The sequence below is a fragment of the Mya arenaria genome, chromosome 14 (assembly GCF_026914265.1).
Source record: "Mya arenaria isolate MELC-2E11 chromosome 14, ASM2691426v1".
Taxonomy (NCBI): domain Eukaryota; kingdom Metazoa; phylum Mollusca; class Bivalvia; order Myida; family Myidae; genus Mya; species Mya arenaria.
Window position 1 is genome coordinate 26,316,606 of NC_069135.1, and position 65,066 is coordinate 26,381,671.

The 65,066-nt window shown below is 34.4% G+C and overlaps 3 protein-coding genes across 5 annotated transcripts; 2 read left to right on the plus strand and 1 right to left on the minus strand.

The window, feature by feature from the left end:
* Positions 1-2,863: 2,863 nt before the first annotated feature.
* On the plus strand, positions 2,864-12,239 carry LOC128216646 (mitochondrial tRNA-specific 2-thiouridylase 1-like). The gene is made up of 7 exons (XM_052923268.1): positions 2,864-3,034; positions 6,726-6,891; positions 7,197-7,381; positions 7,892-8,064; positions 8,456-8,576; positions 9,632-9,732; positions 11,812-12,239. The coding sequence occupies exons 1-7, from the start codon at positions 2,935-2,937 to the stop codon at positions 12,181-12,183; spliced, it is 1,218 nt and encodes a 405-aa protein (XP_052779228.1). The 5' UTR covers positions 2,864-2,934; the 3' UTR covers positions 12,184-12,239.
* Positions 12,240-12,876: 637 nt separating this feature from the next.
* On the minus strand, positions 12,877-30,778 carry LOC128216644 (cilia- and flagella-associated protein 100-like). The gene is made up of 16 exons (XM_052923262.1): positions 30,743-30,778; positions 29,484-29,601; positions 28,786-28,869; positions 28,340-28,431; positions 27,579-27,759; positions 27,010-27,077; positions 26,085-26,248; positions 25,504-25,660; positions 24,710-24,897; positions 24,293-24,353; positions 22,486-22,637; positions 22,156-22,254; positions 21,476-21,592; positions 15,700-15,796; positions 14,966-15,085; positions 12,877-14,580 (listed from the first exon to the last, which is right to left on the minus strand). The coding sequence occupies exons 2-16, from the start codon at positions 29,551-29,553 to the stop codon at positions 14,464-14,466; spliced, it is 1,767 nt and encodes a 588-aa protein (XP_052779222.1). The 5' UTR covers positions 29,554-29,601; positions 30,743-30,778; the 3' UTR covers positions 12,877-14,463.
* Positions 30,779-30,896: 118 nt separating this feature from the next.
* On the plus strand, positions 30,897-53,434 carry LOC128216641 (protein MCM10 homolog). 3 transcript variants are annotated; one of them, XM_052923259.1, is made up of 25 exons: positions 30,897-30,926; positions 32,475-32,506; positions 33,451-33,567; positions 34,647-34,727; positions 35,313-35,420; positions 35,823-35,855; positions 36,464-36,829; positions 37,480-38,094; positions 40,214-40,321; positions 40,533-40,667; positions 41,371-41,557; positions 41,738-41,903; positions 42,387-42,545; positions 43,263-43,390; positions 43,898-43,978; positions 44,620-44,712; positions 45,197-45,355; positions 46,067-46,152; positions 49,234-49,448; positions 49,699-49,828; positions 50,082-50,227; positions 50,778-50,891; positions 51,305-51,453; positions 51,941-51,983; positions 52,408-53,434. In XM_052923259.1, exons 2-25 carry the CDS (start codon positions 32,500-32,502, stop codon positions 52,507-52,509), a joined length of 3,528 nt encoding a protein of 1,175 aa, XP_052779219.1. In that variant the 5' UTR covers positions 30,897-30,926; positions 32,475-32,499; the 3' UTR covers positions 52,510-53,434. The 3 variants fall into 3 exon arrangements, with proteins under 3 accessions (XP_052779219.1, XP_052779218.1, XP_052779220.1); XM_052923258.1 differs by having other exon boundaries at positions 30,905-31,054; XM_052923260.1 differs by having other exon boundaries at positions 30,905-31,054; positions 35,826-35,855.
* Positions 53,435-65,066: the final 11,632 nt, after the last annotated feature.

Below are 65,066 nucleotides of genomic sequence, written 5' to 3' on the forward strand. Positions count from 1 at the left end.
ATTAACTATTATCAGTTGGAAAATATATGCATTAATAAAAGTAAATTAAATAATGTTTGTTAAAAGTTTGCAGTAAATACGAGTTGAAAATTAACTATAAAAAGAAAAAAAAACGAGAACTTTTTGTCCAAGATATATTCCCGGATATTTGAATAAAAATGTATATTTGGAAAAATAATTTGTTTTGGGGGTGAAGCAGGGTACGCCCCCGCCCTCCGCTCCCCCCACCCCTCAAGCTGTAGCATTCATGAAAACTGATCAATATAAAGTAATTGATTTTAAAGTGAACTAATCACGTACAGCAATTGATATCACTCATTAAGTATTTATAACTGAAACGTGTTTATATGACAAAAATAGAACATCATTACATTACCAAACAACACTAGTACCGTTCTACAATTCGTTGAGTATGGTTGGGTATAATTAAGTTATTGGTCTTAAACAGAGTTCGAGTATATGTTGAGAAATTAATTTTTGAACATATGATTATAAGAACCTGTATTTAGAAATATAATACAATATGACTTTATCTCCAAAGCAAATCCATATGTCCTAGCTATCATTATCAAGTTTCAATCACATGACAATCAAATGACCATAGACGTAGGCCGGTATATTGTATTAACTTCCTTGTGTGGAAGAGGGCGGACGACATTTCAGATACTTTCGTTTTAATTTAACCCTGGAGGTTGCAGGAATATGGCTTCTAATTTCAGATCCTCCATTCACAGGGGCGGTGATTACATCCACGATTTCGCCTGTTCTCCTTATGAAGAAGATGGACTGAACACTGAGGCTCAACATTTTTGTTCAAAGTGCACAACGTATTACTGCGACAACTGTGTTACAAAACATAATGTCTTATACAAGAGACACTCGGTGCTCGATAGGAATGACGTTATGAAATGGAAGACGGCCATAGGGACTGTGGACGCTCTGGAACGATGTGAGAGACACTCTGGTAAAGCATTGGAGCTCGTGTGTGGTGACCATGACCAGCTGTGCTGTCATGTGTGCGTCGCCGTTGACCACAGGTATGCTTAAAGGACTTCAGGTTATATGTAAGAATAAATTATTGAAGCGTTTGTATCAATAATAGACATCTTAATTGATTGTGATTCAGTAAGGGCAACGGGCAAACGTTACCGTCTGTTTATACGATTACTACCGTAGACTAGTAAGTACAATGTATTACAATATCATGTTGAGTGTATTTTAGCCTGAATTAACATCAAACAATTTATCTATATACGAGCTACTGTTATTTGTTTTAATTAGTTCAATAGTGTATACCACATAAACACGTTTATTTTTTCTGTGGTAGATGTATTTATAAATGTTAGACAAAGCAAATGTGATACAAAATAAATTGTACTTGCATTTTAATTTTAATCACCGTAGAACATATTTTATTCCATTGTATTTGTCATTTATTTCCAGGCTCTGTTCTTCGATACAGCACATTCCAGATGTTGCAAAGGGCATCTGCAAAGATCCAATGTTTACTCAACTTTCACAAAAGGTAGCTGATCTCAGAAAGCAATTATAAGATAGGAAAGCAATCAGAAAGGAAAATGCAGTATCACTAAGGAAGACTCGAGGTGCTATTGTTGATGAAATAAAGACAACCCGTAAAAAGATTACCGACATTCTTGACAGGATGGAGAAGAAAACTGTTCAAGAACTAGCCGATCTGATAGCGAAACACGAATCTTCCATAAAGAAAGATATTGACCTCTGCACACAAATGCATGAAGATCTGAAGAGCTTGATGGATGTGATCGAAAACAAAAAATCCTCAGGTGAACCCGCCTTGTACATTGGGTTTAGGAAATGTGGAGACAAAATTAATGAAGCGCAAGAGCTTGTACGGAGATTAACAGCAGTCGAAACGTGCACTGTTGCATATCAGCCAGACAAAGCAATAGAAGAATGGTTTACCTCTTTACAAAGTTTTGGAGTGTCAACTGAATCTGTTTCTGTTGCAGAACAATTCCAACCAGAACATGTGTTCCAAGTGCTGGGGTTCAAGAAGTACAATGTGAAGATGCGTTCAGATGAAGATGATTGTGATATCATGGGTGTATGTGAACTGCCTGATGGACATGTTGTTATCACTGATGGTAACAACTGTTAAGTAAAACTCCTGGACAAGGAGTACAGGGTTGTCGACCACTGTGATCTGCCCGAGTATCCATGGGATTTGTGCCACATTGGCGGCAATGAAGTGGCCGTTTGTGTTAATTACGCTGTAAATAATTGTGGTGATGAGGATGCTGGTGATGATGATAATGGTGTTGCTGCTGGTGATGATAATGATGTTGATATACACGAACTGCATTTCATTAATGGTACAAAAGGAAAACTTGTGACTACAAGAAAATTAGGTTTCACCCACGATTGTTACGCCGCAGCTCACCGTTGGAACAACCTTTACATCTCATCAGGCACCGAGCTTTACGTTTACACGATGTCAGGACAGCTGATAGCTAAGCTTTATGAGGACAACAGCGCGAGTGACACGTTGGAGAGATATGCCTTCAGTAACGACGGGAACACCATCTACATCACAAACCGTATATATATATACTTTAAATCATATCGGTCATTGTCACATTGTCAAGGCTATGGAATTAAAAAAAGGTCTTCAATTGATTTTGAAGACGTCTTCAAATCATTTGGAGAGGTTTCTTATTATTTGAAGAGGTCTCTAAGTATTTGAAGATTTCTTCAAATAATTGAGTTTATGTAAACCAGGCAGGGACAATAGACTAGGAATATTTCGGTCATTTCCCTTCATTATCTTTCTGGTAATTTTTCATTTGGTTTTTATTGCATCGGTGCTCAAGGTAAATCATCCTCGGTACAATCATCCCCATGTAAATCGAATGTTTTTTCTTTTTTTTTAAATAAATTTAAACAAACTAAGGAATGAAAATCACCAAAGTACTTTTTAGGACTAAGAAAATTGTATGTGGAATTTCTGGAGGGGTTGACAGCGCAGTGTCTGCTCTCTTATTGAAACTAAAAGGTAAGCAAAGTTTAGGCATTTAGGTTGATGCCATTCGGATATTAACAATCGGACAAAGACAGATAAATGTGCCATTATTTCAAGTGAACAAAAGATTTATGACAATAATGCCCAAGACCGCATTGGCCGTAACTTAGTTGGAGCTTTTCGGGCTGAGCTGACTGGTAGTCTAAAATAATAGACGTGTTATACGGGATTCTTCCAATCCCTAACGTCTAAACGGGAATGTGCAAAAAACGGGGGTGTTTTAAAAATATTGAAATTGTTTTAAGTGAAGTATTTTATGGTTGAAATTGATCATAAAGAGTTATTTTCATATTTTGTTATGTAAGTGAAATGTTATTTTGCACTAAACAAGCATTTAATGCATTAAAACAAGTTGTTTACCTTTCCAATAAAACGAAAGTTGACTGACACAGATAACAATTATGCGAAGGGGAACAACTCGATACAATCGTAATAACTCGGCCTCCTCCAACAAAGCTTCGAGATAGACCTCGTTATACAATCGTGACAACTCGGTCATGGCTGAAATGTTCCGAGCGATTTAAAACTGTGCCCTGAAGCCTTGCAGGTGCCCTTCATGTATATATCGTTATGTTTTGACAGAATGAAATGAAGAAAAGCCGTCAAATTCATAATTATAAGTTGGATAAAAAAAAAATTGTGTACGGAACTAATATAAAATAACATTATCTGGTAATATTTCTTGTTTTTATGATATTTTATAGACGCTATATGCTTTAACCCGGAATCCTGATCGGAACAACTACCCACTTTCGATACTAAACAATTTGTACGTGAAGGATTTGCCATATCAAAAATCTAAAAAAATCCGTCAACGTACAATTATTTGGACTAAGCTGACTGGATAGCAGATTCTTACCCTTGCACAATTTACTCCTTCCTACAAGGTTTAGGAAAAACAGAAATACTATTCTTCAGCTCCTGTCGGTACTTGAAGATTGGACAGAGGCGATAGATAAAGATTTGCAGGTTGACACAGTTTATTTGGATTTCAGTAAAGCGTTCGATAGTGTACCGCATCGTAGACTTCTGAAGAAGGTGGAATCATATGGAATATCAGGGAAAATACTAGTTTGGCTTCAAAGTTTCCTGAGTGATCGCTTGCAACGTGTTGTATTGAATGGCCATAAATCAAACTGGAATTCAGTTATATCCGGAATACCTCAAGGATCTGTCCTGGGACCAATTTTATTTATAATCATTGTAAACAATCTACCTGATGTAGTAAGAAGTATATGTAAGATGTTTGCTGATGACTGCAAAATTTATACTCCTCTTTCTTCGAGAGTGGATCAACAACATCTTCAAGAAGATATAGATAACCTGTGTCAATGGAGTAAGGACTGGCTTTTAAAATTTAATGTGCAGAAGTGTAAAGTAGTTTCTTTTGGTCGCAAAAGAGTTGACACCGACTACCATATGACTGACAGAGATGGAAATATACAACAGCTTACAAGGGAAGACTCTGAGAAGGATTTAGGAGTACTTTTTACTGAAAGTTGAGTTTTGAAAAGCACATCAGTAATACTTTGAACAAAGCCAACATGATTATTGGATTAATAAGAAGAAAGTTTACTCATATTGACAATACTCTATTCCTGACCTTATACAAATCACTGGTCAGATTGCATCTGGATTATGGAAACCTGATATATTTCCCAATAACAAAGAAGTGTAAACAGATGATTGAAAACGCTCAGAGAAGAGCAACTAGATTAATTCCGGACTTGAGGGGATTGACTTACAACGATCGCCTACGAGAATTAAACCTCCCATCTTTAGACTTTGGAAGGAAAAGATTCGACATGATTCAAGTGTTTAGAAAAGTACACAATATTGATGACATTAGTATGACAACATTTTTCACCTTTGCTGACAATAGTGGTACCAGAGGACACAATTTGAAATTATTTAAACCTAAAGCAAGGAAATCATTACGTCAAAATTCTTTCGGCAATCGTATAATTTCAACTTGGAATAATTTGCCATAAGAATTAGTGAACACCACATCTGTGAATGCCTTCAAGGCAGGTCTTGATAAACTTTGGAAAAACAAACGGTTTGATACTTCTGAAGTATATTAAGTCATACCGAAGGCGGAGAACTTACAGACGAAGCAGTTTAAAGGTATTTACTAGCCTTTTAGGGCTAAAGAAGTTCCCTAGACGACAAAAGTGATTACCGGGCCCTGATTTCTCAAATTATCTTAAACCTAACATACTTAAAAGAAGCTTATTTTGTCTCGCTAAATTTCTTATTTTCACGTGATTTACATGAATAAAACACAGCTTTTTGTGATAGCCAGACAGATAACTTCAATTAACAATAAAAAAACTTTAAAAACAGTAAAAATTTCACAAATTATAGCAGAACAAAAATAAAGTCCACCTAAGTGGCCGTCAATGAGTCTTTTGACGATTTTTAGACTATGGCAGACTCGAGACAGGGATACACATGAAATGTCAAAATAATAAAAAAAAGTATCCCTGATCACTCATTATTGTAGCTAAACAAAAATAGTGAGCTCAGCTTAATCGCGTTATAACAGACTTAAGTAGTTTCGAGAAAATGGCCCCTGTTTAGCAGCAGGTCCTTCTCCCATGTTTGTGAACTACTACTTTTACAGTATTAGTTAGTTAGTAAAGCATTGAAAAAAAAAAATTGAAGAAAAGATAACCAACAAGCTCTATCAACAGAGCTTACAAGACATCTGGTTAGTACCAATAAACCCTACAGCGGTTGTATTTAGCAGAAGCCATACTAATCCAAATAATTGTATCTTGTTAGATCTTTTTTTACGATTTTTGATATGGCAAATCCTTCATGTACAAATTGTTTGGTACCAAAAGTGGGTAGTTATTCCGATCGCGATTCTGGGTTAAAGCATATTGCGTCTATAAAACATCATAAAATTAAAACAAGAAATATTACCAGATAATGCTAATTTAAGTTAGGTCAGTACTAAAAAAAAAAGAATATCCAACAAATTAGTATGAGTTTATTGTGTTTTTCTTCATTATACTGTCAAAACATAATGATATATTTATGAAGGGCACCTGCAAGGCTGCTGTTCACAGTTTTGCAACAATCGGAACACCTCAGCCATGGCCTAATTGTTACGATTGTATTTACGAGGTCTATTTCAAAGCTTGCCAGAGATGGTCGAGTTGTCAAAATTGGCATAATTGTTGTCTGTGTCAGTCAGGTTTCTTTTATTAGAAAGGTAAATTCTGTGTTTTAAAGCATTTAAAGCTTGTTATGTGCAAAATATCTTTGAACTTACATGGTAAAATATTAATATAAACCTTTAACATCTATTTCAAACATAAAATACTTCTCTAAATACATTTTTAATACTTTTCAAAAAAACCCTGTTTTTGCACAAACCTGTTTAGACCTTAGGGATTGGAAGAATCCAGTGTAACACATCTTTTATTTTAGACTAAAGCCATACAGGAACTTGAGTAAGCCTGAATAAACAAAATTTATGCCAGGCTTGTTCAAGATCTAAAATTCATGCATCTTATATTCTAGCAGGGCTTGTTACAATATTCAAAGCCAAGTAGTTCTGCAAGGATTACGGCTGGTTGATCTAAAAGATCAATATTTATTACTGTACTTTATAATATGCTAGGTTACACCTATTTTAATATCTTGGTTCTAGGCTATGATGTCCATGGGCTGTTTATGAAAAATTGGGACTCTGCCAATGAGCATGGTGTTTGCATCGCAGATGAAGACCGGGAGTACGCTCAGTTTGTGTGTAGCCACCTTGGTATTCCCTTCCACGAGGTCAACTTTGTGAAGAAATACTGGAATGAGGTGTTCAGGTCTGTGACTTGTCATTTTACATGTACATATAACATGACATTGTAATCATAACATTTTGATGTATCTTTGATTATTGCCAATGGCATGGCAAACTAGAATAAGATTTTTTTATGTGTATTATGTATGTGATGGCAAAATATATATTTTAGATGTGCACTACAATTAGTGGTTTCTATAAGGTATTCAGCACAATTTTGAAATTTAGTATTTTGGAAGAACTTTTTTTTATTTAACAATGTGGTGAAGATTAAATTTAAATAATGACTGAATTATGTATACAATAAATTTCATTGTCCAAATTTAGTGCCTTTCTTCAAGATCTGCAGCAAGGGAAGACTCCAAATCCAGATGTGCTGTGTAATAAGTATATCAAGTTTGATGCTTTCTTCAAATATGCCACGGAGTCACTTGGGGCTGATGCAATAGCTACGGGCCATTATGTGAGATCCAGTGCAGGCTATGATCTGGATAATATAGATCCAAAAAAGGGTACTCTAAGTCTAATAAAATCTTAATAGTTGTGAAGTTCTCTCTCTGTTTTTCTACACCTGAGCCCATGTTTAGGAACAGGCTTAAGTATGATTTCGTACTGAAAACTACAAATCTTCATGAAAATGCTTTAACTGAGTTTGAGCCTAACTTGAGACTTAAAATCATGGGCTCTGACCAATAAAGTCTTTATCATGGATGCATGTTTTAGAATAGTATAAACAGTTTAAATACTAAAAAAACGATTTTTGTAAAAAAAAATGGAATAGTTTTATGTGATTTGAAATGTGAGGCTATATTATTTGAAAAGTTTTGCATAACTGTTATTGTGATTTGCCTTGAAGAGCATGAAGCAAACGTGTTGGCAAATAAAATGGAACGTGATGTAATCTATATTTCATTTGTAATTTTTCTGCAACAGCACACTTTTAGTGTTTGAGATATATTTCATATATACACATGTATGTATAATTTTTTATGAAATTTCATTCAAGTTGTATTTCTTTACAGGGGTGAACCTTCTCAAAGCTAGAGATCCGCTGAAATGCCAGACCCTATTTTTGTCCCAAATTTCCCAGAATGCTTTACAGAGGGCATTGTTTCCTATTGGTGACATGATAAAGTCTGATGTCAAACAGATTGCAAGGGATTATGGGATGGAAAAAGTTGCCAATAAACGAGAGGTTGGATGGTTTCAAGTGAAATAATTATTTATGTAGTAAAAATAATAATTAAGTAATGATAATAATTATTATAATGATAATAATAATTTGAGTAATAATAATAATGTTAATAAATATATTATAGACAACTTCCCTTGGTTTACACCAGTACTGAGTTCTCCATATTCATTTATTGCACAGTTATACCCTTTAAATGGCGACCACCAGACACAGTAGTTACTGGTACCAACTTAACGTCCAATATGACACAGCGGGGTATATGCATTGGACTTTTCACACCTGAAGCAAAGCATAGTGCTTTATGGAGTAAATCAATGATTTGTATATTATTTATACATGCAGTTCTTGATACACCTTACATAAGTTTTGGATTGTTTCTGTGTTTGTCTAGAGTGTGGGGATCTGTTTCATCGGCAAGAGGAACTTCAAGGACTTCACAGATGAATACATGGAGCCCAGGCTGGGCAACTTTATCAACCTTGAAACTGGAGAAAACATGGGGCCACATAAAGGTAATACATGCAGTAGAATAGTACCAGTGTTCCAGCCAGAGGCCTAAATAGCAGGGTGGTGCACCCCACTGCCCTTTTCCAACACCCTACTGCCTTTTCACTACACCCTGCTTTTTGTTAATTTTAAGAATTTAGCATGAAAATATTAATTATACATACTTTTGACACTAAAGTAAAGATAACAGCTAAGGTATTCATAGCAAACTATTAGTATTGAAAGTAGCTACAATGCCTACGCAATAAGAATTGAACAATTACCCTTGCAGGTGCCCCATTAAGGCTCATTCAGCGCACATCAAAAGTACCATTCTGACCTAGCACCATGCCCTTTCTAATCCTGGCTGGAGCACTGTAGTGCCTTACAATGAGGCACTGTCTTATCAACACACATATTGTATGATAGCCTTGTTCAAATTCATATTTCTGAGAAGTTGTACTATATATTTCGAAACTTGTCTTTATTGGTCTGACAGTTAAAGGCAAAGTATAACTTCAATTCTTTTTTTCATATTCTCTCAATATTTCACTGAAACTCTTGATCTTAATATTTCGTTGAACTTATGTTGATAAGATGTCCTTGTGTATGTCTATAATTATAATACAGAATAATGAAAATAACAGGTGTCTGTAAAGTTCATGGACAGTAAATATAAATTGTTAGCATAATGTACCAGCTACGCTCCAGTGACCTGCTATCTACAAACACTTCAACATGTAAACATGATCTTTTTGTCACAAAATATACCATTATAGAATACAATTGTACCATATTGGAGGAAGTTTTCTTTGTTATTGTTCATGCAATAATTTGTATATCATAGCGAAAGCCATGCAATTAGTTGCGTCTGGATAAATTACAACATTATTACAATATTGTCATGCTACTAATTGCATTGTATGCTTGACAATATGGTATAACAATGGTTTTATTCCAAACTATTGTGATTGAATTTTTACATGTATGTGAATATATAATTTTAATAACTTGGCTAATTGTTGCAGTAATTTTAATAGCACTTGTGGCATAATTATATTCCCTGCTTTTTTTATTTCAGGTTTTTATGCATACACGATGGGACAGAAGTCCCAAATAGGCGGCTTGGGAGTTGGAATGTTCATCGCCCACAAAGACACTGACACTAATGATATATATGTGGTGGGTATTTGTTTTGTAAGATTTTTATTCTTTTCCATAGGGTACATGTAGTTTTAAACCAAAAATGTCAATATTAAAATCATGGTTTTATTGAGTTTTTCTATTTTTTTCAAAACAATAAAGACATATTTTTGTTTGACTGCATCAGAAGGTTCAACTTTGGTCTCTTTGTTTACAAATGATGTTTTCTGCTTCTCACAGAGTGGTTTTGGGCTAAGGCAGAAAAGCTTTACCTAGCCTTATATAATTAATAGTTGGTTTCTACCAAATAAATGATGTCTGGGGTTGCACTCATGAAAGATCTTGGTGTGTGTGTTTTTGAGGTAGTAAAATTTTCCCTTTTTATATGCCCGAAGGGTCGTATTATGTTATGGCCTCCATCGTCTGTCCGTCTGTTAGCAATTCCGTGTCCGGGCCATAACTTGGTAACTAATAAAGCGATTTTCAAATAACTTTATACAAATCATCACTACATTAAAAGGATGTGTCGCGCGCAATTCCCAGGTCCATACCTCAAAGACTAGAATCACCATGGGGGTGCGTTAGCAAATCCGTGTCCGGACCACAACTTGGTCACTAATAAAGTCATTTTCAAATAACTTAATACAAAGCATCATTACATTAAAAGGATGTGTCGCGCGCAATTTCCAGGTCCATACCTCAAACACTAGAATCACCATGGGGGGGGGGGGGACATTAGCAATTCCATGTCCAGGCCATAACTGGGTCACTACTAAAGCAATTTTCAAATAACTTTATACAAATCATCTCTACATTAAAAGGATTTGTCAAGCATGCTTTTCAGGTCCGTACCTCAAAGGCTAATTTCACTGGGGGGCGTTAGCAATTCCGTGTCCGGGCCATAACTTGGTAACTAATAAAGCGATTTTCAAATAACTTTATACAAATCATCACTACATTAAAAGGATGTGTCGCGCGCAATTTCCAGGTCCATACCTCAAAGACTAGAATCACCATGGGGGTGCGTTAGCAAATCCGTGTCCGGGCCACAACTTGGTCACTAATAAAGTCATTTTCAAATAACTTTATACAAAGCATCATTACATTAAAAGGATGTGTCGCGCGCAATTTTCAATTATTCTATGTTGTAAAAAAATACTGTTGAACAAAGGTTTTTATTAGCACTGCTAACTTAAGTATCATTAAAGTTTCAATATTGAAGTTTAAGCCTTTGTTGTAAACACTTCACACCTAGTAAGCAGTATACTAGCATAACCTAAATGTTTATTAAAGACCTCAAGCCGAATCTTCTTCGGGCGTATAATGCTCCGTTTCGCGGTGCTCTTGTTTACATTTATTTTAAAAACCATCTACTTTTCATATTTCACACTGTATTTTCATATCTGTGTACGTGTTTGTTTTTCTTTAAATTAAACTAAAAAAATAACCATTTTCTACGAAGTTAAACATTTAGCATAAGGTGCTATATGAGGTCTAACTCATGATAAATATGTGCAGGGGTAAAAACAAGCAGCAGTCCCCAAACCCTTCTTTTGTTATATGTTTGCCTGGCTTACAGGATGGTACTCAAAATTTGAATTTGTCAGGTCTGGGTTTGTTAAGTTTCTGTGAGCCAGGTGCATGTATTTATGTAGAAACTTGGGGACATTAAGAACACTGAGGGAGTCCGAGAATCCTTAATTTGGGCCTGAACTTTCAACAATACTTTTCAGCTGGTTCATTTTGGTTGTCATTGTATTCCTGTCAATTGCTGGAATCATTCAATTTTATTAGCTTTAAAATTTGTAGTTTTCTTCAACAATGGCCAGATAGTTCAGAACTTCATTACAGTTAACAAAGTGATTAATGACATTGTTGTTAACTTTCAAATTGCTACTGCTCTGAAAGTTTAATAGATACATTGTGATCTGCAGTGTTCCGAACAATATTTGAGATGACTGTTTCAGCTGTACTTGTTTTATTTCAATATATTAACTCGCCGCTGACCTTTCCAGTTAGTGTCTAACACTGACTACCTGCTGTCCTTGCAATTGAGCTTAAATAAAAAAGAATATGAATTACAAACAATAGAAATCTTTCATATTCTTTTTCTTCCAGGTGCCTGGCACAGACCATCCAGCCCTATTTGTACAGACTATATTCACGGAAGAATGTCACTGGATAAACAAACCGCCTCGACAACTTCTCACCGACCAAATGTACAACTGCGAGTTCAAATACCAGCATGTTTCACTGAGTGGACGTAAACTCAACTGTACGCTGACATTGAGTGGGGGGAATTCTGTGATAGTGTCTGTAGATCAGCCGATAAGAGCAATAGTTCCTGGACAGTTTGCCGTGTTTTATGACGGTGACGTGTGTCTAGGAAGTGGTAAAATTCGAAAAACTGGACCCAGCATGTATACTATGGGTGAAAGGAGTAGATTGCCACAGTATTTGGACATTGCAGTGGGAGCCTCTGGCTCCTAGTTGTGTTACAATGGTGTTTATAAATAAAACAATTACTTATTAAAGTGTTTATTGATCTTTTTTCTTCTCTTTACAATACTTGATTTTGACTGACTCAGTGATCAAGACAAAAGCACCTTGGAGTGAGCACCACTGTCTGTTTTAAGAAAAAAATGAGCATAACTTGACAATAAAAGGCCATCATGGTTCTCTTCTTTCCAAGGGCCACTAAAACTCTTAGTCAATAATGTAACTGTGTCTATATTTGTTCAATTTTCACCAATTTTGTTCAGCTCGATTGTCGAGAAGGCTTTATAGAATCGCACACAAATCTGTTTTCTGAACAGCCTTTAGAACAATGTAGGTAAGGGAAGTTGGTGATGAATCAGATCCGCACTTTTTTAAAAGAGGATTTGTTTTAAAGATAGGGTCGGTCTGGCTGGATTGGCGCAAATGGGCATTGTCAGTCCTGTTGGACTTGGAAGCAAAAAGGGTAAAGGCATAGTTTGAACAAGTAGATACTAAGACCGGGGTCAATATTTTGAGTCAATGACAAGGTGCTTCCTGAAACCTATACCACTACACCATGCACATTCTCACTTGAAAGAACGACGCTTGGTGATATATCTTCTGATTTCAATGACTTATAGTACTACATGTACTTGTATTTCTATATCTAAAATAACTAAAATTAATCTTTTTTAACATTTTTATTTCATTTTTTTTCTTCAATTTTTAGACATGATTATAAATGGTCAAATATCACTAACAGAAAACTATACATTTGAAATTTTCTCAAATTATGAGACATAAAATACATTTGATAAATTATTCAATAAATTTATAATACAATATGTTTATGATCTATCACAAAGAGCGAATAAAATGGCAGTACATGTATACAGATAAGTATACATTGTCATAAAAAACCCAGTTAATACTGGATCATACTCTTTTTACGAATGACGGATTAAACTATTAATCTACTCGTATAAATGAAAATGGATGTTCAAAATCGTACAATGTTCAATTGTAAGATACAAAGCAAGAGATATAGGGACTGTTTCAGGCTATTTAAGGTCACAAATTAGTTCTTATTTGCACATGTTTTCAATTTCTTCAAGAGTAACAGTGTTCAGATTGAGAACAACAGTATTTAGATCATTAAATATTTTCTGTTAACACTGCTTTCAATTATGAGACTCTTGGGTTGTTGCAATATCTGATAATAAATATAATAACAAAAATACATGTAAAAGAATTCCGGTCATTTCTGTAATCAAATAAGTTCATACTGTATATATACATGTGTTGTATTACAATGCTTTCAGATATATGAAAAAAGTCACATTTATTACAGACTTATGACACAGTCTCGAATTTAAGCACAAAAATATAATGTAAATCACATAGAACAATGTTCCCACATTTGCATTTGACCTAGGCTAGGCTTAACATTGCCCTATACTCTCCTACTCTAAATGTTTGTGTATTTTCAGCACCTTTTTTACTGGTGTGTAAAAAGAACTGCAACAAGAAGAAATAAGTCTTATGATAAATATGATGTAGGCAAGAATTATAACATCATAGCTCTTTTTGTGACCCAGAAAAAAATAGCAGGGCCATGGTGTAATGTGTTTTTTAAGCCATTTTCACTTTTAATGTAATTTACATATCACATATTTGATATGATGCTAATAACTGCTAACTTAATAATGAACAATAAGACCGATTTCTACTTAACGCAATTCAAAAGAAAAAGATGAACTGTAGATTGTAAAATTCCATAAAGGTTTTATTTTTGTGTTTTTTTTCTTGCTAATTAATTAAGACACATGTATATTTAAAACCTAGCAGAAATATCAACTTAGAGATGTCTGCATATGATAAAATGACAGCTTTGCAAATTAAAACTTTTCAAATTGGTAAAAACATCAAAATCAGGAATAAAGGACCTAGCAAAATTTAAACAATCTACAGTGTTTTTAAAGAACTGATGTATGGCATAAATACAATGTCTTGTGAAGAATCAGAATAACGTGTTTCAGATAAATTCATAGACTGAAATAACTGTGTGATAATTTGTGAAGATAAAGTGAAAAAAAGAGAACACTCAATTGTTTTAAAAGCTTCATTGAAGTTATGTCATAAATTTTAGTATTATGATTGCAAAGAATATTGAAAACTACTAACACTGCTGTAAATAAAAGTCTTCTGGTTTTGCATATTTTTTTCTTACATTTGTAGTTTATCATTTTTTGGGAAAAAATGCCATCTTAAAATTCAGCCCAAAATGCGAAACTACCAACTAAAGAAATATGCTAGCTCTTCTTCCTCTTTGCTTTGAAGGTCATTTCTATCGTCTTCCTTTTTCTTGTGGCGGGGCGGCTCCGATCTGAACACAAGTTTTCTGCCAGTCTGAAAAGGGGGAAATTGGAAAGATTGTAACAAGCATATGTATATATATAATGGTGATGCTGGATAGTTGATCCTGTGTTAGACCTACTCATCAGCATTCACTCTCTATCATGTCTATGGTTGTTTGGCAAAAGGGTTGTAGTAAATACATTTGTACAGAAAATTAAGTTGTATCAAGAATTTCACAAAAATAATTTTTGTAAACATTATGTCATGCTTAGTTATGTTTTCTGAGTGGGCCAAAGGAATGAGCACATTGTCTCCGGCAATGTGTGCACAAAGTTTAATTTGAATATCTTTAAAATCTTTTGAGTTATTTCCAAGGTTTTTGCACATCCATGCAAATTTTGAATCCTTACACACTTTTTCTCCTCACTTAACATACCTGTTTCTTTGGTTCTGCCTTTGCGCGCTCCAATGCTTTGCGTACACGCTCCTCCTGGTGTAACCGCTGCTGTTCCATCTTCTCCTCGCGCAGTTTCAACCGACGTTCCTTATCCTTGGCCTAGGATTAATATTTACATGTTAATGTTTAAACATCCCTAGATAATAAAAGTGGCATGTTCAGAACAATTTGTGCTCGAATATTTTCATCATTGTATCTCAATGACTTGCAAGATGATATACGTTAGCTTAATTCTATCAGTTTGATGTATCCTACCGGTACACTAACGGTTCAGTGACCCCATCCCAACAGTCCAGTGGACATGACCCCAACTATTCAGTGACCCCATCCCAACAGTCCAGTGGACATGACCCCAACTATTCAGTGGACCCACCCCAACAGTTCAGTTGACAGGCATATACATGTAGCCCCAATAGTACAGTTCAATAGACTTAACTCCAACAGTTTAATGGACATCAACCTAGCAATTCAGTGGTCATAAATTTACATATTACCCAAACAGTAGTTGGCATTACCCAAACAGTTCAGTGGACATTACCCAAACAGTTCAGTAACAGTTCAATGGATTTAACCCAAACATTAGAATGGATAAAACCATCAAATGGACCTTACCCAAAAAGATATTAGACCTAACCCTGACAATAACATACTTTTCCCTAACAGTGGATCTAACCAAAACAATAAGGCAAACCTATCTCAACATTTCAATGTACCTTTTCTGCGGCTTCCACCTTATCCTGTGGCATAGTTTCTATCTGTTCGAACAGCTCTTCGAGGCGGTTCTCAATGTTTGTCAACATCTGAAGTGTGCTATATACACAAACAATATGTGTGTTAGGCAGTGGACAATGAGATTAGGTGAAAAGTGTACTTTATGAAAAATAATGTGCCATCGAATGATGCCCGAAGCAAATATACCATAGTAAATAAAATATATAGGTCCCGTGACTTTCATTTTAAACTTTTTTTGGCATTTAAAGTCACTTGAATTGATGAATCTGCGACAGCGTGACTGTTCAAAATGATGAAATGTATCAAATAGATGAAATGCAAGAGTGGACTGCTGACATAATTATTTCTGTATATAAATCTGAAAAAACAAACAACACATTAAGTATAAAGAAATAAACTCACTTTGACAAAAATATGCTTATTAAATATCAACAGTTATAAAACATTTAAATTTATATTGTTCCGCCAAGGTGAGTTTACTATACAAACACAAGCAACACAGTACAACATCTCAAATTACAACACAACAAATTGACAGCAACTTTAACATGCAAAAACTTACCTACACACAGGTAATGATATATTCTATAAGGGGTATGCATTCCAGCATACCGATGATACTGCCATAGCAACAAACCTTGTAGGTCTAAGATATGTCTTCAGGATTGTTGAATCAACAAATAAGGCACCTACATGTAAGACAGAGCAAAATCTCTCCAACCTTTTCAAGGTCAACAAGAAAAAATGACCTTGACTGTAACAGTTGAGACCCTGAACTTTAAAGGCCATAGACACTGACAAAAGGTCAAACTTTTCAGACATTATTCCAGAATTCTAAATTAATCTAGAAGGGCATGGATCACTCGTTAGTAGAAATTGGTTCTAGCGACAAAGCTAAATTGAGGTTGAAATTATTTTTAGTGCTTTTCTATTAAAAAATTCTGTACTTATTTATTATTTTCAGCTGTGAGAAATATGTAAAAAGAAACATTCGTGAAAAGCTTGTTATTGTGCATCAAGTGAAAACTAGGCAAAGTAAGCTAGCAGTGAAAGTGAAAAGCTATGGCTATTGAAATGAAAGAAACTGGAATGATATGTGATAACTATGTAGAAGTAGAAAGAAAAGAAAAGAAATCAATCTATCAATTTCTCCTGGTTCACAAATTGAAGAATCCAATCCTTCTAGCACTAAAATCTCACTTCCAAAGATTACTCAGTCCGAGTGATTTTAACTCAACCAGAGAGATGAACCTGAATCAAACACAGACAGAAGACAGAAGACAAAATCAACCTTGTTGATCATAAACCAATTGAATGCCAAATGTGCAAGTTTTATATTCTGAAGGATATGATGCCAAGATCTGGTAGATAAAGCGTTTTTGCCATTTCATAGTGAAAGTGTTTATAGACCAGGCATTTAATCTCCTTAATTAGTATGTAATTCTCTGTGATTTCAGTACAATGTTTTTTTTTGCTAAAACTTAAGTTCCGTAATAACATGTATCATCACATGGAAATAGAAAGCCTGACTGTCAATATGCAAGTGTAGTGATATACAACATGGAACTTAAAATACTTCAAACAAAATTACTCTGAACACAACAGGCTGTATGTATGTCACATGCTCAGAAAAGTATTTGGCCAGTCTGGTTATTGAACCAGTGGAACCTCATGAAAGCATGCATTTCAGGTGCTTTAGGAACTTAGCCAAGCGGCTCGGACAACGCATATATTCCCGATGCATGCAAATCACTACTAATCTATTTTAAATTGCCAGAACACAGCCTTAAAGACAAACAACATTACAAAGTAACCAGTAACGTTCATGTTTTGTGTAAAACAACAAACATTTTGAGCGATCATACAAAACAAATAATGTTCTGTGTAAAACAACATCTGACAAAAACTTGTGACACATCTTTGCTAATTTACCCAGACAAATCCACCTTTTTCCCGTTCATACTAGAAGTACTGTACAAAAAATCATAATTGTTTAAAATCACTTAGTACAATGCTGGCTGGAGAGGACAACACATTTTCATGAGCCTTCATCCTAATCATGTTGTTTGAGTTATATAAGAAATAGGAATTTTCAGTTGCAAATACTGAACTTAGAGGAAATAGAGTCAGTCAACCATATCCAGTGCCTTAAAAGCAAGAGTTGAATCTAATGCTTATGCATCACCGTTAACACCCCAAACTTCTCAGGAAATCTGGCCTTCTACAATAACTAATAAACAAACAGGAATAAAATGAAAAGAACTAAAACAATGTAATGATTTTGAACTATTAAATAAAGAGATGGAAAGGAAAAGGCCCCCATGCTTATTTATTTATTGAATATTGCTACATGGATCTATTTTCTTTCCATCCCTCTTAACGTTTAAAGTCAACTTGATGGGTTACATGCTCAATATGAGTTCCCAGTCCTCAGAAATGTTCAATTTCGATCCTGAAATTCTATGAGTCATTACATATTAATATGTATGACTGTTAACAAGCATTAATCACAAAGACCAGAGAAAATATTTTCCAGATTCTTATCCCTGCCCATTTCATTTTGAAGACAAGCCCCACTAGTTTTCATTTGAGAATTAAAGCTGCACTCTCACAGATTTACCCTTCTTGCATCTTTTTTATTTTTTGTCTTGGAAAGAGCAAATTTTTGCGTAAATATCTGCAAACCAATGATAAAAGAATGCTGACAAAAGATCACATCGCATATTTGCATATTTCCGTTCGAAAATCAATGTTTTATGGCTTAAACCGTTACTAACAGTTTAAGAAAAATGCATAAAACATTAATTTTTGAACTTCAATATAAAAATCTGTGATCTATTTTTTGTCAGCAGTCTTATATCACTTGTTTCCATAGAATTTCGCAAAAATTGGCTCGTTCCAAGACAAAAAATAAAAAAGTTGTCAAAACATTCAATCTGTGAGAGTGCAGCTTTAAATATTGGCATCAAAGAGAAGAGGTCAGATGGTGTAAACAGTAATCTTTGTAATTAAAATTTCCCACATGTTATTTTTGAGAAAAATACACACGAGAATCTAAAAACTATTTTTACTCTGGCCTTATCACACATCATACTCAACAAATTAGTTTCATTTGTACTTTTTGGCTGGATATCTTAAAACAGTATTGGGTTGACTAATTTAAAAAAAAAAATTGATGAATTTCAGAAAACTCTGCATGATGTACATTCCGAAATCTGATTTATTGTGAAGAAGTTTGGAAGGTCTTAGAACATGCCACAAAGTACAAGTGTTTTTCATTTTGTTAATTATAATACCATGATAAGGTACAATAATATTTATACAGTTATATAAGCAAATCAAACAAAATACCACAAATATTTTGAGACCATCTTAAATCGAGCGTTGAACGAAATGTCTCAGAGACCATAATTTTCGACTGAATTCTAGGCAAGTGCCAAAAATAAAATAAAAATTAAAATTATTGAAATTATTAATTTAAATAAGCATAGACTAATAATTCAAGCCAAAATTTCTTTTTTGTAAATAAATATCGTTGTTATATAATTGATTAGAAAATTTGAGATACAATAAGATCATTAATAAGATGGCCTCAATGGTTCTAAGAAAATATGAGAATGATCACACAGGAGATTGTTCATTTGTGACATGTACCGGCATATTCAACTTTGTTTAACATATATAATGTCTTAGTTCCATTTCAGTAAAAGCTTTATTAATAAATCGAGAGCAAAATTCGCAAAATAACTCAGTAAACCATAACAAGTCACAGATAAATAATCTATACAGTGACAGTCTGCACAAAATAAGTTTTAAAAGGATAAAACATTGTGGGCCCTTGGAAAAACAAAATTCACTTGCCCAAAGGAAAATCAAACAGCTGAAACTATTTAAACACACAAATTACCAAATTTGGCTTCAATTACTGATATTTTTTAAGGTCCGGAAAATCTTTCTTACAACCCTTGGCCTTTGTAATTTTGTGCAGACTGTTGTGTCATATTAGCAAAGTTACAATCAGCTTCATCACTATTACAAGCTGTTATAGAATCACTTGGGAGATTTTTCATGATTAAAAAGACTGTATTTCTAAGTGATTCTATAACTGCAGTTAGTATAACTACAAACTAGGCTCCACAGTGGTTCTGACCTTCAGAGACATGTACACAATTTAGGTCTGTGCCATAAAGTAATAAAAATCTTTGCCAATTTGAAAATAACACTGAAACTTAACTTTGCATTTTAATGTTTTATTTTAATTAGAGATGAATTGTGTTAAGTCTGGAACCCAGTCTCTTTAGGTCTATTTGATTAGAAACTATGGAATGTTAAATCACAATAGTAGAATAAATACTATGCTGTTTATATGATTATAGAACACATGTGTAAACTGATTTAGTTCTGGAATAACAGTCATTACAAAGTTATTTTCAAAATGAATGAAATCTCTGTTGGTATCCATAAATAGTCCCTCCATGAACCCATATTGTTTCTATGCAGTTAACCCCCTTGGGCGTAAGTGCCATTAACCCAATCATGTCTATTTGCCATGAACCCCATATTGTTTTTGCCATTCACATATATTGATTTTTGTGTCTTTCACCCATGTTCTTTATATCCCATTTACCTCATATGGTTTCTAACTCAATATTGTTTCTATGGCATTTCAATCTAAATAGAAAGGCTGCTTTAATTATGGTTTTGACCTTTGACCATATTGTTTCTGTGTCATCAAACATATATTGTGTCCCTGCCATTAACTCCATATTGTTTCTGTTCTATTTAAACCCCATACTGTTCCGTGCCATAAACCCCATATATTGCTTATGCGCTATTAACCCAACATTATTTGTTTTTCTTCTTCTTTTTTTAATTTTAAAAATTATACCCTGTATAAGCAGAGAATCCATTCGATTTTGTTAAGATTATACATGAACTTGACAAGGTTGGACATTTACCTCCACAGTCATGTAAACAAATACACATGGTCTTCTTCATAGTTTAATCAAATGATTTACGCCTTTGGGTAACTATATTTAATTGTTGCATAAAAAACCTTTGCCAAATGTTGGTCAATCCAAAGCTTTGATGAGATTTGTAAGGAATAATATTTTCTACATTTGCTCACACATGATTCTAAGGATAAAATATGATGTAACATACTGATTTCATGCCTTAAAGGGACTGACGCTCATGTTTTATCATGCACTCTTTTTTAATGACAAAATAAAGTGTGGAAAATCATAAGGAGTGTTAAAACTTAAGATACTGATCACATGAACCCTTCAACAAATGTTGATCTATGCTAAAGTAATAAAAAAAAGATTACCACTCAGTTTATGTAAGAGACCTTGAGGGCGAGTGGTTTTGTTGTCAGTTTTCTAAGTTTTTCTTAACTGTACCAGCATGGATTTGTTACACACTAAATCCAGTTTTTGTTTTGTATTACTTTAATTGTATTTTTTTCTGCAATTTTTGTACAAAAGAGTAAGATAATTATGATGTTAGAGTTTTCAGATGCATTAAAGAGATTTTTTTTATTTTGGTCCAAAAACGTGAGGGTTCCTATAACTTTTGGTTATTTTTCACTGTTTCTGTGGAAGATAAGATAAACATTATATGCTTTAAATAGATATATAAACAGGTATGTAGGGAACATAAATCTCGATTACCCAAAGACATAAACCAAAACTGATTTTCTGAAGACCATGTATGTTTACAGGGTGGGTGGGGTAAAATTTAGATTCAGCAACTGACCTAATGTTTGCCTCATTGTCGCCTATACAGCTTCGATATACTTCCTCGACTTTTTTGTTGAGCTGCCCTAACATTTTCTCCTGATCTTCTTGTTTAAACTCTCCATATGAAAACATTCTGAAAAAGACGGCAAACATTCATACGATATCTTATTTCAGCTGCAGCCATTTGACTTGATACTAAAATTGTTTTATGCCTCACAAAACAATTACCTACTTCTTTACAAAAGAATTGAGTCTAAGCCCACATACATTTTTTTGGTTATCATGTGACTATTAAATCTCTCCAATAGTAAAACAGTTATGAATATTTATATTAGAGTAGTCCAGCCTCATATCATTCATCTGTTTTTGGTTTCACCAAAATGTAATTTACCATTATAACAAAGTATTCAAAGTTCTGTTGTTTAAAAGTTTATGGAAGATTCAAGGATACCCGCCATTTCTACTTTAATGTTATCAATCAAAAACTATAAAATAATTTGCTAAAATGCATCCTAAGGCTCTATACACACATAGCTCATCACAGTGACTTGTGGCTGAGAAATAACTTGTTCATTATTTCTATAACACTCAAAGAAAATGAACAATAATACTAATGATCAATTGTTCACTTAAACAGTCGAAATATCTAAAAAAAGGTTGTTTACCCTTGTACCATGGTTACCACTATGTTCTTACTTTGCTTTGATTTTTAAATCCTCTGCTCGCTTCTCCTCTTTTCTGATCTGTGTGTTGAGTTTGTCTATCTGTTCTTTCAAAATAGCTGTTTCTTTTTCCCTGAAATAAAATGTTGGTCAAATGACTTCCACACAAAAAAAGCACAAATAAGTCATGGTTTTCCTAACAATAAATCACACCTTAAGAAACCTCCATTGACTATTATGGCAGTTTCATTCCTTTTTCTGCTTGGTCAGCTTAATAGTCTGTTTAGTTTGATGTTCTATTTAACTTACATTTCTGCTTGGTCAGCTTAATAGTCTGTTTATTTTGATGGTCTATATCACTTACATTTTCTGCTTGGTCAGTTTGATGGTCTGTTTCATTTCCTCCAAAGCCTCCTCAGTCTCTTGGCTGTTCTGGATCAGGGAGAGGTTCTGTTCCTCCAGCTCAGCGAAGATGTCCAACAACTGCTGGGGATCCGTGAAAAACAGCTCTAGATCCTGGAAAAAAGGGAAGTGTGCGTGTGAAAGGAAGTTTTAAGGATAAAGCATTTTGGGCACTTGGAAAAAACGAAATTCACTTGCTCAAAGGAAAATCAAATAGCTGAAACTTTATTTAAACACACAAACATTTTGTTTTGATAGTTAAATACTTACAAATATTTTGTTGGTGAACAAAAATTATTTTTTTGGCATGTTTTAAAAAAAAAGGTACAATTCTTGAAGACTGAACAAGACCATAAGTTAAAATATTGAAATATTTCTGGAAACATAATTTTTCTTTGCAAAACAGACAATTGAACATACATGACTAACTTTAATGAAATTCTTCATGAAATATAACTGGAATAACCATCTATTGAACTATTTATCATAATGCAAATTTTCATAACATAACACATGCTTTTTAATTATTCAGTACATATAACTATAACGGTTTAACTGTAAAGTAAGAAACATGATCAACTCTATTGAACCTTTCTAAGCAGTTCCGATAGTTGGAACCTCAATGAGGTTTTAATATCTGCGAAGTTCTGTAAACATTACCAAATTACAGTGAAAATACATCAAACAGGTGAAACAATATGAATACAGCACATTATTGGTGCAATTAAATTTAATAAGGATTTTATGTCACAAGTGTATGAGCATTTATTAATCTTGAGGTTTTTATACATGTACATTAAGTGTGCACAACATGCATTGATATAATAATTGTTATAAATACTAAATGGTTAAGGTATAACTTAATACTGCAACTTTTAAGTTGTATACAATATATATCCATCAACCATTCTGTGGACGACAAATGTATGAGTATGTGATGGTCATACTGGTACACCATAGTAGCTACCCTGACATTGTCTGACATGTTGGGGAGAAGCTCATCTCCAATATCGATATACCCTTAGCTGGCCTTCTTTGAAAAAACTATATGAAATGCAGAGACAAAATAATAAAAATAAATTTGATTCAATAGATTTTTTGGTTATGTAAACCAATGGCGGATATAATTTTATTTTTAAGTGTCATGTCATTTATATTTGAATGGATGAACATGCTGGAACATAACGGTAGTACATTCAAGAATACTCATTTAAGAAAAAATGATATGTTGACATAAAAACAATGGTCACGTCAACAGATTTTATTATTTGGAAACTGCATTTCTTATCATCAGAGTTGGCACATTCAATGTTATAGCTTCACCCCAACATGTCAGATACAAAAACATCGAACAGACCAAATCACTGTTGTCACTGTCAGATTCAGTGTTGCTGCATTCTGTGTCCGAGACACTCTACACCAGCCAAAATAATTATAATGTCATTGCCTTTTGAAACCAATATATACATTTTTTTTATACTGAAAATTAGAAGACCTATTTACTAATGAGATGATGTCAATTTAACCCAGACAGGGTAATTATCAGTAGGGACTTAATCAAGAAAGAAAAATGGTTATTCATCGCCATTTTCAAAATCTGTAAGATGCTAATAGTAACACGTTATTAAATCTTAATTTGATCCAAATCTAATACAATTGTCTTTCTGCTAAAAAGGATTTAAATTGTTTGCAATGATTTCTTATCTGATTAGTTATGATAAATTTTATTTTAAAAACATAGAATTAATAATTATATTCCCTCAGTTTACCTCATCACTGTCATCATCAGATTCTGTCACCGTGGAAATCGTGCTTTCTTGTTCTGCTGTCCTGTTTGAGTGCATGAGAAAAGAATAAATTAATCCAGAGATAGATTATTTTTATTTTGTTTTATTGTCATATAATTGGAAATTTTCCCACCTTCAATGTATATCGTGCCTCCATTTGATTTTTCTCATCCTTAGTTTAAAAAAAATGGCTTAATCAACATTTTTGCAAAAATGCTTAATCATTTTCATCCTTTCAGAGAGACATTTCAATACAGCTTTAGATTTTGGGTTTACTGAATATGACAGACTATTTTAATCATTAACTCTCAAAGACTTTTATTATATTATTCATTCAAAAAATCTTAAATCCCCAAGACATAATCAAAGACCATAAAACTCAATAAATTGACAATGAACCTCTTAGATGCTGAACTCTTTTTAGCAAGGTCTGTGAGTCCTCTTCCTGCCCTTTTTCCCTTGCGACTGTCTGGCTTTTCTTGGACAAGATCGGAAGTGGTTCGCTGAGCAGCTCTTTCTTTTTCTCTCACTCGGCGCCGTTCTTCGCGCTTCTTTTGCTTTCTGGAGTCCATATCTTGCTTGATTTCCTATAAAGAAATTGTACAATACCATGACAATGTTTACAGCATTGAATAAAAAAGGAATGACTTATTCTATTTTGATAAAACTAGAGTTCCGAGAATCAAATGTGTCACTGGTCTGTGAATGAGGAGCACAAAGGTCACTCTATCCTTGACCTTTGAACTACTGACTCCAAAATGTATAGCAGTCATCTACAAACCATGGCCAATGTGCATACCAAGGTCAAAGACTCTACAACAGGTCATTCCTAAGTGAGTATGAAACCAGAGATGACAATGTCATGTCAATGCCATGCTTCATAGACGTAACACAATTAAAAAAACACACACACACACAAAAACAACAGTCCACAGGCCCTGCACTGGTGAAATGTCTCCCGGGCTTGCTCAAATTTTGTATTTATATAGTAGGGCTCGTTGATGCCAAGCAATAGTATAAGAATTTGGGCTTGTTCATCCTAATTTCAATGACTGTAAAGTAACTGTATTGTCAAATAAAATCATTCAAAGAATTTTAAACCATCAATATGTTAGTTTTGGTTTTAGCAGTCTAATCCGCTTCAATAATCAGGTAGTGCTGGAAAATAACAAATTTTATATGGAAATACTCACTGGTGGGGTAAGATTTTCCAGGAAAACTCTGTACATCTGGTATTCTTTGAGTGTGTCTTCGTATTTAGAGATCTCTGATTTTATTGACATCATGTTAGCATTGATTCTCTTTATTTCTTGGACTTTCTCTAGTTTGGCTTTGGTTTCCAACTCAGCGCTGAAAAATAGGAGAATTCCATAATGTTTGCAATCCAAATCTATTGTGTATGTATGTACAGACACATTTCATGCCATCATTATAAGGTCACAAAAAATAATGCTCACAAATTAGGTCAAAACATAAAAATAGAGTGTTGAAATTTCAATTTTCTTATTATAAGGTTGAGAGTGGTTAATTGATATAGGTGCCCGCCTCTCACTCAAGAGGTTGTGAGTTTGATCCCCATCAGGGGTACTTTCTCATGGTCTCTCAAAATGGACACCAGTACTTGATTCTGCCATAGAAACAGCCTAGAGAGTGATATTATAAGCTATCAGCATTTGTCACAATGGAACTAAAAGAAATCAGTATAAACTCATTTCCTTATGGTAACAATAAATTCAAAGCTGCCATCACATCAGCAATGTTATCTTTAACTTACATTTTGACAGCTTCATTTGAGTTGGCATCGTTTTCCTTGAGGAATTCATCGAACATGGCAGCGTCCTCCTCAAGGTATTGTTCAGCAAGCTCGAGCTTCCTCTCTTCAGCCTGGGCGATTTCTTCAAGCTTTTGCGTCTCATCTCTCTTCACTCCGAGAGAGTACTGAAATGGAGTATCAAAGGACATAAACCCTTCGTTCATTGACAAACAAAATTGGTGTAATATTAGTGTAATAAGTATAATTTACCACAGGAGACAGAAGCAAACTATTTTTTATGTTTTTCTAGCCTATATATAGTACATTAACTATAGGCTATGAATAATAAATAATAGTTTGCTTCTATCTCCTGTGATATTTGCACCCAAGCTGGGGCGATTTACTCAAGCTTTTTTTGCATATCGTTATGCTTTACTTTCATAGGGTAGTAAATTGGAGTTGATTAGCAACAATGTATAGTGTACACTCATTTAAGGTGATATAATTCTCAGGAATTGTATATTGAATTAATACATTCATGAATCAATTACCTTAGTAAATTTCCAGTCTGAATTTATGACCATAAAGCAAATTTCAAGAACAGGATAAATTGAGAATCAAATGTTAAATTATTAAAACACAGCAGATTTAAGCACTGTAATATAATGTGAATGCAAAAACTCAGAACCATTGTCATCCTTATTTAACTTTTAGATTGCAGCTGCCTGAAATTTTCATTCATTATACCAGGTAGGGACTTTTATACAAGCAATGACTTATCCTAAGACAACAGAAGAGACCCCGCTGTGATTTGTACAATATAACATATTTTTTATTTGCTTACTTTAGAGGTCGGAATAAAATTGGGCCTTTTTTGAATATTCAGCTGGACAACTGGAGACATTGTTTTTCAAAGGGTGCCAAATTGACATTTATTCATACTTACTTGGACTAGGAACATTTCTCTTTTCTTTGCAATGTATTCAGCAAGGGACTCTTTCTCCACATGGCGATCTGCAACAGATGGTTTCTAATATTGATTAGTGTGATCTTGGATGAGAAGTTTTTAAATTTCACAGAAAACAGACACACCAGCATTCTCTAAACATTTTTCAACACAAAGAGGGCAAATATTAGTATTATTTTTATCAAGGATCAGGTTCAATTCCCAGCCTGGAGTTTGGTTGGTGTTCAATAAGCCAGGAAGTGGGTTATTATTCTCTGGTTTCCCCCACCACAGAAAACCACAACATCATGCCAAGGAGTGCGACTTAGTATAAGTTGATATAACTTTCACAATCGTTGTAAAATAATGAACAAACAAATGGGAAACTTGGAGAAGAAGTTTGCCGAAAGCTCATATTACAAACAATGGTGAAGACAGAACAAATTGGGCAAAAAGAAAGAAATTCCAATATTGCCAACAACTTTCACCTGTTTCAAAACTGTATCCTGATCCCTGTACATTCAAATATGGTTTTCAAGAACACTTCTTTATAATAAACCAACTATTACCTCTAGTAACAGCAATGGTAAACTGTGGATCGTCTTTAACAGCAACAGCTTTGTCTGTTTCCTCTTCATCTTTTTCGTCATCAGAGTCTGTTGGTTTAATCATCTGGGCGGTTTTAAAGTTAACCTTAGAAGCATAGGTTGTCTTTTCATGGACTTTCAGGTCTCGCTGTCGTAGCCTTTCCTGAAATGAAGTAAACATTTAATTAAATTGTTTAGTTGTTTACTGTATTATAATCAGCTAGCAAGGATAATTGTACAGAGAAAAATAGTGAGAGAAAGATTCCCTATATGAACATACTATTACATATAGAAGGTCTATATCTAGTTAAAGAACTTGGACTTGTATTTAATGAACATTATTAATTTTGTTGGTAACAGGACTCTCAATTAGTCAACAACGAGGGTCCTCAGTCACTTTAAGATGGGAATTCCCGGCGAAAACCCAATAATCCTAAGAAATTGTTTGTATCATGGACAATAATTATGTACTGGGAACATATTCACTAACAACTTGAGTTTGTTGTAAAAAAGCTATTTTAACAGGAGCAATAATGGTAAAAAATGCTGTATCTGTTACAAATAATCTATACTACTATCAGGCACACATCATTTGCCAAAATAAGTTATATTATAGATATTTAGAACCATTTAAGATTTCAGTTTTCTGAGCCAGGCTATAGATATTTCAGAAAATGGACCCTGAAAAAATTGCTCCGAAGACTCTTGATGAAACAGCCACCAGTAAATCCCTGAACACTGACCTGTTTCTTTCTCTGTCTCTCTTTGTCCCTCATCAGGAAGATATCACTGTCTGGGGGCATTTTGAATGGATTGCCTGCTGGTGCAGTGTCATCTGTAAACATATTTATTATGATGGAAACCATTTGCATCACAACATCTGAGTTTTGCAATAGCTAGACTAATACACATGCCTATTTGATTGACCCACATCTGCATGTTTTCACTTACACCTGTACACAGTTGCAAATAATACACTAAATCTGCAATTCTTTAAGACACAAAACAACAAGTATATTTGTTGTCATCAGTTAAAAAAATAATATATTTTTGTGTAATTGTCTGACAATGTCATTTAAATCACACAGAAGAAAAAGAGAAAAGGTAGCCAAGGTTCAGTCCAATTTTCTATGTCACATAATGGTCATGTACACCTAGATTAACAGATTTTATAAATTGTGTGGCTTACCGGAAAGAACTGAATGGTTGGAGCTGGACTTTGCAGAGTTTGGGAAAGTGACACGACCAGATTGCCTTGACTGGTTGTCTTGTCCTGAAATAAAAGTTCTCCTAAACTTTCGTTTGCAATTACTTTTTTTAGAATATCATATGTTATAATAGTTTAACATTTTATTCTAACTCTATCAAACAGTAATGCTAAGAATAAAATTTATACTGAGAAAAAAATGAAATAAATATTCAGGATACGGTATATCAACTTTTATAGGAAAGCTCTGAGTTTGTATGAGGGAAGAGACACAGTTTTAATTCGACATATAAATCCTTTAGAAATAAACATAACACAAGTAGCGGGTCATAAAAAATGATTAATTGTCCTGAAATAAAAGTTCTCCTAAACTTTTGTTTGCAATTACTTTTTTTAGAATATCATATGTTATAATAGTTTAACATTTTATTCTAACTCTATCAAACAGTAATGCTAAGAATAAAATTTATACTGAGAAAAAAATGAAATAAATATTCAGGATACGGTATATCAACTTTTATAGGAAAGCTCTGAGTTTGTATGAGGGAAGAGACACAGTTTTAATTCGACATATAAATCCTTAAGAAATAAACATAACACAAGTAGCGGGTCATAAAAAATGATTAATTGTAAGAACAGAGGTATGATAATGCTTATAAAAGCATAATTAGTTAACATACTTGACTTTTTTCCTGACATAACTGATGCATCTGGCGAATCCATATTGGACCTTGTTGGGGAATCTGCCATTTTCTTTTTAAGCTTCTATTGGTCAGTTAATGTCGAATCTTGAAGAATCTGAAAAGAAATATTAATTCAACGATGAAAATCTAATTGAATTACATGTCTTCCAACCTTGAAACTCCTGCCACTGTTACGTAACAAGCTACATTCACTTCTTATATTCAAAGGTCTGAAAAGTAAAGCAGCTAAAAATAATTTGCACCATTTAGTATTTACATGAATTTACAATTATTTCTCCTATTGCTCTTACTTATTCTAATGCATACTCTTTTAATTGCATTTGTATTCGCAGCAACTTCGGACAGTCTCTGACCTTTGTGATTTTTTATTGCGGTAAAATGATGAGACGTCAATAAAACAAGTGATGTTTGTGACACTGTGCCTCTCCAAATTTACATGACATTCAACTGTTCTGGAAGCATTACTTTTCAATGTATTGTTGAACTATTCCACAAATTTCATTAAATAACAAGTGTAAATAACCCTTACCGTCTCAATAACCCTAACAGTGCACTTACCAAATGTTTTCATACACAAATGAACTGCAATGCTACAACATTCAATTCTTAAATATACCTATAAAATAAGTGCTAGTAACCGCATTGGATGTGTTATTTGATGAAGTGGCTGACAAAGTATTATTCAAAGCAATTAAGGGTTATGCTTTTACTAATCGGCTGATGTAGACGGGACAGCATAAGTATATTATGTCACACTCTGACTGTGAAAGCGACACTGTTAGTAAACACAGCCTAGAACACATGATGATGTTACTGATACTTGTGTACCTGTTTCATTATTCTACCCCAAACAAAATTCATTAAAATCACTAGACTATGATCAACATGGATCAAGCGTTCCGACTAAATAGTCTAACATAATGTATATGATTAATCATTTTGTTACTCTAATAACAGTTGGTCAAAGTAAAGAATAGATACCTGATTAACACCTTAAATACTTTTCGAGTCTAATAGACAGTGTATTCTATAGAGGTAGGAGTCGTATAAACAGAGTATTTTAGTATGTGCATGTGGTAAACTTATGCCATTGACAAAATAAAAGGAAACGATCGATTTGAAAGAAACTAAATGTTTAAATGGATAAACCTTTTCTATTTAATGTATTACGCTGACAAATATTTCATTAAAAACCATAAACTCCGTGTATTTTGGATTTTAATTCCAAAACCTACCTATGATCAGGATTTTCGCTTGTTACTAATGACAACACTGACTGGTCACTACTTATGGAATAAAATACCTTAATCAATGGTAAAATATTTTAAACCAGTCAAATGGTCGACGCGAACTTCACAACAAGACTTATTTTCAAACCACAATATTTGCGGGAAAAGTAAACAACAATAGGCGAAATAGGTAACAACTTATTGTACTCCTAAGTATAAGTGACTTAAATGAAGTGATCGATGAGAGAATGTGATTGTTAAAGCATATTTCGTTATTATACTAGAGATGTAGCTAATCACAGCTCCATATTTGTGCAGGTAGTTATTTTTTTTCAAGTGTTTGTCCGAATTTCAATCAACTTAGTGCACCTACAAATAGGCTTCATGTCAATTTTGCTAAGCAGTTGTACGAAAACATATGGATAGTTAACAATTGAACAAGACAAGGAGAATACCAGCATTATTAATTTAAATCAACATGCAGAGTTCCCACTCGGGTAAAATATTTCGTAAATCTGTTGTTGTTTGTTGAATGTTTGGCTTCAACAAGACTAATTTTCAAACCACAATATTTGCGGGAAAAGTAAACAATAGCTATAAAAAAATCTATCAAAAAAAAGTAAAATCATGGGAACATTTTTCACCGGGTAGGAGATCACGCGCGTCCGAAAATCATGGGGGGCAAATATTAATTCCATCGGAATCCCACACCACATTCTGAAAATAGACATGACAAATACTATCTAGTATTGATTGGCTCAACTGCAGATTCTGCTTGGTGACATCATTTCAATGTAGACAGGTTATAACTTTTTACGCCTGGTGAAATGAATGATAAGCAGCAAAACCTTGTAACCAATCTACGCCAAAACCTTGTAACCAATCTACGCACGGGAATTCCATCTGCATTGTTGGACATTCTTATAACAGAATACAAAAAGTATAGGAAAAGTACAGTTTTTAGAACTGGTTGTAAACATTTTCAATGCGCAGGGATTGAAATACAAAACTAACAATTTGTTATAATGTAACTTTTCAATAAAAAAATATAAAATATTTATTTCATACTCCCAAAAATTGCATTTTACCCCAATTTTTGTACCTGGGGGTAAGTTTAGCCGTAGTAAAAAAAGTAAGTGGGAACTCTGAACATGACAGTCTATGCCAAACTCTATATTTTGATATGTGTATAAACTACAAGCCATAAATTTATAAGTCCATAGCATTTAGAGCAGGACCACAGATAAAATGTTTCAAGTACAAATATGTGCTATAGTATTTACGTTCAATGAAAAAGCAGAACAGGTGAAAAAAATGGGGTTTAAGATTTATTTTGCCTATTGTCAATTGTAACCAAGGCCCCCCCCGGGTCCAGGGAAATAACGGGGACCTAGACTTTAAATCCAGCCAATCCCAGATAAAAGCCCCACCCTGCGAGGACAAACTGCCAGTAAAATCTCGCCGAATGCCACCGCATCCCGAGGACATCTTAGGGAAGGCCCATACCCAGCTATTTTTGGTACAAAAACAAAACTACCACATTCACTCAGCACTGCAGGCCCACCTGGAAGGTAAAAACACTGCCCATTTCCCCCGCTATCACCCAAGACCTGGGGAGGGGGGCATGGTAAGAAATGACTGGTGCATGATATAGTCACATTTTAACTTTGACCCAAACTGTTACATTTAGATAAAAAATATATTGTTAAATTTGAGAACTACCTTCTGTATTTTACAGGTGAACTGGAAGACTTAAATTAAACATGGCAGGTAAGTATGGCTGAACTTTTCAAGTTTTTTATGATCAATTTAGGATCCTATATCTAGCATTTATCTAGCATATTAATAACACAGTTTTGAATTTAAAATGAAAACAATACTATTTTTGTAAGAAGTTTAAGGGAAGTGAATGAAGACAAATGTTCACTATATATTGAAAGACGTCAATTGTGACTGTTTGGATTGATTTTTGCTTATGATCAATCATCAGAACAACACTAATTAAGAGAATTAATTTTGTAATTATCAGTGTAATCTGCATGTAGACTAAGGCTCCCATGTTTACTGATTTTTGTTAAAATGTTAACGGGATGAAATAAATGAAACGATGCTGCTAATTAAATGTAGTAAATAAATATTGCCTGCACGCATGTATACAGTAGGTATCAACATGATTCATTGTACAAATTGTATGGATGAATGAACGTCCACTGGTATTCTAGTCTGCATGTATAAATGGTCATTATCCAAATTGAACTTTCTGTGTACCATATTTATGCTGTACACACATTCCCAATACAAATACAAATTGAACTTGAGTCTGTAAAATATCTCTTAACTCATACAAGTATGTTTTTTATTTTATTAACTCAGCTTTAGGAAATCAGTATTGTGCTTTATTTTGAGTGTACAATGTAGTAAATGTTTTTTCATTCGTTTTGGAGGCAGAAAATGTTGAAAACCTATCCACCCTATTGACGCCAAGCATAGAATCAATTTGGCATTGACTTGCGTTGTGTATAAACTGTCTGCTCAACATTTATGTTAAGAACAGTACTGCAGAACTTACCACACCGATCCATCAGTCAACCCTAGTAAAATTTAAGTGGGTCTCGGGTAATTTATTCTGTAAAAATCTGAATTTAGACAAAGAACAAAAGGTATTGAATATAAGTTTTCGGTATGGCAAAACTATTTTGCAATGTCTGTTCCAGATGAATGTGACTTGGAAGAGCTTACAGCTTTTTTAGAGGATTCTGATTGTGATGAACCGGTCCCGGGGATTCCTAAAGATTGCAGTGAGGTGGCCGAACCTCAGAAGTCAAATAAAGGTATGTTAATTAAATTAGTTAATTGTGGTAAGACACAAGGGAGTTTTGGTTCCTGACAGATTGAAATAATTTTTTTGGATGAAAGTCTGAATTCTTCGACTTAAAAACTTCTGACAGGTACAGCTATATAAATTCCATTATTTAATTAGCCCAGAAGACATTTTAACCATTGCAGGGCTTGCAAGCGCTAATTTCAACCACTAGCTCCAGAGCTTTCATTAAGAATTTGAAACCAGAAGTATGAATTTTCCATGCCATCAATTTGGATTTTAGTGCTAAAATATGGATCTTAAAGATCATAAAATAGCGAAGAAAAAAAAAATTGTCGAAAAATGACATAAACTTGGCATTGATGTGTACAATGAATTGAAACTTACTAACTGAAGTACCACATAGTTTACAATTTATTCAAGTTTAGCAGTTATTTCGTATTTTTCCATTAAAAAAGATTACTGGGTATGTCTACCAGGTAGAATTCGTTCCTTATGCGGGATTGACTAGTCGGTGTTATCATTTGATATTACTGAGGTAGGTGTATAGCTTAATTATCAATTTATGCCACCTGAGTAGAATAAGCCTTAATAGCTCAGTCAGTAAGACGCTGGACTTCAATTTTGGCGACGCAGGTTCGAACCCGGTCTCCGACACAATTTTGTTTTTACATTTTGGTACTTTTTTTACAATTATGATATCAAAGCATAACACATTCTATCAGATAATTGTCCTGAGATTTGTTACAGAAAAAAACTTTTTTTGGTGCCAATCTGTGACACAGTCCCTTTAAAGTCCATTAACTTCAATATAATTATTTTTTGAAGTTTTAGTCCATATCATGCATGTAGTATTCTTTTTCGAAACTTCCTTGAAATTTAATGGAAGCGTAGGTGTGTTTATATTGCAGTAAAGCTGACATCATTTCTGGAGGATTCATTGGTTTTTTAAAAAAAGAATGCAATGTGTTAGTTATTTTATCATAAACGGTTTCTTGACTTCATATTTCAAATAAAGGCTATGCATTGTTTGATGACAACTGTTGATATTCAAATTCCTTTGGAGATTTTATTTATAATGTATTTCAGATGGGGTGATAAATCAGGATGAAATAGAAGCTTTCTTGCAAGCATCCGATGAAGATGAAAATGATGACAATACCGAAAAAGGTGTGACATTTTGATTTTTATAATGTATGTTAATGAATGTCTTCAAACTTAATAGATTTATTGTTAGAAATCTGTATCTGTTTAACTTTTAGACACAAACTGTTATTGCAGAATCAGTTTCAATTGCAAGTTACGGATGAATGACAATATTTAGAGATCCAAGGCAGTCTACGAATCCAATACATAATTGGGCCAAATTAATGATGCAACTTAAGATATTTCTAATATTTTATCTTCAGTGGTAATTTTTAAAATGTTATATTTCTTGCAGAAACTTAGATTTTAAAGTTAAAAAACCCCACAGTTGTTCCTGTATGTTAATTGGAAAGTATGCTTTTAGCATAGCTTGTCTCCTTAAGAATAAAACAGTTCAGAATAATGTCAGATTTGAGAAAATGGTTAACATTCAACATAAGAAGCATCTGTAATGCAGCCCCTTAATTTACATTGTACATAAATGGTATCGCTCGAGAAAGCTTGTGCATTATAAATATATCAATCAGCACTATTAGCCTAGCAAATTCTCCTTCTATGTAATCCAGTAAATTTGAATTTATATCTCATATCTGTTTTATCTTGATTCAGGTGATGACTGTAGTCAAGCAGAAATAGAAGCTTTCCTGGATGCCTCTGATGATGACGTTGAGGAACAGATTAATGGGGAAAATGAAAAAGGACAAAAGGACGCAGAAGGTACAATGTTGATTTAGCAGCAATCCAGATAAGGGCTATTCCATTTAAACATATAACCCCAGGGGAAAAGGCACTTTGAATAATATACCATTTCCCTACAAAAGCAAATTTATCCTTTTGGGTCCAGATTAGCGAAAAAAGGCACCCACCGATATACTATTGAAATAATTGCCTTCCCCCCGTGGGTTATATGTTTTACTGGAATAACCCTAAGGTGCTAAATGTATTTTGATGCACATTTACACCAAGACCCATTTCTTTTCCTATTAATTATTGAGTTAAATGCCCCTTTTTAGCAGTTTTTCAAATTTTTGCAAAATTATGCATAAAAACGTACAAATACAAAACTAAAATCATGTTCATTTGATCTGATTTGTTATGCTTGGAATGTTTATTTTTCAGAAGATGGGGGACTGTTTGATGATGATTTTGATGGTAAAAACTACTTTACTGTCTTTAAATTACTTATTTCTAGTTGAAAATAATTATAGCTGTGTTTAAGAACAGTTTTAAAAATATAAAAAGTAAAACTTACCAATAAAAAGGTTTAGGAGTTGAAACTTGTTCTCAACTATTGAGTGTACCAGCATGATGAGGAAACTTGTTAAACACAACTTGTATGCCATAAGTGTACTCGTGGATTACTTTTGTGCACTACATCATCCATGTATGTGTACATTGCAAAAGTTTAGAATGATGTGTTCAATAGTATGCCTGAAATGATTTATGGGAGTATCAAATATAAAAATTTTTTAGGCAAAATACTTCTTGGTTAGTCACTATTTGAAGAAAGGGCTCTTAGATGTGAGGCATGTTAAAATACCATGAAAACCAGCCCCAGCGCTACCTAGTGGCTTAAATAGTCCAGTTTTTAAGTAACCTTTAGCAAACAACTTATAAAACCCTCAATTAAAACATTTATATGTACGTATATGTGTGGCTAGTTGAACAAGTAATGTAACCATTGTGTCATGCAATCTTTCTTTTATTAAATGTATGCAACCAAAGCTACCGGGGTTGTCATTTATACTGGTACATTTCAGATGAAATTGATGATGCTGACCTCAAAGAAATGGATGAAATAATGTCTCAGTCAATCTCAGAACCAGCTGATAATCCTTCTGCTCCAGATGATGATGATGATGATGATGAAGCAGAAAATAAAACGCATGATACTAAACCAAATGAAATAGTGGATAGCCATTGTTTAAGTAACAAAGCAGAACATGCTAAGAATGATGCTGAAGAATCGGAAAATGATTTAGAAATGGATGAAAGAATGTCTGAGGGTGAAGATACAGCGCATGAAAGGGAAGATGATGATGATGATCCTGATGAAGGTAGTAAAGATGGTCCAAAGGCAGACAGTGAAACTGCGGATGAGGGAAATGTCAGTCAGTCTATATTAGGTAAAAAGTTGATTCATTTTAGCATCTTGTTTTTCTCCAAATTACTGTATTTAGTTTCAATGCGGGATAGTACGAGTATTTGATCATCTTATTTTATTATGAGGCTTGTAAGAAAAAAACTGAACCATCATCTGTTAAAATGTAAATTCAAGAAATAGCCTGCTTTTTACTGTTTTATTTATTTAGAAGAAAGTGTTATGCTTATATTCTGCAATTAAAATAATTATTATTAAAATTTGCACTTGCATTTAAAATGCTTCTGAATTTAGACCTGAATCAAACCATTTCTATTTTATCCCCTACTGACTTACTAGAATTATGCAAGAAATATTTGCTTAATGAATAGCATAATATACTGGTAATATGGATATAATGGTATTGAAGACACAAAAACTAAAAAAGATAATGCACATACTATTCGCTGCTTGAATATGATATATATAATAATATGTATTTTGGATGTGTGGTCATCGCATATTACTTTGGTATCTTTTCAAAGAGTTTGGGGTGCAGAGAAAGAAAATGTGAAAAAGTATACGACAATATTGCAAACATCATATTAGAGACATAACACAATTTAATGAAAATCTCTTATAAATTGCAGTTTAACATACATCATTTTCAATTCCTTATGCCATCTCTGTTTTCAGATGAAATGGCTGCGATGTCTAAGAGAATGAAAGAGCTTCAGGAGATGCTGAATGCATCAAAATCTCAAAACACAGATGAAAAGAAAAGTACAGAAAAAGTTGACAAGAAATCGGCCAAACCACATTCACGGTCAGGAAAAGAGTCTCCAAAACAGCGCTCTAAATCAAAGATTGAGTCGCAAAAACAGCGTTTAATAGCAGATAATAAATCTCCGAAACACAGTTCAAGGTCAGATAAAGATCCACAAAAACAGCATTCAAGGACAGATATCAAATCTCCGAAACCACGTTCAAATACAGACAAGGAACCTTCAAAACATCACTCACGGATAGACAAAGACTCTCCAAAACATCATCCAAGCAATTCTTCAACTCACAAGTCAAAATCATCTGCCTCATATACTCCGAAAGGAAAATCATCATCCAAAAGTCATAGTCCTAAAATTTGTACTAATCAGACTCATAATAGAGATGAACAAAAGTTGTTGAAACAATCTTCATCAACTTCAGACAGACATTCTGATAAAAAATCTGCTAATGAAAATAGTGCCTCAAAAAAAGTGGATAAGAAAACATTTTATGGATCCAAGCCAAAGTTGGCTTCCAAAACTGAAGGTATGGCTTTGAGAGGTTTTGAAAATAAGATAAATAGTGAGAATTTTTTGTTCAATCTCTCTATAATGACATTACATTATTTTAAACATATACAGGGCTCATCCTACCAGGCGACTTAGGCGATTAAGTCGCCCTGCCCGCGGCAACTTCGCTATTTTCTAAGATCAAAGCGAAGTCAACTTCGCCGACTTCTTCAAAGATCAAAAAGTCGATATCGCTAAGAACTAACGCTTGTCAAAACAGAGCGACTCCGCCTCCCGCCTGTCAGCTCGATTGACAAACAGCCAATCGTGTTAAACCTAGTAAATATGCTCCATTGACTTCAGCCAATGAGAACGCTTGTTTTATTCAATCGAGGCACGTGTTTGCACCATTGACTTTGTGTACATGTGCTACGTCATCGATGTAATAAAATTGTAAGGGATTAATATTTACACTTGCGGATGTTTGTAAATGTCAATTAGTGCCAATGAGGATTTATACTTTATGACAATAGCGGTTTAAATGATGTGCATTGATGACAAATGAACTTAATTGGGTGTGATTATCGCGAAGTTAGCGAGAAGGGCGAATCACAGTTCCAGGTTTGTTGTTTTTTTTTTATTTCAGAAATGCTTCCATTATTTTTTTTTCTTCGAACGGTTCACATCAATATTCTATATACGAGATATTTTGGATTCTGTTGAATAGTAATCATGCTTTCTACGTGGCTTCTGCGGGATTCCCCAGGCCTGAAACGTAAAGCTGACGGTGTTGAAAGTGATGACATGATCGACAGTTCGAATAAGAAATCATTCAAAAAGTAAAATTATCAAAATAATTTCAGTTGGTACAAAGAAGATGCAGATAAAAATTGGCACTGCGAAGTTTGTAGAGGTGCTAAGTTGGTCAACGCCTACGCCCGTGGACATGACCAACCAGCAAAAACAACCAATCATCAGAGACATGGCTGGTGTAAGTATTTATTAAAACAATAGAAGCATTGCTTAGTCCGCAGATAAATCAATTCAAAGTGGTATTAATTTTAAGGTGTCTGGCTTAATATATTTTAAAACATGTTGTAATATATGCCCAAATTATTTTAAATGACAGCTGAAAATGATGAGATACTGTGAAATATTTTGTGTATTTTCAGCAAATCAGCACAAGGCCGCCTTGGAAAAGACAGTTCTGAGTTCCCAGGAACCCATGAAGAAAATTGTACTGGCCAAACTGTCCAAGGATGACAAGCTTGGGGTCAAGCTCCTTAAGACTGCCTACCACCTGGCCAAGCGGGAGCTCCCCAAGGTGGAATTTCAGTACCACCTCCAGCTTGCCGGGGCCATAGGTGCTAATCTCGGCTGACCTTGAGACCTACATTGTGTAGACTGATCAAGTGTATAGTGCTTCTTGTTTTGAGAACTAGGATGTGATGATATATTGACTACTTTTTTGTTTTTTACAATTGATGTCATGTTGTTTGATTTCAGCTAGTTTTGTTTGTATTTATTAGCTTATTTTATTTATTTATCATGTATTTAAATTCAGATATATATTTATGTGTGCATGATAGGTTTGCATGTTATAAAATGTTTGAAACTTGACTTTTTTTTTAAAGATATATACAACAAATTAATTCCAACTAAAAACCAGTATGACTATTTTAAAACAATTAAACACCTATTTAATTGCATAGAAAAGTTGTCCAGGGCACACCAGAACCCACCATTTGACATTTAAAATCTCAAAATTTTCCGACCTACAAGAGGGGCAAAACCCCCTCCCCCGTTCTCACTTCTCCCTAAAATTTCTGTCAAGGATGAGCCCTGATATACATATGTACCAAACATTTATACTTAAGATGAACCCCTTTCTTCAGCATTAACCTTTTTTAGCTCAGACAAAAAGGATGCTTTGCAGTAACTGTTTAATTTCAAATATTTAATGTAGTGTTAATGATATTTGGACCATATTTTACTATTGATTACCAGAGATTGAAAAACAATCGAGTATAAATTAATAATAGAATATTTTCTTATGTGCAAAACACTTACATTTCTGCGTTTTGGTTTCATGATTTCATTACTACAATACAGGTTGATAAAATGTAAAAACCCTTCTCTCATTGGACATGTTTCAGATCCTGTTGAGGAGGACAATCCATTTTTTAACGGACCAACGGAGAAAGTCAATGCAAAGACATTATTTGGGGAATCTGATGACAGCGATTGGGATGACTTAGCTGGAGGTAAGTGTCATTATGTTTTTGCTAGCAGTTTAAATTATTTAACAAGTTGGAAGAATGCCAAGGTAATATTCGGGGAATCTGACAATAGTGATTAGTAAGACACATGATCTAAAGGCAGGCTTACTCCCCAGCTATGAACCTCTGTTGGTCAAGACAAGCTGTGGAAGTATTAATAAATGCAAGTCTCTAAATATGTCATCATAAATTTCAGATGAGAAGTCTCAGTTAAGCAAAGAAGGCAAGGAAATGAAAAAGCTCCTTGTGTCAGGCCAGAGACAGAGGCAAGCCCATGCTCCAAACTTCGACCCCACCACGATCAAGAAACCAGTCATGTCCAGATGGACAGGTTTGTTACTACATTGAAGTCTTACCTTTTAAGGGATGTTTTTCGTCCTGGCTGAATGTTAAGACTTATGAGATCACTTTTGTTTAAATGTTTAGTGTTACGTGAAACTGGCATCAACAATTGATTTTATAAAATAAAGTCATCAATGCAGGATTGACATCTGTCAGATAGTTTCGCATTGCTGCATCAATATGTAGGTTTGGTAACTGGTCACCAAGCCCAACAAGTGGGTTTCTCCGGGTACTCGAGTTTCCCCCACAACACAAGACCACACTCTTGCCAACGAGAGTGACTGAGTATAAGTCATCATAATTTTCTTCAGAATCATTGTTTTATATATCATGTTTAAAGTAATATATGGCTGTGTGTATTGTAAAGCCACAATGAGTTAGAAAAAAGAAATGTAGAATAACTTTGTTAACATACTAATTTTAAGAAACATTTGAGTGGAGTTAATACTATCTTATAAGATCACCTTTGTGAAGACAGTATAAATTAAACTATCATGAATTCCTCTCAATCTGTTTTTTGGATAGAAACTAGTACTGGTGTCTTTTTACAGAGGTCAAGTGAAAGAGTTGGATTCAAACCCACGACCTCTTGGGTGAGAGGCAAACACCTTCAAGTAACTAGATCACTGGACCCTTAATCAATTTAAGTGTATTACATAATAATATTGCATCGAATACTATTTATTTTTAAGACACAAGTACAGTGCCTAAAAGACCCCCTCCAGTCCCAAAACAAGAAGGCCCAAAGCTGAACCCAGAGACTGGTACAGTCAGTGGGAAATATCGACTGCGGGACGAGTACATGCCGAAAACAACCAGTCTAGTGAAAGAAGATGAACGTGAATCAGTGACGGATCCGTTCTGCGGCATTAGAATCGTGTATGTAACTGTTAATTAGTTGAATTAAGGAATAGTTTCATATTCGCTACTTTTTGCAAGTTTAAAACTGAGCGAATTATTTATTTAATCAAGAATGTTTGACAATGATTAAGTAATGGCATCAAATGGCACTGTGAAACTCATAAAACATATGTAGTTGTATTTCATCTATATTCACAGAAATCCTCGAATTTCCATGGCTGAGTTCAAACGTAAGATGGATGGAAGGAACATGATGAAGATAAGCCGTCTTCTGTCAAATCCTGGGAATGCTGACCTGCAAAAAGACAACTGGGTCACCATGGGGGTCGTCGTGCATAAGACAGAGCCCAGACAATCTGCAGCGGTAAGTTGAAAAGACTGTGTTGGCGGTCTCAGGGCATGACAAGTGTAACTTCTTCTATTTTGATATGGAGTTAGGACTGACTTGTACTAAGACGTCATATTAAATATAGCATCTTGAATTGTATGCACATACACATGCATACTTACACACGGGTGAGCTACTGATACAACTTGAATGAACATAAAGTCCAAGCATTCTAGAAGCCAACTTTCTGTGGAATTATGGCCTAAACCTTGAGATTTGAGATTGCGAGAGTATTTGCCCTTCTGGGAGAACAAAAACTTAAACCCATCCAAACCTAAGTATGTGCTTACCCCATGTTCTTGTGTTGTGTTACTCTTGTCAACATCAATGTTAATACAAAAAAATCATTTTTAAAATAAATTGGGTTCCTTACCCACCTAGCCTGTTCTTTTTAGTATGTAACACCTTAGTACACAGAATCAGTGCATTTCATCTTATTCTTTTAAACTTGTTTTTCAGGGCAAAACCTTTTGTATATGGAAGTTGAGTGATTTACAATCATGTGAGAAAACTGTGACATTCTTTCTGTTTGGTAATGTATACAAGGATCACTGGAAGAATGACTTGGGTATTGTGGTAGGGCTGTTGAATCCCTCTGTGATGGACAAGGCAGAAAAGGTGAGACTACGAAGACTGAGACATGTATAAAACACATGTTTGGTAATTTAGGGGGTAACAGGGCTTTCATGAAGAATTCAAAACTGGAAGTGTGAATTACCTTGACATCAATGTTGGAAATTTACCCCTGAAATATGGAAGTTTCTGCCTCCTGAACTCTTAAGAATTTTCCACTTATGTCCAACTTGATGTAGTAAATGTTAAATAATTTGTAAATGTAACTTGCATACTTCGCAAAATTGTATTTAACAAATTCATTTTACTTCAATACTTATTTAAAATGTGGCCATAAAGTAACATTGATCCTTCTGCCTTCTCTATAGAATTAAATAGAACAATAAGATTATTTTAACCCTATCAAAGGGCCCACCACTATTCCCTTACATATCTCAATGTTTTTAAAATGAACATTATTTATGCATGCAACTGAAGGTATTAGCAAAAAAACATATACCCCAATTTATCTATGGCTATGGCTAGATCTTATTTTTACTACATACATCTGGTATTTAAAGAGCAATAATGGTAAAACATTGCTGTTTATTTTTAAAAATTGCATGTATTACCTACTAAGGTAATCTTTTGTCAAAATAGTTATATTGAAGATAGTTTGTACCATTTTAATACTACCATTTCTGAGTGCGAGTCTCAAACTAGGATGTTGTTGAATGTGGACCCTGTATTCACTTTTCACCTTTAACATTGCACTCATTTCAGATCCAGTCAGAAGTTGCTATCACCATAAAACACCCTCAGCAGCTACTTATAATGGGTTTCTCCAAGGACCTTGGTAGATGTCGGGCCACAACTAAAGCGGGCTCACCCTGCTCATCATTTATCAACAAGTGAGTCTTGCATGGACTTCCCTGAATCACCTTTTCAAGTTAAGGACTCTGATTTTTAACCTACTTTTCATCCCTGTGACCCTTAATTTATATCTTTATTCAGTGTAAACAATCTATAGGGATATATAACTACTATAGACTACCCATTTGTCAGCCATGACCCCCAGTTAATAGAAATCCATGTCAAACCCCTGTTTTTGTTATTTGGTAATTGGTAGTTATAAACATCAACCAGTCCAAGCAGCATCTTGTAAAGAAATTAAATGTTCACAAAAACTAATCAAATTAGTCTAAAAACAGAAAGTTAGGCAAATCATAGAATGACAAGCTACAAAAATATATCAGATTTGTATTGCTTTCACAAATTTTCATGGTCAGATTGTTACCGATTTTTTACAATATGCAGCCAGACTCTATAGACTATTTATCCCATGAGAATTAATTGTGTATTATATACAGTACAATATGTTAACCAATCATATACGGTATCTGTGTGTGGTGTTGCAGGATGCAGGGCGAGTATTGTACGTACCATGTCCAGTCCATGTACAAGAAGTCAAGCGCCAAACGCCAGGAACTCCAGGCTAGGTACTAGATTGTATTTGTGCTTGTTGCATGCCGTCTGAATTACATGTTTTCCTAGAGGGTGTACATGGCTATGAATAATTACTGTCTATGTATATTTGCTTAAAGGCAAATGCAATTTAAAAGGCAAATGCAATTAAATTCACCAAACAAAAGATGCTATTGATTTCTATAATAAATTCAAAGTCATTCATAAGAATGCAGGCTTTCTAATGTTCATGACAAATCCTGAACTCTGGACTGAGACCTTTTCACTTTGGACTATTATACAGTTGTTATGCTTGAATTTGCTCGGATATTACCATGAAAAGCAATAGGAAATAACTTGAAATAAATATATGTGACTTCAGAAACATTTCAAAATATGTCTCAGCACCTTAACCTTTTGGCATGAATCCCCAATACTCTCCCAGACACTCACTTATTATTCAGGATTGGCAATTATCAGCTGTTTGAACGCCTGAGAATGAATCTTAAGAATATTTAAGTTTTATAATAAATTGGATGAGTTTTGCTGACTTTTAAAGTTATAACAATGTGGCCTAATATAATGCCTATACTATATTAAACTTAATGATTTAGTTTACTAATATTGTTTTTACTTTTTTATCGAGTGAATGTGTAATGCATATTCTTTCTCTCAGCACTGGAGTGACACCGAAGGCGTTTGGTGGTGGAAAGAGAACCAACAAGGACGGTTGTTTCTTCTACGGAGGAAATACATACAGCACAAATAGGTTAGCAAAATTAACTAAGACCTCTGAAATTATCATGCCAGGAAGTCAGATAAACTTACAAAATACTGGCCTGAGTGATATTTTACCAGCCTGAATATTGTTGAATTATTAAAAAAAAAGAATGCAAGCCTTTAATCTTAAACACAAGATTGCATTTTGTAGTTTAACCTAAAGATAGTGGGTGACAAAATTAAGATCGGCTCCAATTTCTCAAAAATTCTTAAGCATAACTCACTTAAGTGTCTTATTTCATTTAGCAAACTTAGTTAAGTATGATTTAATAAAATAAAAAGCAGTTTTTCTTATTGATCTCAAATACATTTTTACCTTAGCATGCTTCAAAACTCTTAAAATGAAATAATACACATTTTATACTGAATCAAAATTGGTCTGGTGAGTTCGATCCTTTTATGAGGGACATAAGATGTTAGAAGAAAATGGAGCCTTGTCATTTCACAAACTGAAGAGTTGAAACATTTTTTAGACAACAATCCAAGAAACCTAAGGACATGATGTCGTTAAAAAAGCTTCAATCATTTGACTCAAAGAAGTCTGCAGGGAAGATAACAACAATGTCCCTGCATGAACTGGAACCGGAGGATGAACTTAGGATACAGAAATTGGAAGAGAAGGACAAACAACTGTAAGTGTTGGGTTTTATTAGGCAGTCTATTTTTAAGGGGGTAGCTAGGCAAAATTTGATGTTTTTTTCCAGGTAAATCATCAATGTTGTTACACCCTTCAACCTCCTTGTATACATTGGACATTCACATGAAACTTGGTATAATACTTATATGTCAACAGTGACAATGTGCATATTTGTAGCAACTCCGAAATATTGAGTGTTGTGTTTACTGCGAAGCAGCATGGCAGACACATCATGAGTGTTACTCTTTAGTTTCTGATCAATCACTATAGAATATCTTGATGTAAGGTCTTCTAACTTGGTCTTGGTCAGTATATGACTATTATTGATTGTGAGATCAATGCATCTTTTATGACGTTGACTAGAAAAAGTTGCGTTCCTCCCCAACAGGAGAAACGTCCGATTTGTATAGTTTTAGCTAAACTACTTGAGGCTTCATGTCCTTGGGCACCTACTGTTGTACTCGTTGTCTTGGTATCATTTTCCGTCAGCCCGTCCATGTTTTTATCTGTTTCTATCATGTCTCAACTTACTTAATTCTATTTAAGTTTCAAACTTCACAGAAATGTACAGCAGTATCACTGTATGGGAAAGTGTGTCAAACATAGCTTTTATGTTCTCTCCCAAAAGGTCAAGATCGCCCTTAGACGTCAATACAACATTGGGGAAATTTGGCATGTTTCTATGACAGCTATTGTTTTGTTCCAGGCTGTCCATGTTATCTGTGCCCTCTGCTGGTTCCATGAATTTTGTCAAACACCTTGTAAAGAAAGATGCAACTGCCTCCCTTAATGGTAAGGAAATGATTGAACTACTTCATTGTTGATTGTCAAAACTCAGAATATGTTTGAGTTTTTTTCAGTGTTGACTAATCAGAATTCCTGAAACGATTGAATTAATTAATTGCTGACTTACAGAACTTGAGGAAATGCTTAAAATACTTCATTGTTGACTTACAGACAATCTCATTAACATGAATAATAAATGGATTTCATTGACAGCATTTTGTTTACCAAAAAAAGTCTATATCTACCGGGTAGTGTTTTTTTTTGTCTGACTTGCCTAAAGTGGATTTTAGATTTTAGACACAATATTTGGGAAAGAAATTGATCATCATATTCTTTTTTAAGTGGGGAATGTGACTGATTTTTGGCCCAAAATCATCGACAGCTCTGTCATATTAGAATGGTAACCATTTATTATAAAGAAGAGCTCTTACATTGCAATAAGTAGTGTGCATATAATTATGTCTCCCCCTCTCTGGGGGAGACATATTGTTTTTGCCCTGTCCGTCAGTCCGTCCGTACGTCACACTTCGTTTCCGATCGATAACTGGAAAACCGCATGACCTAGGATCACCAAACTTGGTAGAGAGGTTGGTCGTGAGGTGTAGAGGATCCCTATTGTTTTTGGGGTCACTAGGTCAAAGGTCAAGGTCGCGGCGACCCCCAATATAAAAAACATTTCTGCTCAAAATCTTGAGAACGGTTTGACCTAGGTTCACCAAACTTGGTAGGGAGGTTGGTCATGAGGTGTAGAAGATCCCTATTGTTTTTGGGGTCACTAGGTCAAAGGTCAAGGTCGCGGCGACCCCCAATGTAAAAAACATTTCCGCTCAATATCTTGAGAATGGTTTGACCTAGGTTCACCAAACTTGGTAGGGAGGTTGATCATGAGGTTTAGAAAACTCCTATATTTTGGGGGGTCACAAGGTCAAAGGTCAACGTCGCTGTGACCTCTAATGTAAAAAAATATTTCCGTGCAATATCAGGAGAATGCTTTGATCTAGGTTCACCAAACTTTGAAGTGAGGTTGGTCATGATGTCTAGATGATCCCAATTGTTTTGGGGGTAACAAGGTCAATAGTCAAGGTCGTGGTGACCTTCCATGTAAAAATCATTTGCGTGTAATATCTTTCACATATGTTTACCAAAAATTGTAGAGATGTTACTCGGGTGTACAAGACCCGCATTGTTTTTGAGGTCACTATGTCAGAGGTGAAGGTCACAGACACCTGAACATAAGAAAAGGTTTCCGATCAATAAGTGGAGTTCCTATTGCCTTTGAGTCTTGAACTTTTGCATGCTGGTAGGTCTTCTTGGGCAGATGATCCGTATTGATTTTGGGGTCACTGGGTCCAAAAAGAGAGTGATGATGAAAAACGGTTTCCAATCAATAACTTAAGTTCTGCTTTACCTGGAGTCTCCAAACTTTGCATGCTTGTAAGGGTCATGCAGTAGTTGGGGTCACTGGGTCAAAGGTCAAGTCCACAAGGGCTTGAAGATGAAAACCGTTTCCGATCAATAACTGGCGTCTCATTTCAACTTTCGTGCATTTTGTTTATTTTGTTTTTTGTCCATAAAAGACCTGCCGTTTTTTCCCTGAGAAACAGCAGCACTTGAAGGCCTTTGCATTTTTATGGCAAGTGTCTGTTTACTAAGCCTTCGGGGGGAGACATGCGCTTTTCTCAAAAGCCCATTCTAGTTAGAATGATATTCCTGTATAAGCATGATACTTATTGCATGTTAACCTGTGAAAGCTACTGTCAACCGAGGCGTTTGGAAGGCTAATATATGGTTTCGCCCTTTCTAGCAACTGATATTTATTTTATTATACAGGACAATGTTGTTAACACCAGTTACATGTGAATTTATGGTGTTTGATTTGACAAGGAGTCAAAAAGATCGTATCAGCTATTAAAAATTATAACATGAGGCATTACTGTATAATCAATGATAAATATAGGTAATTTTATAAAGGCAAATTAACTAGAGGTATAATGAAAACAGTAACTACACCAACTACCAACATGATTGAAATTATACATAACCTGCACAGTGCTCCAGCCAGGATATGAAAAGGGCAGGGTGCTGGGTCAGAAAGGCTCTTTTGATGCACATTGTATGAGCCTTAATGGGGCACTTGCAAGGGTCAATGTTCAATTCATATTGTGTAACTGCTTTCAATACTAATAGTTTGTAATGAATACCTTAGCTGATATATTTACTTTAGTGTCAAAATTATGTATATTGATTATTTTTATAACTGTTTCTGAAAATAGACGTGACAATACTATAAGTATCTATCATGTGTTTCCGGTATGGATAGAAATATCCGACCCGAGGGCACGTGCGTAAGCCGGTAACGAGGCTTGCCGAGTTACCGGCCACGCAGCGTGCCTGAGGGTCGGATTTTTCTATCCATACCAGAAACACATGATTGATACTTTTTCTTGCTATTTTTTTCTTGCATATCTAATATTATCAATTTGTGGAAAAAAAGGACGTAGAAAACAAACTTTTACACCAAAAGGCGCATGCAACCTTGTTTCTTGAAGTCATAAATTAATTTTAAATAACTAAAAATCACGTTTTTTACGATTATTTATTTTCAGTTTTAATTAAAAGTCTTGCATTCATATATATTTCATCGAGCTTTATTGAAATGGCATAATATACTTTTCATAAACCACACAATAAAAGAAATAAGAAGTGGCGCGTTGTTGCGCATGACTCATCTTACATGGGGGGTGTAAGATGGGGTTTTCCAGCACTGGTCACATGACCGGAAATACACGTGTGGTATGCAAGAAATGTATGTCCAATAAATATCAAATATAGTTCATGATCATCAAAGAAGGCTCTGTCAAACAAAAGGGCACAGCGGGGCATAGTAAAATGCAGCAGGGTGCTCCTGTCTGCTATTCAGGCCTACTGTAGCACTGCTGTGCTATGCCCACATTGTATATTTTAATATCTCAAGTAGTAAATAAAGAAACTCTTGCTTAGATTACATGTATGATATTCATCTGTCGAATGATCTATTAAATGTGGTAAAAAATTGACTCCAAAAAATAAAATAACATTTACTTGTAGGTAAAGATGGTGAGGAACCATTACCCTCCAAGTCAGCCTTAGATTTACTGCAGAGTCATAAAAAAGACTTGCAGCAGAAACAAGTACAACAGAAACGTCAGAAGGAGCTACTGTCAGTGGTACCGACTATTGGGAAGGGCCTTTCTGCGGGTCAGGAGTTCTCCTTGGATGTCCCTGTGAAGAAGAAAGGCAGTGTGGCATTGGAGTTTGCAAAGGTAAGAATTATTTTTTAAGCAGAAAAGTTGTGGTATTTTTATAGCTCAGATATCGTTGTCGAGGCAGAGTCTTACACTATTAAAACTCTGTCAAATATTGTATTCAGATCATTTGGAAATTTAAATCATGTAAGTTAAGATCATCTATACCACTTTCAAATTATTAAGAAATAATAAAATAAGAATGTTTTAACTGATTTGATATAAATGTAAATTGTCATGGAACTTGTTTCTTACCCTCAACTTTCAGCAATTAGCAATAGCCAAGATCAAGGCCAAAGGAGGAATCTCCAAAGACGATCCAAACGCTGTGGTGCAAAAGAAACTTCTCTCACCCGAAGCCAAGGAGAAAATTAAGAAGAGAGTGGCAGATGATATGGGTATGTTGAGATAAGAGAAGTCTTGTGCCTTGCTTTTCTGCTGTGCTTATAAGGTTAGGCTTTACGTAGTTTTATGCGTTTTGTGGAAAATACTTTAGTGGGACCTCAAGTTTTTTGGTGTTAGGAATGAAGATTTATCTACCCTTTAGAAAAGTGGAAATGTATATTGTTAAGTTTAAAATGATCTTATTTATAGATATATATATATAGAGTATTCAATTGTGTCCACTTGTTATTTATACCATTCTTGTAGAACATGACGAATGTCCGTCAACTTCAACTGGTGCCCAAGAGCCTCCGAAGAAGAAGTCCAAGCTCCTAGGTGACCTTGACCTGAACTCCCCTGAGGTACAGCAGCTTCTCAAGAAGAAATCTAAACACACAGGAGCTCTGGCTGAGGTATGGATGATGTAAAACAATACTTATGTGACAATGAGGTTAAACTTCCAAGCTCTTTGGTGATGTAGATTTGAATTGTTCTGAAACAACAGCAGCTAAAGAAGAAATTTAAGCACTCATTGGCCGTACGTGAGGTTTGTTTGAAATGAAATAATACTTATTAGACAAGAAGATAAATAAGTCAGTCAGTTCTCTGATATAGACTTGAACTGTACTGGGATACAGCAGCTGCTTAAGACGTGATCCAAACATACAGCAGCCTTGCTTACTGCTTTGTTTCACATTGTAATTTATTGTTTAATTATTTTTTGAGGTTATGGCTACAGGCTCACAACCTTTTTAACTGCCCCTATATTAGGCTGAGGCTAAACTTAAGGGACTGTGTTTTGGCAAGCTGGAATAGAGAGAACAAATGGAATATAAAGTGGCCTCTATAAAATGAAATGCTTGTTTGATCAGATAAAGGATCAAGGACATAGGGGTCACCATTAACAGATGTAACGATTTTATGGCCCCTGACAAGTAACCCCTTTTATTGCCCGTAATTCAGGCTGAGGCTGAGCAAGAGGAGCGGTATTTTGGCAAGCTGGAGCAGAGGGAACGGATGGAAGATAAAATGGCCTCGATCAAGGAAATGGACGTCACCCTCTATAAATGTTTAGAGGTAAGTAGCCTTCCTTTTTAACAGCTTTATGTGAAAGTATAATTGGTTTAAACAGTATTTATTCTATATATGTACATGAAGCAAATACATACATTACATACATAATAATTAAGGATTGAGGAGATAGCTTAGAGCTAATATATACCTCTCTTCTTAGTATAATTAAATGTGAATGGTTCAGTTGATTGTAGCTTGTTTTTCTTTTGAAGGATATATGTTTTGTAAAAGCCTTGGTTCTTGTTGTGGTCTTAATAAAAACATGCAAACCTTTATTGCTAATTATAACATGGAAACTATTTATGATAATGACTTTAATAATTATGGTCTATAGCTTTAACACTTTCAATATTGGTGAGACTATTTCAAGCATTATTTGATCAGGTATGATAGTTGTGCATGAATTTCAATTACAGTGTAAATATCGGAGCAAGAGCCTTCACGATCGGTGCAAGAAGGAGCACCACAATTTTGTGAAGAGTAAAGGAACACAGAGGTTCTTCAAGTGTAAACAATGCAAAACACGCACCATCTGCTTTGATAAAATGCCGACAAAGGCTTGCAAGTATGTATATTTATAAACATGCAACATATCATTTTTGTGGTTGTCCAGTTAGCGCAGTGGGTTCACTTCCCAGCTTTGGCGTATTTGGGTTTGTAAAACACGCACCTTATGCTGTAATAAAAAGATTCCGACAAAGGCTTGCAAGTATGCTACATGTAAAACATGCATCTTATGCTTTAAAAATAAGACGCCGACAAAGGCTTGCAAGTATGTTACATGTAAAACATCCACCTTATGCTTTTTAAAAATGCCGACAAAGACTTTTCAAGTTTGCAGTTTTTTTTCTACTAAATTAAAACTTTTATAACAAATAGCTTTTTTCCTGTATTTGTAAGACAATTTTTCGTGGGGAGTGGGGGAAGGTAGCCTCAAGCATTGTGTCGTGTTTGTTTAAAACTGCAATTAATTTTATGCTAAATCCGTGCATAATGCATACATAATTCATGAAAGATCGGTGTATAATTTGTGTGATTATCTTTATTTACAGAGATTGTGGGAGTTTCAACTTTGAAAGGGTATCCATGTATCAGGTACACTTTAGATAAGCTTCCAAATTCAGTGTCTGTATGAATGTGCATTTATCACATTCAGTTACGTTTAGGTTGATTTGACACATATGTATAGACACATCTACATATAATATCTATAGACACATATACTCAACTTTCCAAAGAACAATAGTTATTTGCATGAAATAAAAAATAGGGAGACAGTTTTTAATAACTAAAACTTTATACGTTATAACAGAATTTACTTTGTTTGGTATATTTTCGTTTGATATACATATATCTTTTGTATAGAAATTGTAAGTTAGACAGCAAATTCTGGATATATAACAAAGAAATCAATGTTCCTATGAATTCATTATACGCGGAGTTTACTGTAAGGAAATGTTGTCCATAGAACTTAATCTGACACAAATAATTTGACTATATCTCTTGATTTCTATTCTAGGAAAAGAAAGGCCCAACATTGGAATCAGAGGAGCTTTGTCTACGTGGAAACGAGCAGAAATATCTGGGCAGCCTTGGGGGGAAGTCCTTCCTCAACGCATGATTGTTTGGGGGAACCCTTACATACCCTTGCCTAATGTCTAGTACATGGCAAGCTGATATCAGTGATTTCCTCGTGTGTGAGGTGTTTATAATCTAGACAAAAGTTAGTGCTTAAATATGTAAATATGTAATTATATGGAGGAAGTGTCATGTAGTTGGTATCACTGACGACAAAGTTGCAAGTGTGGTATTCCCTAGATACAGGTTTATGTTAGATATAGAAGTGAAATAGCTGATTGTAATTGCAACATTCTGCAATGAATTCATTACTGAAGGAATACCTTTTAAAATAAAATCCCGGTCCTCATTGAATTGTGGAATATAAAAAAACTATAGCAAATAAAATGTAGCTGTTTAAGTTATTGAAATAGAATAGTGCACAATTGTATGATTAGAGATATATCAGTATGGTGTTTTACTTGTTTAAAGTGGAGGTATTGTGTTGCAAAAAAAACTTTTGGCCATATCTCGTCAAACCTGGAAGCTTTGTTCATATAAACTTCACACATGTCTACCAAGTCTCATCACTGTGGTCATAAATGCTTGTTGAGTTACGTCCCTGGGTGTATTGAGAACTTCAGGGAATCAGCTGGTGGTGCATTTGTCAAGTTATATTAGGGGACAAATGAAAGAATATTCCACATTGTCATGTTTTGATAGAGTCATTCATTTGCCTTGGAAAACAGCTGAATGATCTTGCAGTTTAATTATGGGCTCTAACTGTTAGGCCACATGTATGTAATGATAATACTGATTTGTTAGTGTACATGTATGATAATATTAATTATTATCTTAGAATTTGTACTATATTTTGTGTACATTTTAAATTTTGTGTTGTAAATTAAATTATAATATTAAATACGAGTAATTGTATATATTTCTGATACAAATATTGACTGTCATTTCTGATCTATGGCCTTTTACAATAAAATGTTTTATAGATCATATTGTTCATGTTTATTTTTTGAAGATTGAATAATAAGAAAAATAGCGACTGATTTTGATTAACAGAAAAGATATCGCTCTATAACTCCAGAGTGATGGCCCAATTTGAACATATTCACAGGTCTAGTTTGAACAAATTCCCATTTCTGTTTTCTAACTTGGGCATTTCTTATCCAAAATTTACCAAACTTGGTGACAATGTTTTTTGACATTACATCTTGACCGAGTTTGAGATCACATAACCCTCATGCTGGTCCTGTAGCCCTTGAAATTTCAAAATATACCAATGTCTGATTAATTGCCTAATGCAATAACTTTTTAGCTCACTAGAGCATGAAGGGCTCAAGGTGAGCTATTGTGATTGGTCTTTGCCCGTCAGTCGGACTAGTCCGTCAGTCCGTCAACAATTGCTTGAAAACATATCCTCTGAAACTACCTGGCCAAATTCAATGAAACTTCACTGGAAGCTTCCTTGGGTGTCCCTCTACAAAAATACAACAAGGGGTCACGATTAATTAACAACAACAACAGCAAGATGGCCGACTTCCTGGTTTGCTATATAAAACATCTCCTCTAAAACTACCAGTCTAAATTCAATGAAACTTTACAGGAAGCTTCCTTGGGTAACCTTATACAAAAATACAACAAGGGGTCACGATTGATCAACAACAACATGGCCAACTTCCTGCTTTGCTTTAAAAAAACATATCCTTTGAAACTACCTCTTCAAATTCAATGAAACTTTACAGTAAGCTTCCTTGGGTGACCCTCTACAAAAATAGGGGTCTCAATTGATCAACAACAACAGCAACAACAACAAAATGGCTGACTTCCTGATATGCTTTAAAAACATATCCTCTGAAACTACCACTCCAAATCCAATGAAACTTTACAGGAAGCTTCCTTGGTCGACCCTCCACAAATATACAACAAGGGGTCACGATTGATCAACAACAACAAAATGGCCCTTGTCTAAAACGACCAGTCCAAATGCAATGAAACTGTACAAAAATCTTCCTTGGGTAACCTTTTACTAAAATACAACAACGGGTCGCGATTGATCAACAACAACAACACTCTGACCAACTTCCTTTTTTGCTTTAAAACATCTCCCCTGAAACTACCAGGCCAAATTCAATGAAAATTTACAGGTAGCTTCCCTTTACAAACATAAACCAAGGCATCGTCATCAGTATTGATATGTATAAATTGCAACATTTTATTAATGCTTTATGACAGAGTTTTGGCCCTTTGCTTAGGCGAGCGTTTTGAAGCTTGAATAAGAAGGAAAATGTAATGATTCAAAATACTAATTGAAAGATAATACCCCCACAAAAAGTCTTGTTTAAAGCCTTTAACCAAAAAGTACCCTATCTCTGAAAGTGTTCGGAGGTCAAAACTAGTTTACAAAACGTATTAAAGAAAATAATATTTTTGTGCAAACTGCTTAGCATAGCAGATATAGCGATCATGTGCGTTGTCCACAGCATCACACCTTCATGTATCATCTTTCCTTCCTTTGCTCTCTATGTATTTCATTTAAAAAAGTTTGTCACATTTTCATTTGCAAATGTGTACTGCGGCGTTGATGACGTCAGCAATTTCGCATCATATATGTGCATTCAAATTCTAATTTTTCAAATATTAGACGAAATTTCTTCTTTAATGTTATATTGAATTATGAAAATTATGTTACTCGAACAGCTGTTTGTTCCACGATAATTCTAGTAAGATTAAATGCCGATTTAATATAATAATTACAAAGTATTTTCTGCATAAAGTGACGTTTTTGCCCTGCTCTGCGGGAGACCTATTGTCCCATTATCCTATCCTATCTATTATTCAATCGGTAATACATTTATTCAATTTGTTAATGCTTCAATACGATGCTCATTGTATTGTAGACTTCTATTGCAGACTGGCTAATTATAACCAAATAATCCGATTTATCTCACAAACACGCAAGACATTGTTGACTCTTTATTGCTAACATTTAAACACTTCAACAATTCCTATATTTGTAGTTTTAATGGGTTTAACTTAAACTAAGTTATATTGCAATCCTTTTTCGTAAAAATAAACCACGAAGAATGCATGAATAATTTTGCCAAAGACTGAACCTAAAGAAACATTATATTGGGATGATACAAGCGTACATATTTTAATATTTTTAAAAGATATTTCTCTCATAGAGCATGTTGATCAGAACCTTTGGTCAATATTCCTTTGAAAAATTATTCTACAGCAAAAATGTTAATTTGATAGGAGTGTGTTTATTGGTATGTACCATTATGGAGTGGTTCTTCACCAAATTGTGGCCCTGGGGTGAAAGCTTCTTTAGGAATTAATGACTTTCTTAGCCAACAATGAATTAAAAAATGCTCGAGAATTTGACAAACGCGTCAAACTATGACTCGATTGAAGAAATTTTGCCTTGGGACACTGGTCACGCTGTGGCCAATGTCGGGGAAATTGTGGGCGTTGCCCTCGCGATTGGTGCCTATGGGGCCGTCTGCGACGCCTTCCTGCGTGATTTGGCCGCCATGCTAAATTAGATGGGTCCCTGGGTCTTTTGCCATATCGTAGCATGGCCGACATCTTTGTTCTTGTATGGTTTCTCTAATGATAATAAATGTATAAATCAGCAGGAATTTGACGAAATACTTGTGGAAATTTTAAGAATATTATAAATGACCCCCATGTTTATGAACCGTTTACATTTAGCATGTAAATGTTCAAGATGTTCGAAATCCGAACGAAGCGTGGGTGCACATTCAAAGGATAGCCGATGCCAGGCAACGAAATAAAAAAGAAATAATGATAATTAACGATTATAGCTTTAGATATACAGATAACGTTTCGTTTAATGTTTTCATTTACCAAAACACAAGTGATTGAGAGAAGATTGATTGCAGAATTGGCTAAACAGAATCGAGTTTGGAGGAGGAAAAATGTGTTACCGTTTGAGAGAATTTCAGAAAGGAAAGGGAAGTTACGGCATCGTATCTTTGGTACATTATGCGAAGGTCATACACAACTAATGATTGACGAGTGATTAGTAAATGCTGCAGGAATAACACAGGTTACTGAGTACCCTAAGTAACTGATATAATGAAATAAAACCCGATCATCTCCAAAATTATCATAACCGAGCTGTTTGGCATCTTACCATCTAAATAATGTAATTGATGCATTTAAATCAAGAGAGCTTCAAACTGTACTCTCACAGATTGACCGCTCTGACAACTTTTTTTTTAATTTTGACTTAAAGTGAGCCATGAATGGTTTCTCTTCTGAATTGCATACGATAACATGTCATATTTCAATCATGCTTTCAATTATTTGGAGTGTTATCAGCAAAGTTGACAAAAACCAATTTAGTCCTGACACCAAACTTTTCCTTATATGAACTTTATTCTATATTTATTTTTGTTCTTTTATATTTAAATGGTTTAAATATTTGGCGATATTCCCCTATCACGTTTATCAATATCTAGGCTAAATAGACCACAGCACAAATTATTGGGGCCCAAATGCCTACAGTGAAATTTATTTATTATTGGCTCACTTTAGCCAAAATGAATTTTGAAAAAAAGGCTGACCCAATATAAGGCCAACTAATCACTTGCCAAACTTATGCGTCTTCCGTGGCGACCTTTCCCAAAGCCTCAGGATTGAAATATGCAATCAATTATTGCACTGTAATCACTGTTATGTTTTGATCAAGGGGAAGTAACTACAATAAATTTTAAAAGAAGTTCTGAAAGTCGATATTTTCACTCCTTATTTTGCAGTGAAAATATCAATTGTTATTTCACTGATAAAACTCCATATTTTATCGAAAAACATGAAAGAAAAAAGTATACACGAAATTTAAACCTTAAACGAAATATCCTTAAAGCATTTATATAATTTGGAAACAAGTGCATTTTCTGCCGATTTAATTCAATAACACAAATTCTTTCCTTGTCTGACAGTTCGTTTGAAAGTAACGTTTTGAGCAATGTATTGAATTTCTTTTTATTTATTTAGATATCCAGATAATTCAAAAATATGTATATTTTAGGTAGATTAAATTTTGAGTTGCATGCGAAGCAAAGCTGTGTAGGACCTTATTATTCCCAGATCATATTCTTCACAGGCCTGGGAAAAATAGGATCCTATTCTTCACACTTTCAAACTGTGACACATATGATTGACCAAAATGGTGGTAAGCAAGAGAATCATATTCTTCACAGATTTTGTCGATGACATTGCTGTTTGATAAGTAGTCCCCGAGGGTGAATTGTTACACTATCGTAAATGCTCGACCATATCAGGCAAGCTCGGAACAGAATTATCTTTAAACCAAAGCTCTTCTAGCACTGCGGTATTCACTGCTTGCCCGAAATTTAGCCGTTGAATTCGTTGGAAATACTTTTTCCAGTACATCTGTCTATGCCAACACGACAACAAACACAATGCCATCTACATTTACCAGGCATACACCAACTATAACGGTGCCAACAAAAACCAATACTATTCCTACTTATACCACTTATACCCGTACAGCAAAAACATAAAAAAATAAAACAACCATCTCTACAACAACCGCCACTGTGCCTACAACTGCAGCCAACTAACAGCAACAACAACAACAACAACAGAAACGACAGCAACATAATCAACGATTCTTTATTACTTGAATATATACGCATACATGTATATCAACAAAAGTTATCTGCAATAAAGTTGTAAAATTTACTTTTTTTAGTTAAAAAAGTGATACAATTTTTGAAATGTGAGGAATGTGATTTCATGGTACATAAAAATCCGGCTTCGATCACAAATTTCCCAGGAGCTGTGATATATATGTTCGAAATGTGTGACACATGAGATCTTATTTTTCCCAGCTGTGAAGAATAGGATCCTATTTTTCCCAGGTGGAAAGTATATGGTCTGGGAAAAATAAGGTCTTACAAAGCTGATGTTTAGCTTTTTCCGGCTTCGTCGTCCATTTCGGCGTCACCCTTTTGTTTCCGATCAAACTACTTCAAACGTTATATGCTCATTGGTCATGGGTAGAAGTTGACCCTATTCATGTTGGGGTCATAAGGTCGAAGTTAAGATAATCAATAGAAACAAAACGGACATTTTAGATAATATTTTTACTTTAGTGTAGAGTCTTTAAACTGTGTATGCATATTGGTTATGGTCAGTCGATCGACCCCATTGATTTTGGGGTCATTTAGTCAAAGATAAAGACTATAGGGATCTTTCTAAACAATTTATGAGCGCTTCCGACATGCGACACATCCAATTCGTGAATTCTAAATTGCATAATTAAGAAGATAACATATATTGAAATAAATTTTGGTTGTATTAAAAAGTTTAAGGCTCATGAAAGGCTGTTTTGTTATAATCAAATATAAAGCTAATATGAAAAAAAAGAAAAACATTCAGCAACGTGATATGTTAAGACATTATTAATTGCATTGCGAATTGCAATGAGTGTATCAAGTGTGTTTCAACCGAAATAAACACCATCGTATAGATTTCTCAAATATGTTTAAGCAAGTTTTATTATTCTTTATCAATCTGTGGCGATAATTTAGCGCCTATTCTAGTTGATGATACTCAATCTTTTGAAACCTGAATGATCGATCAAGGATGTTAATAACGTGGATGTTACTGCTCTGTTTATTCAACTATCATATAGTTATTTTTTTATATATATTGTGTTTATTTTTAAACTCTGATAATGTGTTAAATATTCTTATATAGACAAAATCTTTACTTGTCGCTCTTTGTAGCCCTTGAAGTTTGGGGGTGGGCGTAATGAAACACAAATAACCTTTTTTTAATTTACGGTAAAATGTTTAAAAATAGGATAAAAGTCCCATAGTGTACCATGAATACAACTATGTTGATGGTTTAAGCTTTTATTTAAGTGTGTACTGCAAGGATATTTAAAAGCAATATTTAAAAAAGGGATACATCATTATTAATATTCCAGTTCCAGTTGAACGTCTATTTATTTTAGACAAACAAAACATGCTGTTTAAGGCACCTTATGTAGAGGTAGCTTTCAATAGTCACAAATATCCTTAATTTTTTGGTGTTTTTGATGGTGTCCAATTTGTATTAAGATTGTTCTAATTATGATCCATCCTGCATAATTGTGAACAAAAAGTAAATGAACTTTGCAGCAGGAAATGACGTCAACCTTGTTCTTTAACATAAGGTCATTATTGGAACCTGGGCTTGTCTTTGAAGTCTCAGTTGTATTATTGACTCTTTGGTTTGTTTAATACCAACTCTGATTCGAGTTGCAGTATGAGAGTAAATTTAAAAACAGACCATCTTAACACAATAATATAACGCAAAACACTATCATCACCGAAAGAATAGCTTTGTTTTATGAATAATTATCATTAAGTCGCAAATACCTTTTGGTTACAACCAGTAAAATTAATGTAAGGTATTAAAGTAATTAAACGCTTATTTGTTTTGGCAGTGAGTAGCCTTTTCTGCATTATAAAGCTCGAACTATTAAAACGCCTGATAGTAAAGAGAGCATCACGTCTTAGCAAATATTTTGTTCACAAACTCAACTAAACAGTGCATTTGCATTACTAGTCCAAATAACCAATAAAAAGATTATGATTTGGTTTATTGGTTTATTGATTATGACTTAGGCCAAACAGTATACTAATTCGTGTTCGTTTGAGGGGACCCAAATAAAAAAAATGTATTTACATTCACTGTTTTAATAAGTAGCATTTTCATAACTTTTGTTCGTATCTTACCAATGTCTGATAACTTTCTTCAACTGCTATTATGCCTTGTTTAAAACAATGGCAACAGCAACATTTAAGATCGCCCTGATCAAGTTCAGCAGATGAAAGGTATTCAGACACTTTATTGTGTGTATCTATATCTCTGACCAAACCTTGGTGACATCACTTTTGAAATGTTTTTATAGCGACAGTTGCCAACCATAACTACTTTGAGGTAAAATACAGCGAGACCTCTTGCAAGATTGGCTAAAAGCAGCAAGGATGATTGCCTTAATCTAAATGAAGACACATGTTCTGACCAAGTTTCACGACCGTTCTTTATTAAATTGCCTCAAGAGTTTGATGCTTTGAAAATGTAACCAAAAAGTGTCAACAAAGTTTATTTTGAATATTTGAACTTATTACATGAATTTGACCTGACACGGCTCGTACACAAACTTCCACCTAGTATATTCAAGTAGCCATATGTTTTGACATCCAGATTCATCAAGATTGGTAAAAAAAATAGTCTCTAAAGTGACGTGCATTATATTTACATTTTACCTAGAGACTTATATTATACCTGATATGATCAATATACGAACCTTGCCTAGAGTTTTAAATTTGCTTGTGAAATGTTGAAAACGTTTTAATCTGACCCCATGACCCCTTCAACCCGACCTTGCACAAAATAGAAAGTTAAGCTATCACAATAACAATAAGCTGCCAGTGTTATAGTCTTATCAAGCAAATTGACAGACGACAGACAACGATCGATTTAGACAGCTGATATTGTCAATTGTAGTATTCTAGCAAGTGTTTAAATGCCTACATATCATTGCTTAGTGATGTGATTTTTTTATTCCGTCAGCCGTGCCAAAATGGAACGCGACAAGCAGGAGTGGATCTTATGTTTTATATGACGTAAGTAATTAAAATGACGTTATAGTTGTTACGGAATATAGAACTGTGGCTTCCATTAATGTATCCGATCAAATGACATGTTGCTGTTTTTAAATTGAATTACACTTATGATGCCAGCAACTTATATTTGTAAAGAAAGTATAAGGCGTTTTCAATCAATACTTTTTTGAAAAACTACTTAATATAATTTATTTTTAAGGACCTTTCAGGAAGAAAGTGTGAGCATATTGAGCAGCTTTAAAAACGGCTTCATCATTGAGAATCACTTAAAGTATGTGATACTTGTGTATCATATATATATATTAAATATAATTATATATGCTTTGTAACGCCGCATAGCAGCATCGCCGCAAAAACGTGTTTTTTTTCGTTTATGCGGTGATTTTCAACGCTCAACGCATAAAGCAAAAACTGCTTATATGGGGCGCAACTGTGTTTTTTTGCCACATAAAGAGGATTTACTTAACTATTTATTATAACGCTAAAATAAAGTTCTAATATTTCAACCAAAACGATGGTGATGACGTTGATGATGTTGATAATGATAATTATGATGACGATGAGGATGATGATGATGATAATGATGATGATGATGATGATGATGATGATGATGATGATGGTGGTGGTGGTTTTGATTGTGGTGATGATAATGGTGGTTGTGATAAAAAAGTACGGGACAAGTAGGAAAGCAAATTGGTCAAATTCAGGTTGTTTTTTTTTGATGTTGAGCCAAAATTGAAGTTGAAAAATTTTCTTGGTTACAAATAACTAGTGAATAAAACACAATCAATGACAGAAAGACGTTCATGATGACCCTATATCAGTCCTCTGTGTCCTCTTTTCAAGTGCCCAAAACTAATGTTGTGTTGAAATTTTTGGAAACAATATTATATCCAAAAGTCCGATCTTGATGAAAATTTATCAACCACTTTTGTACTTGTATGTGTTTTTTATGCGGCAAAAGTGTGCCTTTTTGCCACATAAGAAAGTCTTGTTTATGCGTTGAATATCACCGCATAAACTTGATCGAATTCGTTGATGCGGCGATGCTGTTATGCGGCGTTACAATGCTTTATCTTAAGGGCTTTTTCTTATGTTGTTTTCTGGCATGTAACATTTATTCAGTCAAGGATGGAAAACTTCCATATTCACCATATGTCAAAGAAACCTGATATTTTCAAGCAATATCGCTAACATTCATCAGCCCGAACCTGCTATTGCCTTGACCACATTAATTGTACACATACACACACATACACTAAAACTGAGTGCTAAAATGTCAATCGGCTTTCGAGAAATCCAATTTAATGACAAAATCCTGATGCGATGAGAATCATACACCTGTTTTCCGTCTTTTATGGATTTTTGTGGTAAATTGGAGTTACGCTATTTTAGCAAATTTGCTTCTGCTGTTGTATTTTAATTCCGAAACTAGTCACCCAAAATGGAGTATTCTTGGGTTAGTAAGTGAACCATAATGTTTTCCACAGTTAACCTTGATCAGAAAAGTATACATTAGTATAGCATTTGCCAAAATATGTAGTAATGCGGTAATAAAGTGGTGATTGGTTAAAAATGTTTTTTTTGTTCTTTCTCCTCATAAGTACCTCAGATGAAATGTAACAGATTGACTGCACATCGACATATGTAAAAGTTGTCCCCGTAAAATCGCATTTTAATGTCAATTAATTCACTTTAAATATACTTAAATGTCAAAAGTCATTGATAGCATATTATAACATTAAATATAGGAATGCAAAAGTAAACACTGTTTTGTGTTCAATGTATTAACAAGGCAGTCATATAAATTTCTTTAAAACAGGATTGAACACTTTCAATGTTGCTCAAATTGTATTCTCAAACGAATGAAGAAATCATGAATAATAATAAAACATCTAGTAAAACATGTTTAGGCTTTACCCAAAAATTTAGGTACGCAAACCAATGTATAAACATAAAAAGTGAATATCTGTAGCCGAACAGATTTTTAATTTAAAAAGACAACCATTTGAAACCAAGGCGATTTGACTGATTCTTACTTGGGAATATAAAGGTTATTAATAAAATAGATTATGGCAAGCATTTTGATGGAAGAGAAGATATGCATTAAAATTACTACACATTATATACTACAAAATATGCAAAAAGCTGTTCGGAGCTGGTTGTGCTGAACAGTTTGCGAATACGCTGTTTTCATTGATATTTTCTTTAGAATTAATCATCGAGGAAATATATTGAGGTTGTCATCTTTGCGATTTTCTGAAAATCATAATAAAATATACGACAATATTGTTTCCTAGGTGAATGTTGCAATATCGAACGTTTTATAGAAGGTGATTATGCGTTAATTATGGCAAAAGAGCATCATCTTAGGTGACTTGAAAGAGGAGATATTTGTTCTCTGTTATATACTTTCTAACATCAAATAGTCATAACATGGTCATTTTAAAAACACATTACCGCAAACCTTTTGAAAATAAGAAAATTTAAAACGAACAAACATTCAAATGATTTTGAAGCTTAATTATTTCGGACACTTTTGGTTATCCGACACACAGTGTTAAAGAAAGAAAATTGGTTTAATTATATCCATTATATTTCAACTGGTGCCTATTTTTTCCGGCTATTGGGTTTAACCTTCTGGCACGATACTTAATAAAAAGCACATTCCAAAGAAAAATCAGAACAAACGACGTTTCTTTAATTAACATACAGTATTTGAAACTGTATTTGAAATGACCAAGCATGGTCATATCGTACATGTCGAGGCGATGTATTTCAATGATCAGTATTGCAAACAATCAAACTCGCTTGTGGGTGCTTTGAACCCAGGTTTCACTGGTTATTAGAATGACGTACGTTATTGTTCAGGCGGGCGGGCGGGCGGGCGACCGGGCGGGCGGTGTGCCAAACTCATTCGTGAAACTGAATAAGCAAGGTTTGACATATCATGACCAAACATAATATATAGGAAGACATTAAGAATACCTCTTAGGAATTGCGTTTGACCCCTAGGGCCTGTGTCACTGTTACTAAAAATAGAAAATGGTTGAAACTAAATAACGTCAGTTAGGGTTGCCCTTTCTTGGTATTAATGAAAAGTGTATGTAGGCCTTTAACTGGATTGCGTTTGGAACCCCTGGTGTCAAGGCCAAGATAACTGTTACTAAAAATAGAATGAAAACCAGATGGGAACTGAATAATTTTAGTTCGGGAGACACATCTTGACCAAACTTCATATCTAGGAAGAGTTTATGAATAATTTTCATGTTTGGGCCCCTTGGGTCAAGGTCATTGTCTGTAGAAAACAGTTGATACGGAATTTCTTTAATAAGAGTTGGCATATTGTAACCATACTTGGCATAAAGGAATATTTCATCGATACATTTTATGTGATTGCTTTTAGTACCCTCATGGTCACTGTTACTTAAAATAGAAAAACAGTTAAAACTGATTACAGTCATTTATATCTTTGTACAATGCATAGGGCTTAAGAAATGTTATATTGACCTGAAAGTGGGTTCATCTTGCTAGTAAGTAGAACTTATAAAAGTTAGTACCACAGTTAATTGTATTTTTTCTAATGTTGAGATGCCCTTATCAGAACTTTAATCAGGTTATTACAAAGTGAAACCTGGTTACAAGAATGTTAACGTAGGGCGGCGTCAAACTAACCTTTAGTATCGAATACTTTTAGTTAGGTTTGACATATAGTAACCAAACTTGGTATATAGGAAGTCTTTAGGGAGACCTTTCATAGGATAGTGTTTTGAGATCCTAGGTTTAAGGTCACGGTCACTTTAACTAAAAAATAAAAGAAAATGTTGGTATCGAAAAAAAATAGTTGGTAGGCATGACATGTTGTAACCAAACTTGGTATATGAGAAGAGTTTATAGAGACGTTTCATGGGATTATGTTTTGGACCCCGAG

What these genes read in the sequence shown, in the direction of transcription:
- LOC128216646 (XM_052923268.1), top strand. Translation starts at nt 2,935, where the DNA reads ATGAAAATCACCAAAGTACTTTTTAGGACTAAGAAAATTGTATGTGGA. An exon ending in TACTGGAATGAGGTGTTCAG is followed by an intron (nt 6,892 to 7,196) that starts GTCTGTGACTTG and finishes GTCCAAATTTAG; the next exon opens with TGCCTTTCTTCAAGATCTGC. An exon ending in TAATATAGATCCAAAAAAGG is followed by an intron (nt 7,382 to 7,891) that starts GTACTCTAAGTC and finishes ATTTCTTTACAG; the next exon opens with GGGTGAACCTTCTCAAAGCT.
- LOC128216641 (XM_052923259.1), top strand. An exon ending in TGCAACTGCCTCCCTTAATG is followed by an intron (nt 46,153 to 49,233) that starts GTAAGGAAATGA and finishes ATTTACTTGTAG; the next exon opens with GTAAAGATGGTGAGGAACCA. An exon ending in ACACAGGAGCTCTGGCTGAG is followed by an intron (nt 50,228 to 50,777) that starts GTATGGATGATG and finishes CCCGTAATTCAG; the next exon opens with GCTGAGGCTGAGCAAGAGGA.
- LOC128216644 (XM_052923262.1), bottom strand. Translation starts at nt 29,553, where the DNA reads ATGGCAGATTCCCCAACAAGGTCCAATATGGATTCGCCAGATGCATCA. An exon ending in CAACCATTCAGTTCTTTCCG is followed by an intron (nt 28,432 to 28,785) that starts GTAAGCCACACA and finishes ATATGTTTACAG; the next exon opens with ATGACACTGCACCAGCAGGC. An exon ending in TACCATTGCTGTTACTAGAG is followed by an intron (nt 27,078 to 27,578) that starts GTAATAGTTGGT and finishes CATCTGTTGCAG; the next exon opens with ATCGCCATGTGGAGAAAGAG.